Below are 72,089 nucleotides of genomic sequence, written 5' to 3'. Positions count from 1 at the left end.
GATGATGGTAAACCTCTGTGGTGGTTTTAAGGGCATTTGAACATTCGGTTGTGCCATGCAACCGTGGCACTGTGTTGTGGGTCCCTTTCCTCTAGTGATTAGGCTGAGAAAACCATATTCATTTCACTCAGTACAAGCATCCAAATAGGGACTCCTAATCCAGAAGTGAAAGCATGTGTAAAGGGACAGTATTATCTCCCTTGCAACTGACCATCTTTAATCTATGCAATTCAGAAAGAAAATTAATATAGTTGCCAATCTACTTCTGTATTTTGGTCAGCCCCAGTGAAACTTATTTTTCCTTTCCTATTCATAGAAGATATAGCTGTGTATAGTACACTGATACATTTGGCATGGAAAGGGTTATGTTCTAAAGTCATTAATCTTACATAGATTTTCATATGACGGACATTAATATTAGTGGAGAGATGGAGGACAGATTTAAGCTTCTTGAGCAAGCAGGGCCAAATTTCTCCTCTGATGTTGCATTTTAGTAGCTGAAGGCAAAATTTGGATCTGGGATTTCATTTTCCCCTCCAGTTTGAACAGACAGAGTTCATTAATGATAATGGAAGTTCTGTCTGAAGTTGGTGTTCAAAGCGGGCTTGGGTTTCTAAAGGACCGTTTCAATATTAGCAGAAGGAAATCACTTTATGGCAGGTTTGAAGTTTTAAAAGTCATGGGGAGACAGACAAATCATGAGGAAGAGGAAAAGTTAAGAAAGAGAGAAGAAAACCTAGAGAATCCTAGGTAGAAAAATCTAGAGTTCGTTTTTTCAATCCAGTTTATTATTAAATAAACTTAATTAGCTTATTTACATCCTTTCTATCTGTTAAACAACAGAATAGTTTTCTGATATGTGTGCTGTAAGCTTCTATAAAAGAGTGCATCTAGTGATACACTGAATTAGATATTATGATTCTGTCATTTCATTTGATTAATACCCACATAATGTTTTAAAGTAAACATCCAACCTGGCATTATATATTTTTGTTAATAGTTATTGTTAAACATGCGTTTTTCACGATTAGAAAACTGCAATTTTAAATGATGGACTATGGGTAACTGGTATGTAATAACCATCATGAAAGGAGGAGGGGAAAAAAAGACTCAGATTTTCTAAACAGCTGATTAACTGTTTGAGTAGTGGTTTGGTTTTGCTTTTTTTTTTTCCCTGCAAGGTTGTTGATCCTTATTTGTGCCTGATTTGTCAGGCATTTATGTACGTAACATTTCTATGCTGGAAGATTTAACAATATTCCATACTGCAGAAGTAAGCAATGAATCAGTTGCTATACACAGCATTTTTAGAGTAAATGTATATGCTTAAAATAAGTAATCCAGGTGAATGGAGAATTTAAGTGGGAGTTTGGGTAACAGTGACGTACAGTTTTCTCTCATGCCTATGAACTGCTACTTCCTGATTGAGTTTGGAAAAGATGAATTTATGTCCAGCAATTATTACTGTCTAATATCTATAGCAGGATAGCAGCCAAGGTCTCAGGTCAGTGTTACTGACACGGTACACTGAGTACACTTCATTCTACTCAGACCTAAGAAAGATGCTCTCTGTATGGCATTCAGGGCTTTTTCATGCTGTACAGTTTAAGTAAAATATTTTCTAAAGCCTCATAGAACTGACATTTTTCTAAACAGTTACCATATTTTAATTTTTCTTAAGAGAACTGTGTTGAGAGACTTGAAGTCACCCAGAGCTGGTAAGCAACTGTCTGCAGTGATGGCAGGTAGAGCAACATGACCCGTGGAGACTTTTGTGGTGGCAAGGTGGTATTTTTCTCCAAGCAATCTGCTTGGCCCCACTTTTGGCCTGATGTTGAGAAAGCACATTTGCACACAGCCCTTGCCTACATCCCCTCTTCTTTACCCCATACGAATAGCAGGTACTAAATCAAAATGTTTGCAAAGAATTGTATAGGTGACATATTTGCTCACAGTATGACAGACATGTCTCTGTCATCTATTTCATAATGCTGTTCAAGTAACAAACATCATTTAGCATTGCTAAATATTGTTCAGTACTTTATTTTTTCATTGCTAAAATCCAGTCTGTGGATGCCTACTATTTAAAACATCTCACTAATTGCAAAATCTATAGAAAAGTCCTTACAACATCAAAGACTCACTTGATCCTTGGAGCTGTTATAAATGAAAAACTGTCTCTGTTACAAGCAAATAAGGCACTTAATGCACTCTTTCTGGCTGTGATGCTCTTTTTCCTGTGGGTTTTGAAAATGACCTTCCTGTAAGCATCAAGGACTGTAACTTTTCAGATAAAGAAACTTGTTCTTGTTTTAAGTCTATGCCAGGTTCATTCCCCTATAGCCCACAGTTTTCAAAAGCAGAAGAAAAAGTAATCCAGAATTAAAAAAAAAAAAAAAAACCTTCTGTTTCCAGAACGAAGTTACCCTGTCAGCTTGCCTTGGGCCCTAGGTGGAGAAGTGGAGATTAAAGAGTCAGTATTCCTTTTCATGTTTCATCTGCCAGTTTTGTGAATGTAGAAAGAGTACTTGTGGCTGCAGCTAAGTATCCAACCATGGTATTAAGTATGGCATTTTCATCCTCTTGCAGTAAATTAAAAAACATTCTTATAAGTTTATTACAAGGGGAATTCAGTATCAATACCATACAGTCATTGATAAAGGTATTTCAAGGAGAAGGCTGAATAGCACAGCAGATGTAACCTCAATATTTTCACCAATTATAAAGAACCTCTTTGTGAAGCTGTGTGAATATGTAAGATGATCTCATCATTTCCTATTTACTCAATACTTACCTGAATACGCAATATAGTGTAGCTTTTAAATGCATATGCACATGAGTAAAATGTCCTTTTGTAAGAGACTTTGCTAAAAGACTGCTTTTGATATACAGTTTCTTCATCTCCTCTTCAAACTGAATTAAGCTACTTCCTTCTTCTGAAACACAACTCACTATTTAGAAGCTTTGGCTTTGATTTCTCAGAACAGCCTTACAGGAAGAAACCATGCTCTTTTTCTTTTTGTAACCATATTTCTGAAGACAAACTTGTACTGATTTATTTTGATTTTCTAACAGAAATAGGTTCCTGCAAAGAACACTGACTGTTTCTTCTTCTCCCCCCTCCTTTACTCCACTACTACAAGAATATTGCTGTGCGCAAAGCTACCAAGGAAAACTGAAATCCCTCTGTTGGGAACTGTGTACATAGCAATATATTCATACTTTGACAAAGAAGTGAGATTTTTTTTTTAGTTCTTAGCATTACATACTGTGCATTTCTTGCATGTTAACTGCTGAATTCAAACTAAGTAAATAGGTAGTGTTTCCGCAAATTTTATTCAAGTTTAGCATCCACCATTTTAGAGAATATATGTGTGCAGCTGATGTAAAGGTAACTAGTTTTAAAATATTAACCTTCAGTAATTACCTTTAACTAAAGGGTTTATAAAGATATGTATACATGAATATATAATTATATATGTCATCTCATTCCTCCTGTGTAGGATTTGTTTCATTCTCCTGTTCACAGTTATACTCATTGTAAAGATTGCTCCTGACATCTATTCAGCTGAAAAGCCAGTGTTTTAAAGATTTCTCTGTATTTCCACACAATTTGGCTTAGTAACAAGATCTTTTTTTTTCTCCTTTTTCCTATAAACATTTAACTCCCATTAACATTTTGGAGACATGCATTTGTTGGCAGAAGAAACAGAGTCTGTAAGAGAAGTCACCTTCCCCGCTATTCTTACAAATAGACTGACACACACAGTCCTGCACAATCACATCTAACTTCAGTTACCTGTGCCGTCCTGCTGATGTGGTCCCAACTCTCACTTTCCCAGTATTGCTCTGTCTTCCAGACTGGGTACTCCATGTATATTTTCACACTAGCAAATAAAAGCTTAAAACTGTGCATTTCTCGGTGTACAAAAGTATAGGTCTGAATTCAGCAAGGGAACTGCCTTAAATACAGTCTGATTAAGTTCAGGATGTGGTCCAAATGGCATTACTTTTTCATAAGTTTATACTAAACAGAAATGTATGATCTTTTGCTAGTAACAAAACATGACTTCACAAGCACAGCTTAGGTTGGACTAATTCTGTACTTCAATTTATTCTCAAAACCAGTAACTTTATTAATGGACTCCCTGTACCTGCAAGGTGAAGATCCTCAAAATGAAACTGAATTTCCTCAGTAACAATAGGCTCTTAGTAAAGCAGACAGATCTCTCTTCCTGTTTTCTCAAAGTTCTCATTTAATTCCTAAGTTGCTTCTTGGCAATGTCAACAGTTAAAAATACTGTAAATTTGAAAGCATTTCAAATGTTTTCATTCTTTCTCTTTCAGCACATTGAGAAATTTCGTACCAAGCTATAGAACGATCTTTCAGACCTGGGTTGGGGGCTGTCTAGTGCACTCTCAAAGGAGATAAGAACCAGATTTAGCAGCACAGCACAGCTGGTCTGCCAGAGAATCTCTTTACAGAGAGAATTTTTATATTGAATCGTGGGACTTCCTTCAGAGCTTGGTCCACAAATCTCTCATATGAGACGTGCTTTAGACAGTTGCAGGGAGGAATATTCTGTATATGTGGTAATATATCTGAGCTGGCCAAATAGAGGGTGGGAATTTGCAGGTAGATGAACTTCATGTAAAGCTCATTTTCAAGACAGTATTTCAAATGTTCTTTGGATGCACAGCTACTTGGGAGCCTGAACTCTGGCTGTATATAGCTCACATGCACCTCAGTTGCATTGAATTCTCTTTCTTGAAAAAGCAAGCACATTTTCCTTCAGAAATAACTTGCAAGGTATTAATTTTGCCTTTTTCCATAGTTCTGAAATGAGTGGTCAGTGCAGCTCATGACACAGACTTTTCCAGTAGTGCAACAACCGATATAAATGGCACTGGAGGAGGCAATGACTTGTCTAGGATGAAATGGACTTGAAAGGGCTGGAGGATCTGGGTGCCCATAGTTACCACTGTGCAGAACTGCACAGTGCACTTCAGTCACTTCCTAGTGTCTCACTTTGACTTTCAAATGTGTGTGTGGGCAGTTGCGAGGATTCATCCTTTACTATTTGTACAGCATGGTAAACTCCTCAGATAAAAATGTTATAAAGAACAGGACAGTATAACTAATAGATACAAGTGCAGATAGAATTTACTAGTTTCTGCCTGCAACCATAGGTGTTCAGCTTTCAAGAAAAGAGACAATATCACTCCAGACTTCCAGGCATATCAATATTACTGTCAGCTGCAAACAAGAGCATTTTGAATGTTCTATTTTACTGAAATGGAAAAGTCCAGTGTAATCAAAACTTACAGCAGTTTCATCCCTTATTCTTCATAACTAATAAAGTTGGACTAATTTATGTGAGATTGTTTTCTAAAATGGGATGCAACATTGGTTTGACAGAAATGCTGGGTAATCAGTTGTTAATATTTTATCTTTATTCTGCTGTATAATGAGGATTTGAAGCCAATGAATTATCATTGCAGAACATTTGGAGCTTGGAATGCAAAAATAAAAATATGGGGAAACTTGTGGATGTTTCCACAAATTCTGTGCTAGAAACAAACCTAGTTGACTAGAGGCTGCTGAAAAACAACAGGACCCAGATCACAAACCTTTGTTCATATTGAAGCTGAACCTTACATTGAACTTTTTACAGGCACTTTTTTATTCAATAGTTTAAAAATCAGAGTTTGGGGTGGGCCTCCAAGGTAAGAGAGAATCTGTTTTTTTAGTGCTGTCTTTATAAATATCTTTTTCTGTAGATACCTGTTGTACATGGATTTAGATATAGCTACATTCGTATGTATAATTAGGGGTATAGACATTTGGTTAACTTGAAAGCTCCAAAGTGTCATTTGTCACATTTATGGTAGGAACTTTAACTGCCTTAAATACTTATTCTTTTCCAAAGTGACTTTTTTCTTTTCCCTCTGAAAAAAAAAATAAAAAAAATAAAAATGTACTTCATGAAACTATTGTATATGAAGCACTTATTAGCCGTAATTAAATGGACAATATGAATTTACTACATCTTTAGGACTCTGGCTTGTTCTGGTTTAGAGCAAGATGATTAATGCAAATACATATTACTTGAGATAACCATTTAGCAGCTAATTTAGCCAAATTTATTACAGCAGTTAGAGGTTTTTCATTTTAGCAGACGGAGACAAGGACATGACAAAAGCAGAAGGTGTATATGAATGCACACTGCCCTCTAGTGCACAAAGCTTTATGGGATTAGTGAGAAATGCAGACGAGAGTAAGTAACAATACTACCCAGATTTTGTATAGTTCACATTTTCTTTAAAATATTCAGCATCCTTCCTCTGAAAGATTTGTATTTCATCCCCCTTTCCTGACACCGAGGCATCAAATACAAACCAAATCCGTTTCAACATGGCAATATTTTGGTTGAAGAGTTACTTCAAGCATCTGTATTTTAAGCCTTCTTTCTGTGAGCATATAATAACACCATTTCACATTACTGACTGCTTTTACTCGTTTCTCTGTTTCCTAGCATATTTCAAACGTTGGAGAGAGCTGTCACTCTTTGGCTCTAGCCAAGTCACTCTGTGCCTCCCTTAGGCCTCTTTCTCAGTCTGCTGGTGGATTTACTTTGCTCGGGTAGAAAGTAAATTCTCCCAAGACTTTCCCCCTACTGACCAGTGGAGATTTGGTTCATCTGAGAACTGTAAATTCTGTTTGACAAGATCAAAGAAACAGATGTATAAGTTCAGTAGTTGATATCGCCTGCAATAAGGAGAAATGATCAAAGCAGCAGGGGTAGAGTATCTTCCCAAACCTTTCAAATATCCAGAATCTCAAAGAGGTCTACCTAGGAGCTATGAATAAATCACATATAAATTTGCCTTTTTTTCTTTTTCTTTTTTACAATCTGACATTGAGTGCATTGAAAATGTCCACACAGCAATAAGTATTCTGTGAACCAAAGAGATTTGTAGTTCTTTTTACTTTTCTTCTTCCACTAGAGTTTCCAAAAACAGATTAAAATTATACTTTAAAAGCTTGTAAAACATACAACAAGTTATACTGAGCTTCAGATCCTGTGTGTCATCTCATTGGCATGCTGCATTAAACCTAAAAGAAGTCGAGCATCTTTTGCTCATACATGTGGCATGTTGAACAGTGAAGATCATTTTACTACAGTTCTAACATGCAATATATCTTGTTTCTGTTTTGTTTGTATTTTCCCTCAGTGCTGAATAAGGGTCAGTGTGTAACAAAGTATTACCGCTGGATGCAGAAGAACGGAGGTTATATCTGGATACAGTCTAGTGCAACTATAGCTGTCAATGCCAAGAACGCAAGTGAGAAGAATATCATCTGGGTCAATTACCTTCTCAGGTACATTTTCGAGTCCCTTCTCTCTCTTGAACTGCTCTCTCTGTTGCTTGACTGTGCTGGTGAGACTTTTAGGGAAAAAACAATTGCCTGCTGGAGAGAGTTAATGAGAACAACTTTTTCATATGGTCCACCTCAAAATGAATGCCACTTGGTTGAATGCATTGAGATATCGATCACGCCTCGGTACACTGGAATATTTTTGAATTATTATACTGCTTTAGTCTTCAAATAAACCTTCCTTCATCCTTATTGCATGCCTTGCTACCCTGAAATCTACACAACCTCAGCCGAAATATGAAGAAGATTCACACCAACTTGCAGTGGCTGTGTTACAAATCTGGTATGAAGTTTTGGGCACTGGTTTATTTGGTTATTGAAAATGCACAGAAGCAAACTTCCTGGAATACTACAAAAAGCTGTCTCTGACAGGTGTTCACCTCTCAGGCCAGAGAGAGGAATTTTTTCAGAAGAAAAGCCTTGAAATAATTCGTTGCTCCTGTAAACATCAAACAGCATTCACCTTAAAAAGTAAATTGGGATTCACAAACAAAAATATCTCTTAAGACTATTTTAAACAGAAATAATGAGAGACTCTTCCTTGAGAAATTCTTTTTTACCAAGCACAAGTGTTTTTAAAGGGCTGGTTACTGAGCTCAAGGAAAGACCAACAGTCAGTGAGAGACAGTGAATTATAAACCTGACCTTTCTCATCTGAAAATACCTTTCAGCACATTCTGTTATGTGAAAGTGTTCAATAAGATTGGGGGATTTTCTGTTTCATTCCAGAGCAGAACAAACAAACAAATAAAATTTGAAACCTTGAGATTGTCGTGAAATGCAATTGTCATTTTCTGGCCTGTTCTCCTTTTAAGTTGCTTGTCATGGTTTGTTACATTCCCTTTGATGCCATGAGAGTTCAAAGTGATGTCTAGGGGTTAGACTGTGGCTTATTATGCCAAGTCCAGCAAGCCCTGAAGAGACCACGCCTGCCTAAACTTGCGTGTTGAAATACTTCTGATTCCTTCTTGGGGAATAGATGGAAGCAACCCCTTGCAGGAGAGCATTGAGGGATGCTGTGGGAAACCTTACACAGTGGTGGACTGTAAACTGGGGCTCAGATGGTTCTGTTCTGCTATGGTTGAGCGTGGGCATTTCCAAATATATCCTTACCCTGCTACTTTTTTTTTTTCTTCTTCTTTAAAAGAAGGTGTACACTCAACATCCACAGAGTGAAGCATTAGCTGAGCCTAACCGAGAGGGGCTGAATGCAGCATTTCAAGAATTCAGCTTAAGCCTGCCAACTCTGCACTGGAAGTGCACTGGACTGCTTCAGTGTCCCAGTCCTAGCAGGGCTTCAAACTGCCCAGAAATATGCTCATTTTCCAGCTGGAAAAGTGGGCCATAAAAAATTATAAACAGTTCCCTCTGTCCCCTTTGCTTCTTTTCAGACACTGAGTGAGCCTAGTCCACAAACATTATTTTATCTATTTTATCTACCAACAGAGTTAATCAAACAGAGAGAGAGAGAAAGAGAGACAAGCAGTGTGGTCTTACTCAAGGCAGCTCACAGAACTTGATTTTTCTGCTGCATTCCCTTTGCTGGTCTGTTAGAGAAAGATTAACTTCTTTAGTGAATTTGTGTTTTTAATTTAGATTTCTCCCAGTCCTGGAATCCATGAAAGATCCAAATGTCCAAACCATATTTTAATGACAGATCAAGGCATAATTAGGTCTACTCTTAGCAGGAGTACTGGTCTGTATACATTTCCATGCATTAGAAAGTATGATTCAGCTGTCTGTAAAAGGATAGACTAATTATAGTGACAGGGAGGATTAATGCTGTTCTTGTTCTAGCAACTTGTTATTCACAGTGTGAAAGCCCTCAAACATCTTTTGCTTGGAGGGGGCAAATTTGGGGACTGCCCTGGGATGCAACAGAATAAAGTCACTTTGTCAGGACAAAACCATAAAGATGGTAATCGTAAGAATGGCATTTCAATGTGAACTGTGTGAACTCTGAATTTTCACAGTACACTGTAATAGGCTGAATATGGGCACAATGTCATTGTGATAGTGTGTCAGTCACTGCTAGTGCTGCCTCACATTGTTCTACACAGGACTGCAGATTTTCTGCTCAATCACAGGGCTGGAATTTGAACTGCTTAGAAATGCTCACCTATTCAAAAATGGTTAAAGACTTTGTTTATTTTCAACATTCCTATGCCACTTAAGTCTAGCTGTCTGTGTTCCCCTATCTTTGCACTGGCTTGCGAAAGGAACATTTTAGAATGTGCAAACCAAGAAAAAGCTTAGGATTTTTTTCAGTTTGTCTGGTAATGCAGCTTTTTTACATTGCAGTCATGTTCATTGCTAACAAGTCACAGGTGAGCACCACATGAGCAGATGAAGATATGATTATAATGGGTGTGTTGACAGTTCTTTATCCCTAACATATGCATCTTAACATGCACATGTGCATCTGTCATATAGTTAGAGTGGTTGCTTTTGGTTTCTTGGTGATGTGGATGCATGTGTGCAGCGTTTTAAAAATATATATCATTTTTACTTATTTCTTGGCCAAACTCTTTAGAGCAGTAGTCATTGCCTTTAACTCTAACTGATCACTTTCTTACTAACTTTATGTATGGTCTGTTTGATTAAACTGTTGGAAGACAGGACATTTAGAAAAACAGGTATTGAAAGGGCTCTGGCAAGGTTGATAAAGAACATTGTTACAGAGATAACTCTAATAGGCATTGGTGGTGGAAGAGAAACAGATTGGAAAAGTTAGAACATGCTCCCTGTCCTTCCAGGCACAGTAATGGGATTGAAATCGAGATATTCTCTTCTTGGATGATGACAGAGTGTAGTTCTACTAGATATCACACAAGCCATGGTGTCCCACTTGACTAAGAATACTTTGTTAGCTCTAAAACTTCACTAGAATGAAACAATTTTTAAACCTGGTCAATATAAATATTTGACAAGACTATTAAAATTAACCATCATAAAATCCTTGCTGTAAAGCTCTGAGGAAACAAAAATGTTTTTTTTTGTTGTTGTTTGTTTGTTTGCTCTGCTATTCTTCCTATTTATGTTCTTTGTTCCTGAACTTTGATATGACAAGAGGATAAAAACATGAAACTGCAAATCATTCAATTTGTATATATTTGCTGTCTCTTCTTCAGTAACCCAGAGTATAAGGACACTCCTATGGATATTGCACAACTTCCTCATCTGCCAGAGAAGACCTCAGAATCCTCAGAGACCTCTGACTCTGAATCGGACTCAAAGGACAACTCAGGTAACACACATGGTGCATCTTTACACCCACTAAAGATCCATATCAAGAAAGCCACATGGTTGCCTTTGTAATCGCTTATACTTCTCAAGGATTATTTCATTTCAACAACAAAAATCCAGTAAAATTAAATTGAAGAAAACTAGCATAATCTTTTAATAGCTTCAGCATTTCCACAGTGTCTCCATTTCCGCAGTTTTTCTATTCATTCAGTGGATATATTCTTGCCTACATTGCACTGAACTAAATAATTGGTTCCCCAGCTAAGCTTCTTGAACAGGTGCTGTGCCTTATGCAAGGGCCCAGAATTGTAACTGTTGAATATAATTCAAGTTCTTATCTTTCAAAAGTAGTCATACTTTCTGAATATAAATCTCTACTGTCAGTCTTTATGACCCTTTTTGCTGTATGAATGCTTTTTTTTTTTTTATTAGCCTCACTAGGGGGCAGTGAAGATTGCAAAATTTGTGGGTTTTCTTGGGTTAAAAGAATTGGATTTTATTAGAAGGTATGGGTTCAAGCACTTGCTTCTGAGCTCTTTGAGTGTGGGACTTCAGCTGTTTTTTAAAAGCTAAATGTAATTGTCAGGCTAAATGTATAAATTAGTCATACAGATAGTCCAGTGCACAGATGGTTCACACATTCTCCATTAGTTTTAAAAGTGATTACCTAGGCACAGGTACAGATCAGATGGCTTTTAAAGGAGTACGGTTGCCTGTGGCCCAAGAACTGAGGATGTTACCGTAGCATGCGTTATATATCTGATTCATCTCTCACGTGTATGATAACACTCAAAAAAATATTGGAGAAAATGGATTGCATTGACATAAATCAAGCAAAAGCAAGAGGAGCGGGTCATAATGTTACATTACATGATATGGCTGTTCAATTTTCATCTTTTGCATTTATTTGTTCTTCTTTGACAGCTTGGTTTGATGGTTTAAGTCAACCTTAGGCACCTATACAGGCTTGACGCCTACCATAACTGAGAATCTCTTCACCCATTGAGTGTTTCTTTATATTGCCTTGTTCCTACATAGCCACATACATAACACAGATATGGTGACAAGTTTGCATTTCCCATGTGCACTGTAAGTTTCTTCAGGTGAGAAGTGCACATGCAGTCATGACTCCTAAGGCTGACAGTGCAAGAGAGCATTCTTCAAAGGTGCACAGATGTATACTGCTCAGAAGATGTCTGGAAGCTTTGGTAGGCAGTAGAAACAGAAGGTTTCTCCTCACAAAAAAATAAAAAATAAAAAATAAACAGAAATAGCAAGGGTCCTGAAATCAGAACAGCGTCTTGTATGCAACCAACAAGTTCAGATCAAGCTCTGATAAAATCCCAAGCAAATTGTTTGCAGCTTTAGACTAATTCACCCTAAGCCCACACTTAACCAACCAGAAACCATAGTTTTAAAAATCAGTATATTCCAAAAAATAATAAATAAATAAATAAACAAAAACTGTAAGAGAAACTCGGCCCTAAATGGAACAAAAAGCTGGCTCCAATTTAGGGTTTTGTGGCTGTTAATTTGCTTCTGTGTGTTTCGTTTTTCAATATGGAAGGTCTTAGGTCTTTCTGTTGCTAAGGACTCAAGCAAAAGTCTCTTTAAGTAACTTCAATGAAATAAATGTAAAATCCATTGCTCTGAATCCTCAGGCAGCTTCCCTGTCAAGCCTACCTGCTCCACCATTTCTGGCAAACTGTTTTGTATTGACATGGTTCCAGGGGTAACCAATCTTTAAAGGAAAACTGGCCCTTCCCCTCTCCCCCTAAAACAAGTATACTGAAAAGGGTAGTACTTGGCCCTGATGAGTGAAAAAAAAATCTTTTATTTCCCAACAAAAGATTTCTGGCTGTTCTGTAAGACAGGGTCTCCTGAAGCCTTTCATGACCCTTTCAAACATAGTATGATAATGGAGAGCATTCATTCTCAGAGCTGCTTTGGCTGCCTGAGTCCAGTGGACTAGAGTGTTTATCTCATCCATATTTGAATTAGGTAGAAATCTAAAACAACTAAAAGAATTCAGGCAAGAAGAGTGACAGTTTCTCAGTGCTGTAGCTGGGCTGTTTTCAATGGCCCTTAGATGATTTGGATCAATCAAAAACTTAATTCAGTGCCTGAATCTTTTTTTCTGTTTTTTTTTTTTTCTTGCCCTTCAAGGGAAAATGAAAAGACAGTCTAGCAACATAACAAAATTGTTTTAACTGGTTTATTCATTCAGATTTATACACATATGACCTGCTTCTCCTCTCACACTGGAGGAGATCGGCAGTAATTCCACTGAAGTCAGAGACACTCTGCCGCTTCGGATGTGGCAAAGGTGAAGGAAAATGAGATGAGAGGACTAAGAATCCTCATTAGTTAATAGTGCTACATCTTGTTGCCTTCCCACTTTAGGAGAACACAGATGTGAAAGAACAATCATCAGAGCATAATGGTCATAATGGGATTGTTCACTGACTCCTCTTTGGATGAGGCAGCTCCAGGGCCGTTGTGCTCACAGTGGTCAAAATGGTTCCTGCCGAGACAGCAGATGGAAAGGCCCCCTCTGTCAAGGTGCCTGAGTACATATTCAAAGAAATTTCAGGCCATGTAGCATAGGCTTTTAGTGTGTTTGACAGTCCTGAGTCAGAGAGATTCCTGGTGATCAAAACTCTCCCAACACAATATAGTACATAAATGTGGCTCTACAGAAGAGAACACCTGTTGCCAGAAAAGTTTACAGCAATCAGATCTCATTGGTAGGTCGAAACCTGGACTTGGGCTGTATTATTACATTCTTTTTGCTAACGGTTTGTTTCACTTTCCTTTTGCTTCAGAGGACAATGAGAACTCAAAGTCAGATGAGAAAGGAAACCAGTCAGAGAACAGTGAAGACCCTGAATCCGACAGGAAAAAGTCAGGAAATCAGTCGGATAATGAAATGAACTGTAACGATGATGGGAACAGCTCCAGCAACCAGGACAGCAGGGACAGTGATGACAGCTTTGAAAACTCAGACTTTGAGAATCAAAAGGCCCCTGAGGACAGTTTTGGCACTCTAGGCTCTATGCAGATCAAGGTGGAGCGTTATGTTGAGAGTGAGTCAGACCTGCGGTTGCAGAACTGTGAATCACTGACCTCGGACAGTGCCAAGGACTCAGACAGTGCAGGGGAAGTAAATGCCCAGTCTTCCAGCAAACATCAAAAGAGGAAGAAGAGGAGAAAAAAGCAAAAGGGAGGCAGCATGACCCGGAGAAGGCTGTCAAGCACCTCAAGCCCAAATGGACTTGACTCAGCTTTGGTGGACCAGCCCCAGCTGCTCTCGTCGCCAAACAGTGCCTCAGTGCTCAAAATTAAAACAGAAATCTCAGAACCTATCAATTTTGATAATGATAGCAGTATTTGGAATTACCCACCCAACAGGGAAATCTCAAGGAATGAATCACCCTACAGTATGACCAAGCCCCCCAGCTCCGAGCACTTCCCTTCCCCTCAAGCCAGCAGTAGTTTACATGTCTCCATTCCAGACTCTGTTCTCACCCCACCAGGGACTGAAAATACTGCCAGCCGTAAAACTCAGTTCAGCACCTCATCCAACTCAGCCTTGGCTCCTGTGTCCTCTGACCCTTTGTCACCCCCGCTTTCAGCATCTCCACGGGACAAACATCCAGGAGGTCCCACAACTTCCAATTCTTTATTGTACACTGGGGATCTGGAAGCCCTTCAGAGGTTACAAGCAGGCAATGTGGTGCTTCCTTTGGTTCACAGGGTAACAGGAACCCTTGCCGCGACCAGCACTGCTGCTCAGAGGGTCTACACCACTGGCACTATTCGGTATGCTCCAGCTGAAGTTACTTTAGCCATGCAGGGCAACCTCCTCCCCAACACCCATGCTGTTAACTTTGTTGACGTTAACAGCCCCAGCTTTGGGCTGGATCCTAAAACACCGATGGAAATGCTCTACCACCACGTTCACCGACTCAATATGTCGGGACCGTTTGGAAGTGCTGTGAGCGGGGCCAGTCTGACCCAAATGCCTGCAGGGAATGTGTTCACGACTGCCGAAGGACTTTTTTCCACTCTTCCATTTCCTGTGTACAGCAATGGCATTCACACTACACAGACTCTGGAACGGAAAGAGGATTGAAATATGACCACATACTGTGTTCAGTGTTATACTCTGAGGCATAGACTGTGTTTTAATTTAGACCTTTAATTCTAGCACTTTGAATTTGAGCAGGTCAGCTTATTCTCTCAATATGATGGTCCGCATTTCATTCCCCTTCTCTTTAACTTGACTTATTCTTTAATGTAAAGATATTTTTTTATTTTTGCCTTCAGAGAGTCGAAGTACCAGTTGCCTGCCATTTTGTCTTCTTCTAAGATGTGTGTTTTTTCCTTTGCATCTTTATTAAGATGCCTTTAATATGTGTATGCCTCTGCCATAGAATACTCAGTGTTGTGGTAAAGAGATTTTAAAGTGACAACCATTGGTTTTACTTCAAAATGATCTTGATATGATCAAGATTAAAAGAGACAAGCATAAACAATGTGCCCTGTTTGACTAAGTCAAATGAAAAGGGGTTTTTGTTCCTAATTCCTTTAAAATAGGGGATAGTATTTTAGAATTTTATGCAGAGTTTAATTCTCTTTTTATGGTTAAGATTTTCTTACTTGCACATAAAATAATTTGGGTTCTTAAAAAGTTAATTTCTGGCCTGTGACTAGAATGTTGAAAAGTTGGACTAAATGTTAATTACTGGAACTTTAACTTAATTTCTAAAACCATGGTGCTATCATTTATTAATCTGTAATGTCTTCATACAATATGCAGCTTGTGGGCTGGGTTTTTTGAAAAGAATGTGTTCCGTACTGGTCTATAGTCGGGTGCTGCAGTCTCCTTGGTTAGTTAAGACAAAAGCCCTCATTAACATTTGCTGCAGGACTTTAAATTTTTTACCTCCAAACTAACAAGCATAGCCTCATATCAAATTTAAATGGGTCAGGAAGCCTTTTTCAAAAAGTGCTTAAAAACAAAAAACTCAATTTAATTGACGCAAGGAGCAGTTTCTTAGGTGCATATTGTTTTGCTTTATTTTTTTCTCAGTGTAACTGAGGCTAATTTTGCAACGTCAAATAACACTTCGGATTAAAAAAAAAACTGAAGAACTATTTAACATGTTTTGTTTTGTTTTTCATTTAATATTATAGAGGGAAGGTTGTAAATTTCTTTTTGTTCTTTGATTTGGGTATTTTTTGTTGTTTTTTCCTTATTTCTAGTGTCGAAACCAATATGTTTTAAAACTAAAGAATGGGTTAATAAGCTTGAAATAGATAACTACAACTGAAAACTGCACATTAAGTAAAAGAAAAGAAATCTCCTATTTTGTCTTTGTTGCCAGAAATCACAGTGTAGTGTCAAACACTCCAAATGACTGTCAAATATAAATTCTTCTTCCACTCCATCTTTGGCAGCTGTTTGTTAAGGCATCTAATAACAGATGTGAGAACTGTAATGTGTACAATGTGTAAGTGTCCTTGGCTGTCAGTCCCATTGCAGTTTCAATGTGTGTTACTATATGCAGTATATACTAAGCTAATGTAGTTGTTTTGTCCTTTGTCTTCTCTGTGCTTTATCTCTAGTCCGGAGTGGTAAAGTCCCATTCCTGCAGTCCTAGTGAACCAGTGATTCTTGGGGGTTAGTGGTTTTTGTGTGGTGGCCTTCCTCTGTAATGTCACCTTATGCTGCTTCCACTGTCTGTATACCTTTTAATTTCTGCTGTTGCTTTGCTGTTGTGTATTCTCCAACCTCTCTCTCCCCTCTTCTCTCTCCCTGTCCACACTTCCCGTCTCTTTCTCTTCCTCTCTTTCTCTCTCCTTCACTCTCAGAGATAAAAGACTCTTAACTAGCTCAAGGTTAATGGAGCCATTTTTTCCCACAGAGGAATTCTGGGTATGACTTACTCTTCCAGTGTACCACACAATGCACTACGGAGTAATGCTCAGATATATTAAACAAATTGATGCCATATAGCCTCAGTTGTTAACATTCCCAGAGTCCCTTGTGCTCTAACCATAAGCAGAGGGTGCATTTCTTTGGTTTTCTCCCAGGTAGGCTGAGGGAGCAATACACAGAGCAATCACCAGTGAGATAGGAAATGCTTTCAAAGGTCAACCAACGTCATTTAAAAAGGAAACTGAGCTTAGAATTGTCATATATATTTGCTTATGTGTGCAATGCTAATATATTAACTCAGCTGTCCTTTGAATTTTTGATCACTCACTGTGTTGAGTCAATTCCTCCAGTAGCTTTGAATTTGAGAAGTAGATCCAAGCCAGTGGAATAATAGCAAAAGGGAATTGGATGCCACAAATTTAATTAATGAGATTTTAAAGGTTACATTTGCAGGATTTATAGGACTAAAAGAGGTGAGAAAGTTGATTGGGAAATTCAAAGTTTAATTTTGGAAGCTCTACTCTAGCTATTGAACAATCAAAGGAGTGCACCTATCAGCTACAAAGAACAGCTAGACAGCTGTTGTTGTTTTGTTTTGTTTTGTTTTTTTTATAAATGTTTCTGTGTTGTGTCAAAATGATTTCTGGTGATTTAAACTAACAGATAATCACAGCTGCTGTCTAAATCCATAGTGTTTAAAATTACAAAATGAAAAAAAAACTTCATTACCTGTGAAGACTGTGTCTGTGTTTTTAACTATTTCTTGTACAAATATATGAAATCTTTTATGAGGAGACTGGTGCCAAGTAGCTGAATAATGGGGAAAGGGATTCTGTTCGTATAAATCTTAGCAGTGTTACCAACTCTACAATATAAAAAAAAAAAATTAAAATGTTAAAAAGTGACAGCTATGGTACATTTATTTTGTGTTAAGCTAACCGAATCTAACTTCTCGAGTGCCTGGCTTATTTGAAACATTTTTTTCATTGATCATTGATAATGCTGCAAATCAGAAATGTACATACTTCATTTACAACAGGGTTCTTTTTATACTTTTGTAGATTCTCATACATGTCATACATGGTTGTCTTTATGTAACTTAATTTTTTTTCATCCCGCAGGTGCCATTTTCATAATAAACTTCTCTTGGATTTGTTACTATCTGGCATCATTTCTTTCACATATAACCATCCTGACTAATGAATGCTGGTAGTATTTGTTTGAGCAGGTACTTTTTAATTGTTTTGTTTAAATAAAATTTAAAAAAGAAAAAAATAACCAAAAATCAAAGAGGATACAGCTAGATTTTATTAACTGTTGCGAACTGAAGAAAAGAAGCTGTCAAGATGTAGGCTAAGAATGCTAATCCAAATACTACAACAAACTTGCCACCATCCTAAATTCTCAGCTACCCCAACTCATTGTCATATTGAGCATTTTTATGCACATTATCAAAGCTAAATAATGGACCTGCAACATTAACCACTATAGACAGTGTGCATTTTTTCTTGATTAATGCACACTGGAAGAGGTCAGCTTTTGTACATTAATCATTTAAAATGCACTTTATATTTTCATTTTTGTACTCTACAATGTTACAGTGAAACTATTCAGTCACATTAAACCCTACCTATCTAGGCTGCTGATTCTTTTAAATATGTTCTTTCTTTCCCCAGACTGGCAACGTGTAAGTTGTTGGTGACATGTGGCTAGGCTTCCTGCCTTACAAACTGAAACATTACCAATGTAGGAAAGACAAGGCAAAAAGCCTTCACCTCACACCGGGAAAAAAAAAAAAATTAAGTACAGTTTTGATCACAACTATCCACATGTTGGTTGAACCTCAGAAGTGACCAGTCATCAGCGATTACTCCTGCGTAAGCTCTGAAGGACAGAAATGCAGGGGGAAGATGCTGGGGCAGGAGGTGCTGCATGGAGGGGCCCTGGCTATGTGCTGTTGGTGGCCCCATGCAGGGGCTGTGCTGTGGCCAGGGAGGGCAGCGGGATGCCCCATTACCACGTCGAGCATTCTCATCCACCGCCCGCACAGTCTCTGCAGTACTCTGTCATTCATCAGTTTTCTTCGTGGTGCCTGCTCCACTTGCGACAAAGAAAAACTTCCCATATTCCCTATTTTATTTTGTTATTGCTGAGTATGCACTACCTCCTCCTAAGAACACAAATCTGGGGTATGTAAAATCAAGGCGGTGCTGCACATAGCCAAAACTTGTACGCATCTTTGGGTGCCCAAAGCTTTTCTCCTCCGTGTCTCCGCTTTGAAAGTAAACCATTGGGCTAGCCATTCTGAACAGGATTTTGGTTGCCTTAGCAGTCAGTACTGAGAAAAACTCTACAATCAGTTGCACCATTTTCAGCACACCTTTTCACAGCACAAGATATATCCTCAGCTGAAGTAGGAGCATGTCCTTGCTGGAGTAATAATAATAGATGTATGCACAGCTATAGTTCAGCGAGTCAGCCCAAGGGATTAATAGCCTGAAGTCTGGGTCTTTGCGTTCCTGAGCAGTTCAGGATTCCCACTTCCCAGGCTCCAAGCAGTGAGTTTGATACGTCTCCAACTCGCAGGGGGTGGAAGGGAGCAGAGGTTAGCAGTGCTGCTTTCAGCGCTGCTCTCGCGTTCCAGCTGGCAACGCATCTTGTTTATGAGGTAGCTACGGGTACAGATGCCAGCAGAGAGGAAAACAGAATTTAAATGGAGATTGGAAGAATGACCGGGATAAAGCTTAATGGAAGAATAACATGCCTGTTCCAAATAAGTGTTAACCAATATTAACTAAAGCCACTAATCCCAAAAGGGGGCTTGAGGGGCTTTTCTGAGCTGTTACAAAGCCTTTTTAAAGCTCACCAGTGCTGTCTATACATTGCATCAGAGCATAGAGTTGATGGTCAACAGGAATACACTGCTCTGAGATTCTGAGTTGAACGAAAAATATTTATTTTTTCATGTGGTTTTATTTTTATAGCGATGCAGTTGCTTTGATATACCTCTGGGGAATTAATTTGGTAAATTACTGTTTGCAGCAACTTTAAGAAACAACATGTACTACTTGAACCCTTTGAAAAGGATTCTTTGGGGTTGGTTAAGTTGTTTTTATTATAATATTCGGAAGCAAAACATGCAGTAAGTTGGACAAACTTCATCAAGTCATTCCATCAAAGAACATTTCCTAAAGCAACTGATCCCACTAATAGCCATCTCTAGAAAGTTTGTTTCTGAGCTACTTGCTTTGCAAGGTGATGTGTGCAGGTACCTAAGAGCCTCTTGAAGAATTGCAAGCAAAAAAGGGCTTTTTTGAAGCATCATGACTCTGAAAAGTTACAGTTATTGGAAAAAAAAATCAGGACTACTTAGATAATCAGCTCTGACAGCCTGCACTGGTGCTGTTGCAAGGTGGTCATGTCACTAGAGTAACTGTGATGGCCCTGACAGCACGTTTATTGTTATGATGCTTGGAACTGCATTAGTTTAAATGTGTCAGTGCTTTCAGAGCTATTTGCATAGTATTTTTCCTTCTTGCCATTGTAATTTCTTTATTTCCATTTTAGGGCTGGGGGAGGAGGGTGGAAAGGCTGGATGTGCATTGTCAACTAATTTAATGAACTGTCATCAATTCAGTGAGTTCACTGAGGAGCCCACGGAAGTGTGAACAAATAGGATGTCACCAGAGCCACAGATACTCAGGTAAGATCAAACCATTTATAAAACATGCACATGCATGCACATAGACACATGATATGCTGCCTCTGAAAGCCAGTTGGATTTTCAGACTGGGCAGAGTAATACCTATACACATATGCGTAAGAAAGGTCCTTTCTTCTTCTCTTCCACATATTTTCCTTCATCTTTTTTATCAGAAGGGGTGAACAGTAGAAGCTCTTATCCTCCCTCTTAGCCTGAATAGTGTTTACATAGCATATGAATAGCTATATATTAGTGGCTGAAGTAACACCCCAGTGATTCCACTAACAGCTTTGAAATTACCAAATAGCACTCAAGGCCCAATTTTCGTGAAACATACCTATTCACATACAACACTTTGCTTCACCAGATTCAATGGCATCTTCCTGAAAGCAACAGGAGTTGAGATAAATATAGGCTGCAGAGTTCTGCTTTTAATTGACCAAGATTAGGATGGGTATTCTCCATCACAGTTTTGTTCAGAACACTAAATTCAGCAGGGAGAGAGTGGGTAAATGATAATAATAATTAATACTAATAACAATAATAAAGCTTTAACTTCTGTAATCACAGTGAGGTGGGTCTTTCAGCAAAACAAAACCTCTGAGTAGTTCAGAATTATTTCATACAAATTACCAAATTTCTGCAAGTATCCCACTCTAGAAGTAAAACCAGAAGTTAGCAACCCAGCAAAAAAGCCATGCAAATGAAGTCAATAATTATGAGTTTGATTACATTGGTAGGAAGTTGAAATCTTTTGTATCATGTAGGGATTTTGCAGTCTAGTTGCAATACAAAAAATAAGGGATCTTTTAATAGACATCAATGTTACAATGAGCAGTTACTGAATGCCAAGGCAAAAAGATCATCAGCACTCAACAAATGCTTATGGGAGAAGGTTTACGTTGCTCTGCAGATAGGAGACTTTATTGCTCGGTACTTTCTCTCTAATTACCTTTCACTGGCTCTAGAGACACGGAAAGTATTGATATTACCTTTCCCATTACAAGTTTTCCTGAGGAAAAGGACCCCTTTCTTGGTTGTAATAAAAGGGAACATAATATTTTCTTGCAAAAGGAAGGGAATCGGGTTTTCCTCTTGTTTTAAAAGCATTCACAGATTTATAGCGGAAATGACAGGAACAGGATGTATTAACCATCTGACCCCAGCAGAATGAGTCTACACCCTTGATTGATTTAAAAGTTTATCGGTGTCCTCTGAATAGTCACAAAGGGTCAAGTCTTGGTCCTGTTCAAATCAATGAGAATTTGACTAATGACTTTAATGGCTTCAGGAATAGGACCAAAGTTTTGAGCCAATACTCATAAGCAAATAACAAAGCACAGCCTATAGAATGAACCACAGACAAATGAGCCTGGTTAATTGGTACAATGCATCAGATTTCCTCTTTAATCCTGTATCACACCACTCGCACGCTAACAGGGCAGTTCTCTTTTGTTTAATTAAAAAGTATTTCCAAGTCTTCCTGAATGGCATGATCTGATCCTTCCAGAGGTTCCTGTCTTTAAAATGGGTGGGAAGTGAAGCAGAAGCATAGGTAGGTCTGAAAGATGCTGCTTTCTCATGCCTGCTCTGTGGAAGTGGCGACTGGTTGCCTGGGTCTTTAACAAGAAACCAAAGGAGTCTGAAGTGGAAACTCTGCTGGACATTGAAGCTTGTATTTTCTTGAACTACCAGCAGTGCAAACTCTGATGGCAACACCCATATCACCAGCACAGCCTTCCCTGACCCTCTTGGAGTATCGTCCAAGCTGCGGGAAAGTTCAGCAGCTTGTAAGGAAGTGAGTATTCGCTGAAACTGATTTCCAATTTCTGTTCAATACCGTGAATCTCTGAGGTGTCTTAGCACCCTTTTCTGTCTCTTCTGTACTTCAGATAAAATTTCATTTCTTTCTTCTAGCCAGTTCTCTGCTTTATTGCAGCATGTAAGGTAGCATCTGGCAAGGTAGTGATAAAGGCTAATTTCAGTTCAGGAAGTCGAGCCTCCTTAGATGATAGTAAATGGAAAGAAGTAGGATTCTCCAAAGACTTACTTGGAGATGAAAAACACACATTAAATGCTGTGATACATTCCCACACCAAGGGCCAAGGGATCTTAGACTTTGCAGGGTAAGACCAGTTTCTGAGAATATGTTTCCCACTTATTGCATGCTGGCACTGTGAGCAAACTGGTTTTTTCCTCTTTCCTATTTACAGGGAAAGATCCTTGCTCTCTCTATACTTTTGCATCCACTGCAAGACCTGCAGCTGATAGGCCTGGCTTGGCCCCCGTCAGTTCCTAAATAGTTTTCTTCACTTAGTATTACCTGCAATTTCCAATTGCACATTGATGCGATCATTTGTTTTCCATAAAGATGTAGTTCCATGCTTTCATGTTACCTGTATGGCATCATTTTTCTCTTTTTCCTACCACCTTTGATTTTGGCTTTACCCATCCTTTTTAGCTTTGCAGTGCCTTCAAAACATCCTCCCCCCAGTGCATAGCACTTCCCCAGTGTGATCTATTACCATTACTGCCACTTCCTGGCCCTTGTTACCAAGCCAATTTTATATCCAATCGAGTATTGTACCATCAGTCCCATACTTGCTAACCTATAAATTAATCTGTTATGTGGCACTGTATTGAGAGCCTTTTCAAGTCCAAGTAAATTATGTCTCCTTCTTCACCCCTGTCCACTCTCATTGTCACTTCCTCAGAGAAATGAATCAAGATTGTTAAGCATGACCTCCCTTTTGTAAATCCGCGCTATCTCTAACCAATCTATATTAGATTGGTATTAAATCAGGACACAGACTCAAAGGGGGCCTGCTATATAAATGCAACCTAAGGTTGCTTTTTGTGGAGATGAGACATGGGAATCACTGATACACCAAGGTACCAGGTCCAAGGGGTTGCCAATAACTTACTATTGATCAGCTCCCTGCATGGAGTGGCAACCAGAACTCACCTAGAAGGAAAAAAAAAAAAAAAAAAAAAAAAGCTTTTACCTGCATTTATCTAGCATGTTTCTATTGCAGAAGTGAATGTGATCACTGAGAATGTGGAAAGAACTGGGTTCTGCTTTTATTCATCTATGATGGAATCAAAATCACAAAGACATGGAAAAAAATCATTTTCCCTTGAATACATGGTCTCCCTTCCTGATCTTGGCAGATAACCATAAACGGGCTCTTCTACATGAGTAAAAACAATGATCTGAAGTAGATTAATTCCTTCATGAAACAATCAGTATCGGTGTCTTTTCAACTTTGTATTGAACACTTTCCATTCCACTGAATAACAGCAACAAGTCTAATACAATAATACAATTAAAAAAATGAGAGAGGTATGGGTCCTTTCAAGACACTTCTAACTTAAGGCCTTTGGCAAACAAGAGTGGCTGCACATCACAACTTTCACAGGGGAACAGAATATTGTCCCCAGGTTTCCAAAAAGTGCTGTATTTGCCTTATCTAAGGCATATGTCAAAAGGCTGCATGGGTATTTGTTTCTTGTACAAAAGAAAAGGACACCAAGACCTGCAAGCCTCAGCCAAGGTGCTGGAGAACCCTGGTGCTGCATCAAATGCAAGTTTTCTCACTATTCTTTACAGAAGAATGAAAGAATTGCGTAAGGGAAGGTACAGAGGGAGAAAGAAAGGGATGAATAGGTGTTTAGTCCTGGTTCCTTAGGGAATAATCAGACTGCCATTAAGACAATTGGGATCTTGCTTCTCCTAAAGAGTGTGCTCACTCCTCCTACATGGCCCTACTGACTGATGCCAGGGAAGCAACATTTTCCGTGGAGATTTACAATACAAGTGGTGGGCTCAGGGTCTGCAAGGTGTTGAGTAAATCACACTCTGTGTCCCCTTGCTTGCTGACTGGGGTACGAAGACAACAGCCTACAGAAGCAGCGTGAAGAAAGGCTCTCAGCAGTGAATCCTGGAAGCATTTTAGGTGTAAGCTAGGTATAATTTATTAGCCTTTCTGCCTCTGTGACTAGAAACATCTCCCTCAATGCTGTAAGCATAATTGCCATCTCTTTGGTTTGGGTGGGGAAAAAATTTGATCCCAACAATCTGTCTTGAGCTTGTTTGACAATATATACATCAAGCGTAATGAGATCCAGATGGGTCAAAGACAAACCCTTAGAAAACTAACCTTCAGCCTCCTGCCTCATAACACACCCTGCACACGAGGCGCCATGTAATCTACACCCTGTGGAGGATTATTGCTATTATATACATGTGTTTTGTTCCCTTGTACCTTCAAATCAGAAATGCAGTAGTCAATGTATGGTGGAGAGATGCTCTTCTGGGAGAGTTCAGCCCACTCAGTGCTGCTGCAGGACATAGAGTTTCTGGCAAACATCCACTGAAACAAAGGAAAGAGGCCCCGAAACCAGTTTGGCTTGCTTCCAGGGCCTTGACCCTGTAACAGCCAGTACAAACATGCTCAGAAAAATAATGTGCAAAAACAGTAGGTCAATGTAGAGAGGCATAACTAAAAGATAAGGGTTATAAGGGTATAAAGAAATAGTTGGAGCATGTCTTCCCTGTTCAGAAGAAAAGATTGCTCAGACACTTTATGATGATGGGAAGTTTTGAGAGGAGGTTAAACTATAATGTATTTCTTAAGGAAAAAAAAAAAGGCAGTATTCAAGATGATAGACTTACCATATGTAATTTATTCAATGGCATAAAGATACATTACTTCTATATAGAATCCCACAAAGAAATATGGTTTAATATCAAGTGCACAATACAAAGTTACACATAAAATCCAAGACACCAAACGTCTTTAAGAGATCAGCTATTGTCTAGGCATACACCCTAGAAAGTTCCATCAGCCAGCAAGTGATATGCCATACCCTTCAAGTAGAAATTGTACAGTTATTTTTCTGAACAAATCTGATCATGGGTGACAGATTAGATGATGTTAACAGCTCTTCTGGCCATAAGACCCCATGAAGCAGTGACCTTGCTGACACTAGTAAGGAATCTGCTCCATAAGTGTGCGATATATTTGATTTATTTGTGGAGTTAAGGACTAGACAAATTACGAATCATAAGAAGTGAACAAAATATGTGGAACAAAAGCAGAAACAAAATTATCTATCATGTCCGTAAGTTTCTGCCTATGCTTGCCATCATATTTTTGTAAACAACAGTGAAGTTTTGTAAAGAATAGAAAGTATCTTTTCATTATTATATTAACTCCATGTTCTCCTGCAGCATGTAAGTTGTACTTGCAAGAATCTGCAGTGCACTGCAGAGAAGGTGTCAGTGGGAGAAGAGCAGGGGGACTGACATCTAAGATAGGCAGCATGGTACACACGACTCCAGCACAGACCTGCCTCACTGTCAACTGTCATGCTCTGCACGCTGTCCCTCCTAGAAATCGTTTCTGGCTGGTTGTGTGAGGGATACACTGATTCTGGTGTGCGTGGGCACAACACAGAATTACTAAAGACATTTGCGGCCACCTAAATTGAAATTGAGATGCTTAGGATACTTAAATTCATATAACCGGAAAGCATCCCATGAAAACAATTTGCCCAATCCCCACAAACTCTAACTTCACTAACGTCACAATAATAGACTCAAGAAAAAGAGTGCAGAGCTCAAAAATTCTTCCACTGCTTTAACAGTGTGGTGCTGAGGTGTGCATTGTCTCACACATACACCATTCTGTCTTCGCAGTGGTACAATGAGGTATAGACTTAGTCACCAAGCTATATGTTTAGTACCTTTACTTAAATTCATTTTAAAATACAGGCAAGAGATTTTTTTTCAAACTAAATGAAGTAACTATAACATCCTAGACCCTTAGTTAGAATATGCACACAAGCCTTCCTTCCTCATAGAGGATGGTTATTAATCCACTACTGCAAATGGAAAAGTAAATCCCTGGAGTCCATACGTCCCACGGAAAAGTGGGAAATACCATATTCCTTCTCTGAGAGATTCATGCTTCATCCTAAAATCGTCTCCCCTGTTGTTTTGGCCAGGTTCAAAAGAAGAAAAATGGTGGAGAGAGTGATATGTAAATGTAAGAAAACAGTCACTTCTAATTAGGTAAAAGTGTGTAGTGATGCTACTTAGTAATGATACTGCTACTGTTTAGCCGTAGAAGTTGTGTTAGCATCATTAGTATTGATGGTGTACTGTAGGAGGAGGTGCAGTAGTATCACTCTGATTATCCCGTAGCAGTAGTGGAGATTAAGTATTTGAAATGTTATCAAGATTAGCCCAGAGTACTTCTGGATTTCCTTGTGTTCATGAGATTTTGCTCAACTAGGAACATTTACTTTCAACTTCTTTTTCCCTGTGCTTGATTCTACCCTTTCTGGTCATTGATAGACTCATTTTTTTTTCACTTGTACACAAGATTATACACTGTCAGAGGTCAGAAAAGTGGGCAATTTGGAAGCTTCATTTTGAAATATTATTTGTCTGTTGACCTTGTAATACTATCATTTTATAACTGTATATGATAGCAGCATTTAATACTCTGTCTGAACTGACAGATAAAATTCAAGGCACAAATCAGTAAATATCCAAGGACTTGATCACCATAAAGACAGCCTGCCTCTTCAAGAAGTGCCCAAACTGATACTTCCTAAAGAAATCTGCATGGGCAATTAGGAGGGTTTCATCACGGTAGGTCACCAGCTCTCAGACCGATTCCATTTATAATTTGCCACAGTGGGAACTTGGCAACCTTGAAAGGAGTATGCAAGAAGCTTTTCTTTGCTTGTCTAAAATGCCTGGTAAATTGTATAATGTTATACATCAGAAATAACATTTTATTTGATGATATGAGTTGCTTTGGGGGCCTGCAAGGCAATTTCTGCTCCATACTATAAGAATCTGTTACAGACAAGAACTCCAAAAATATCAAAATGCTGATTATTGTCTCAAAACAGGTTAATAATAATAATAATAATAATAAACAAGCTTATTCATAAATATTAGTTAGAAGTGAAATCTGATTATATTTGCATGCACATCCCATCTATATACTGCACAGCCCTTTGCTGAAAAATAAAGGTGAGTGGCATGTGCTCAATGAAGCTGACCCGTACAATGAAATGGTTTATGAGAAATGGCAATATATGATGAGAATACAAAACTTGATAATAGGTTTATTTATCGATTGAAAATAAAATTCATGAACTGTGAAGCTGAAAACTGCACCAGAGGGAATTGTTCCAAGAGGACATTAGGAAGAGAGAGAGAGAGAGAGAGAGAGAGAGAGAGAGAGACAGAGTGTGTGTGCACGCGCACGCGTGTATTACACATAAACTAAGTTAAAGGTTGCCTAAAGGCTTCTGATTCCACAAGCAGAGCCTCTAAGGATAGGATCTGAAAGCCTTTAATGCTACTAAGGCTTTGTCAGTAAGATATTTGCATATTTTGCCTACAAACCCAAAATGCTATATTAATACATTTTTATTTACCTTTCTGCTGCTTCCAAAAGAAACCTCACAGGAAGCCATTAATGATACAGCTTCATAAGAGATAATTTTCAGAGAGGCTTTGCAGGTAGTGACTGAGGGGGAAAAAAATGTGTGTCAAATTTAGGTTATTAACAACATAATCCTTAAACAGACAGTATCTCAAAGACTAATTCATCTTCAAATTTGACTGTAAAAACTGCATGATCCTTTGCTTTGTGTGCATGTGAATTTATATCGTATGTCTTTTTTTTTCACTTCATGTTTATTAGGGGAATGTGGTTAGAAAGTGAAGCAGGAGAGTTTAGAAGCACTGGGCTGGAGGCTGGAAAACACAATTTCATCTTCATGCTACCACATCTCCCATTCAAATTTGTGTCCTGTTCTTAGGCTTGCAGTCCACCAGCAAAACTGCTGGGCACAGTGCTTTATCTCACAGTACATGTGCAAAGCCATGCATCCTGCTCAAAGCAGCATCTGCCTGCAGAGGACTATCTGGGCAGGCAAGACTGCTGGGAAGCTCTCTGCAGGGCATCCCCAGCAAGTCACAGCCCAAAGACTTTTCTCGATTGGGGTGCATGGAGGGGAGCATTTGCCTTCCCTGGCATCACACGTAGGAAAGCTGGATTTCCATAACAACTCTCTGTAAACACAATCATGCTGGAATCTATTTCATCTGGGTTTCTTCACACAGAATTGGACCTGGAGTCCCTACTTTGTCCATGTTTCACAGCAGTAGGTATTTGGAACAAGGCTGCTGTATTAACTTAAATAATACTTTTCATTTAGTTTAGTGCCTGGTTCTCAGTGGACAAGCCTTTGGACAAGCTGAATGAGAAGCAATTGCTCTGAAAACTGTGGCAGCAAGAAGGCAGGAGTCCCATTTAATACAATTTTAACAGCATGATTTGTTAATCACAATACAGCAAAAGCAGTCATGGACTATTCTCAGTCTCAACCTTTTCCCCACATAAGCATGATGTACCAAAACCTTTGTGTCATGTCTTTCCACACTGAGAGAAGAAAAAAATAAAAATAAAAGTCATTTTTCTCATGTGTATTTATAATATTCAATATAAATTTCTTTTAAATTTTCCTGTTGTTGGAGATACTTTTTTTCCTCCCTCTACTTGGATCCTTTTAAGATCTATAATTTATTAGAGGTTTCCTCTTCCTTCCTGTACTTTTCTGCTCTGGAAGCTCTATTTATAGTTTCTGTAATGTCAAAATTACACGTTCAATCTCTACTGAAAGGCTACAGTAAATTGCAGTTATAGTTTTCTTTTCAACTGCTGTTGTGTTGTTCTGGTTCTTTTCATCATAAATGGAGCAAATGTTGCATCTGGAAAATCCCAACGTAGGCTGGGGCCAGCAGCTACTGTTCTGGGGCACCCTTGCAACACATTTAACCAGGTCTCTTCTAAAGCTAATTAGCAGCAAACCCTGAAGATTATTCATAGACCATGGCATATAATGATACTGGGGAAAGTAAGAACAGGAGATGTCTGAGTAGGGTTCTTCAGGTTGGGACATTTCCTGAAGCAACAGGGCAGAAGACAAAGCCAAGGAGATCACAACTTGGCTGTGTTCTGTGGCTGCTGCTACAGGCCTGCGGGCCTGGGCCTTGCATGCCACCGGGCACAGCTGGCCCTGTGAAGTGATCAGGGCCAGAAATAGTTTCTCTTTGCTGCGCCTCACAGGTCGTTGCTGAGGTTTAAGTGTTACTTGCAGTCCTGTAAAGCAAAAAGACAACACCAAGTGACGCAACCGGGCTCAGGGCTGGGGGAGAATTTAGGTGAGCCTGCGCAGCCTTGCCAGTGGGTAGTTGCTGGCAGCTCCAGAAGGTGATTGAAGCCAGACATGGGCTGTGCTCTGCAAATGTCAAGACTCATCGAGATTATTGTGGAAGACTATTTACCTTACTCAGTAGCCACCTAAGTCAGTGGTGGTGAATCCAACACCCCCAAAGGACTATGTGTCCTGCCTCCAGGGCCCATCAGGAGCAGAAAGTTTATTTGGATACAAAGATCTTGGCACACAATGCACCTAGGCACCTACTGCTTCAGAAATAACCAAGTCTTTGATGCTAGTGAGTTGCCTATTGCTCATGAGCATTTTAGTCATAGAATGAATCACAGAATGGTTTGTGTTTGAAGGGACCTTTAAAGACTTTCTAGTCCAACCCCCCTGCCCTGGGCAGGGCTCCTTCCACCAGACCAAGTTGCTCAAAGCCCCATCCAACCAGGCCTTGAACACTTCCGGGGATGGGGTTTCTTAATTTGGGTCAATTGCCTCCAGATTTGTTCTCATGCCAAAACAGCCATATAAAGTTTGGTCCGCCATTTTGCTCAACAGAACACACATTCTCTGCTTAACCAAGATTACTTAGGGTTTTTTGTTGTTTGTTTGTTTGTATTTTCTGTGTTCTGTATTGCTTGCTTTTTTGTTTTTGTCTTTCTTTTTTGTTTTTCTTTTTTTTTTTTTTAATCAGAGATATAGCACAGTATTCACTTCACTGATTTAACACCTTCACTGAAGGCATTTGCCCATAAGCAAATGTAGCTGTAACAACTAGAAAGCTTCCTGGCCCTTGTAAAGTCTGAATAAAAACAAGGTGGTTCTAAGCAGTTGCAAAGATTTTATTCAGTTTGCTTTAAACTGTTCTTTGTCAATGGACACAGTTTTAGTTGAAGTCACAGAAAGTTCTCCAGTGACTCCTCATAGTTCTCTAAACTTGTGTTTCATTTTAACATGGATTTATGGTATTTTCTATTTATGTTTTTATCTCTTCAGCATGAGAAATAATTTAATAGAGAAGGAAAAAAAAAGTACATATTCTGCTTACAAATACAGGTACCACAGATATACAGATACACAACAGATATAGCTGTGTACAAACAGACAGCTGTCATAAAAATTTGGCCTCTTGCACATGCAAAACCCCACTGGTAAAATAAAGAAAAACTCAATTTGCTATAATAATGTCCAAAATAATTACTTCATCTGCTTGTGAATTCATTATAATAAATTGTTCATTTGATTTATCTGTGTTAATTATTCTTTAAAGAACCACTAGTAATAATAATAATAAAAAAAGAGTGGATGAGTCATATGCAAATGCGATGTCTAAAAAGTAGTCATCATATTAGGAAAGTATTAGCTCTTCATAAATGGTCAAGTTAAATATACTCTGTATAATAGAGTGAAACATAAGCCATTTCAGGCAAGTTCCTCTTCTCCTAATAAGACATATTTTAAGTAGATCTGATATCCTAATTGCAATATTTTCCTTCAGGGTGACAATGTGTTGTTTAGGTTAACATCCCCCTTTATATTTATTTTCTTTCTCAGTATAATGTGGAAAAATAAAATTGAAATGTATTCACAGTTGCACTTGTAAAAGCTTTGGAAGTTATGCAGAAGGATTTTTGGAGACCTTCTCTCCCATCAGGTTTCACTAACACACACATTTACCACTTTTCTTCTAGTGGTTCCTTTCAGATGATCAGCTGCATTAATTTAACTCCTCTACTGTGATTTGTAGTTAACAGAGACTAAATGTGGGATAAAAGGAGCTTGGTGACTGCTTCTGCCTTTTGCTATCATTTTCTTGGTCTGAAGATAATGGTGGCAACACTGACAACATTAAAAAATAAATAAATAAAATAAAATGAGAGTACTTCAAGCTTTCACTCTAAGAAACAAAAGGCAATTATCCAAAGACAGAGAGAAAAGGAGAGGTTGTTGAAAGAAAGCTAAGAAGTGGAGTCTGCTGAGAAAATATGTCAATTTTAAAAAGCATCTTTTTAACCTAATTCTTTCCTATTGGGTTCCTATTGCCATTGTTCAGTTTATTGATGTGGCTGACACAGCACCGTGCCGTGCCCAGTGTACGAGGGTCACCATGACTTTCAGTTCTCCAGGCATGCTGGACCACCAGAACCAGCACCTTTCTGGTCACCAAAGGGAAAACCTGGGACCTGGAGACCCCCTGTACTGCTCCAGGTGCGGATGATTTCGATGTGCAAGCCCGGGGGGGGGGGGGGGGGGGGGGGGGGGGGGGGGGGCTTTGTGTGCCTATGCATGCATGTGTGAGAGTGTGCACAAGAAAGGTTTTGCCTGCTTCCAGTTGACTACTATAAAAATGAAATATGTCATTAAATTCCTGACACTTACACCCACACACACCCTGGCCAGGTCAGAAGTACCCCAGACCCTGGCAATCCCTCTGTGTTGCCCTCAGGTCCTTTTACCTGAGCAGCTCTTGGGAGCCCAGATCTCATGGGAGAGGTTCCTCTCAAGGGTCTTGTCTCCACAAAATGCTTCCTTTGTTGTTTGTTTTTTTTTTTTTAATTTGAGTTTTCGAAACAGCAGGCAAAAGGCATTATTCAGTTCCTGCACACCAAAGAAAAACATGTGGCTAAAGTACAGTGTACTTAATAAAGTGGCTTAAAAACAAAACACCTTAATGCACACATAAGTGCCATTAAAAAAAACACATAAACACAGAAATTGTTTCAGAGGTGTCAAAGTCACTCAGGAGGGGCTGCGTTGGAAATGACAGGGGCAGGCTGGGGCATTGCTTGGCCAGTCTCCAGAGCCTGGGGGCACAGTCCCCTCCGGGACTGCTCACACTTGAGGTTATGAGGGAGGGATACACCGCATCCCAATGAGACAGGGGACTGCATCGGGGCAGTCTGAACTGTCCTGGACACCCTGGCGACCTTTCATATTTGCCTCCCCAGTGCCTGCAGCTCCACAAGGAGCAGGAAGAGGCACTCTCCACATGACTGTGTGGTGATGGGCGCTGGTATGATTGTTTAACATTGCGGGAAATAAAAGCCATAACAAAAGGAAAAAGATAACTAACTGAAGGAAAAAAAATCTTTTTATAAATACATCAGAGCATCTCAGATTCATCACTGTGATCTATAAATTAAGAGGCATTGCCTAACACAGCTTGTACCACTTGGTGGCAACACTTCCATGTTTGATTTATTGAACCTTCTCATAATCATTCCTCTGATACTTGAAAGAACAAGGGTAGGCAATGATTTGTGCAATTAATTACTCTTGAGAACAAAAATAAAAGTTTTGAATGACTTTCCTACTATTGTCTGTCCAGGAGTCATACTAAACAGATTACAAGAGCATGTTGCTTTAGGTCCTACACATTTCTAATAGGAAACTTTTGCATGCCACAGAAATATCTCTGCACAACCTTATAGAGCAAGGTCATCTTAAATACCAGCAGAAAATAATTTTTTCCAATGTGCAACCAGAGCCATGAAAAAAAGAAATGACTAGTTGCTTGCAGAGCATCAGGTGCTCTGGAATGACAGTGTAGAGGGCTATGACTGCACAAAGTTCTCCATTTCAACAGTGTTTTAAGATTGCAGGTACTATGCAAATGTCATTCAAGCTGTCGGTCCTGAAAGCTGCAATCTTGCATGTTGCCCACACAACAGCTATGCCACAGCCCTTTCTTGCAATTTATGTTTGGTCTGCAAGACTAATTTTTCAGGCAAAGGTCATTCAGTGTCCCTGCCCACTCATCTCTGGGCCCCTCTTGCTAAACCTGATGTAATGTCAATAACATCAATAATTGCCGGAATTGCTGGATGTGCAAGAGAAAACTTCTGCTTGCTATAAGGGAAGAGTCAGCAAACTTAAGAGCATTGGACCTGTACATACAGTTTGAGGTGGCCACTTCTGCTTCTTGTCAGGACTGGCACGTGCTGCCCCAAGGCTATCAAGGGGCAGGCAGGGTAGTTTGGGGAAAAGCAGTCCAAAAACACGCAGCAGCCCTGTGTGATACCAGATGGAAAGGCAGTGGGTTTCCATCCCATCCAAAGAGATGACCCAGCTTGGAGAGGATATACACTCTGCTGAGGCTGGAGAAGCCCCCACTTCCTCCAAAATGGCCCCATCTACATTTTCTGGCCATGATTTGCTGACAAGGGGAATGAAAGGAAGCCGAGACGCCAGCAATTTTCGTGTGTTCCCTGGGTACATTCACAGAGACTAAGCAAAGGAAATACGGTAACAATAAAGGGGGAAATGTTTGCCTTATGATATTAAAATATTTATAGCAGCAAGAAAACTATAGGTCTGAACCTTATATAAAATTTTGATGGACTGCCAGTTCTAAATGTCAAAGAAAAGTTTGCAAGAATGATCCATGGTATTTAATATTAATTATGAACACATCTGGGCTCAAACACTGGTATTCCAACTGCTTGAATTTACGATCACATTAGTCAACGCATGGTCATTCAGATGTGTTGAAAGAATTAATGACTCAAGTGAGAATTTACTTGCAATATACTTGGAAATTAACATAGCTTTGCAAAGGGGAGTAAAATGTTCAACAGAGGTAGCAAATGCTGACTTTCATATGGCTACAGGCATTTTCTCTTTAATCACAACATTAACTTGGGCAGAGAGTGAAGATTCCCACCTTCAAAATCTCACATGTTCTCAAAGGATAAAGTTTGATAATCCGCTGTATATATTTTTCACACACATGCACACATACACACCAGGATTATTTCCATTCATAAAGAATGATTGAAGATGACCTAAAATTCAACAGTTCCTAGAAAACAGAGAGCCCAACCAGCTGCACAGCTGCTGTTCTGGGGAGGAAGGAAAATGGGATGTGATACCTGCTCAAAATCTGCTCTCGGCTCTACCTTGAGGCTAGATCCGAAAGGAGTGAGTGGGAAGCTCTAAATGTAGGTCTCTGGCACGTGATGTGACCCTTGGACACCCAGAGCCATGTATATGCTGGTTAGCTTAATGAGGAGTGTGCATTAGCTGAGCCGTGTGACCGATGGTGGCTCTGTTGTCATCCCCCATCCCAGGGGGATTCACACCCCAGGCCTGGCCAGGACGTGCTCCCAGAGGAGCCCTGTTCATAGGACTGCACCGTAGCTCACAGCTCTGGCCCGGATTCAGCCCTACCACGTCCATGCATTGGGATTGCAGAGCAGGGAGCTAAAAATAAAGCAATCAGCTTTTCCCAAATCAAGGAAAGAGACTGCAGGTGAGGGCCAACAGTGGGAGCCAAGTACAAGGGGAAATAAAATATTTGAAGAAAGAGAAATCAAAATAACTTTCTGTATTGATATTTGTTTTTAAACTAACGACATAATTATCCTGTTGCAAGCCTTGGCTGCAGAGAAAAACATCTTGTTGGGAGCTAAATTAAAGAATTAGCCAGTGTTTAGCTTTTCATAGATAAAGGAGCATAAGCTTTGAAACAGAAGTGTTTGCGGTGAGCTTTTGAAAACTCTCTGAAGGCAGCTGAGCTTAAGTCTGTTAAGCCTGTTCCCTCTCCTATTAAATGTCTGTTCAGACATCTTATTATTTTTTTTCTTCCTTTCTTTTTTTTCTTTCATATGAGAGAAACCACTGCTATGTCTTAAGAACAGCCATTTCCTCCCTTGTTTGGAGCACTGCTATGCATGGAGCGATGCTGTACCTCACAGGGATGAACACAGAGCACCCAGTGAACCATTATAAAGGTGGGGCAAGTGTCAAAGCTTGCATGATGTACAGTGTTTAGTAAATAAAAAGCAATCCACTGTCGCTGCTTGCCATGACACCACTCTGAGGTTACAGTCTGACCAGACCTGGTTGTCTTTTGCAGACGCAGTTACCCCACCCGTCCTGCCTGGTTCAGCACCGTGTCCCTGGCAGAGACAAACTCTGGCTGCTATAGAGGATCCCCATGCCCTTTTAAGATGATGACCAACCTCTTGGTCATGTGTAGGGTGAACATTAATCCAAGTTTCCCTGCCTGTGAACTCCTTTTCCTTGCTGGGATATCTTTTATCTGTGAAATGAAAACTCTGCTTATTATGTGAGTGGACAATCTGAATGTTTTCCAGCTGCTGGTACTTTTCTGATGAGGCTGCTGGGCAGCTGGTGAGCTTGGCTGTATCCCCAGCATGTGTACGTCAGGTGCAACACTGCATGCAGTGCACCCATGTTCAATAACAGAAACACAGCCATGCCTTGCCAGGTGGATGTTGCAGAGCTTGTTACGGTCAGGGATCTCAGAAAAAAATGTGGGAATCCCAAATTCATGCCAACAAGTACTTCAGTTTATTGCTATAACTAAATGAGAAAAGTATTTCATTTCTTAATTTTCTCTTGGCCACTTCTTATTGTAATGGACTGGGTCCTTGTTGTGGTGTAAGAGGACGATGAACCAGGAAGCTTTTGGTTTTCACTAGTCTGTGAATTCTAGGGAACGACTGTGTGTATTTGTCTTTGCCTGACTCCCTAAGATCATTTTGGCCCCACCATCAAAGTGGTCCTCCTGTTGTGGCAGACAACCCACAGACGCCCTCAGTGCAGCCCCAGCTCTACACGCAAGGGTCCTACAAAATGCCGTGACAGCCACTGCACTGGCTTTTAAACACAGAAGGGCAAACAGCAAGGATGTTGCCACTTCATCCCCTCTGTATACTGCATGTAATTATCTTGTATAAAAATGCTCTGCTCTGCATGTGGACTACCCAACAAGGCGGTGTGCTTAAACGCAGCGTGGGAGCTCCAATTCTCTCCATGCTTCAAGGAGCTGTTTTTTCTCCCTGCCAGAAAAATGTCTCTAAATCCTCTTTTCTTACTTTTCTGGAAATGCCTTCAATTCAAGTTCAAGGAGGAAACCAAACCTTGATTGCTTTCTCTTTAGCTCCCATGAATACAACGTGTATTGAGACAGGAAGATTCTTTCCAACATAAAATGTGAATATTCTCTCCTTTGGGGTAAAACACAGCACCTTTGGTGATTTGCATGTCATTAGAAATAGCACAAATAGCAGTCCAATGTGATGTCTTTTTTTTTTTTTCCTCCTTTCAGATTAAATATGGAAGTATTATGCAGTTTTCCCCTGGATCTCAAAAGTTTTTGAGCTTCTTTGCAGCTTTGCACTCTGGTGGTCCTTTCTCATCAGTGCCACGAGGTCAGGTCAGACATCCTGCTGACAGTTTTCCTGAGCAGGACAGGGGAAGCATGCCATCCCACTGCCACATTCTTCTGAAGCAAACAGCCCTGAGATGCCAGGTATGAGCACTAAAATCTTTGGAAGGAGGATTTCGGAGATGTATTCTCCAGAGCTGTAAGATCCAGCACAGGCAGCCTCCTGTAAAAGAGACCAGGGCTGTGCTTTGCACCAGAGACATTTGGTGAGCGATGAGCTGCAGCTGATTTAAATCCACAGACTGCAACCAAGTGGACATAGCACCCATTTTATTTCCTAGTTTGTGTGCTCCTAGGTGATAGGCAGTAATGCCATGCTGCAAAACAGCTGGCAGAGGACTGGGCAGGAGGGTGAAACACATGGAGCTGGGGAGGCCTGGCAGCCTGGAAGCACTGCCGTGTTTTACTGCAGCACTACACACCAGCCCACGCCTGGTCCCTTATGAGAACAGCTCTAGTAAGTTTTAGATATATCCTGAGCAGATGCCATGCTTCTGTATTTTTCTAACTGCCTCTCCTTTGGTTTACCTAAGCCAAAAAAAAAAAAAAAAAAAAAAACACACAAAAAAAAAACACACTTCAAAGATGTGCCTTTCTTGAGCAGTAAATGCTTTTAGCTATAGATCAGTTCCTATGTCAGCCCTGGCAGAGGGAATTAGTCCCTTCTGTGCACTGAAAATGTAGCATATTTTTCTTCTAGTAGCAGTAGCAAGGAAAAGAACCAGGAAGGTTACCTGAGCCATAACAAAGGCTTGATGGAAAAATTACTACTGTCTAAATTATTCTTCTTTCAAAATATGCGCTATGTGGTTTTATTTTGCAGTCCTTTTAGGAAAAAGAACTGCTTTTTATTATCAACATTAGTTGCTAGCAGAGGAGCGACTTTCAGTTTTCTCAAATTAATTCCCCCTGGAAATCACGCTTCCCTCTGGCTGCACAGAGAAACAAACACTCGCTCACACACGCGCACACACACACATACACAGCCCTCTGAGACTGGCAGAGCCTTGGATGCTTTCATCTTCCCACTTCCCCCAAGCAGTGGCTGTTGAGTCTCTGTTAGAGCACCGTGGAGATGTGGCTGCCTCCTTGTGCTGATATTAGAGCAAGCAAGAGGGAACGATGACAGTAACGTCATCTTTCATAAACTTTAAGAGCTCAGCATCCCTTGTCAGGGAAGGGCCCGCAAGCTCTCCGCCAGGCAGGACAGCTCAATGTACCTGGGGCTTGGCTTCAGTAGCAGCTTTTCTCCACTGCAAAGGCCAGTTCGTGGCTACAGCGGGCAGCTGGCTGCAGCTGAGCTGCAGGGACAGCATCGCTCTGCAGTGAACACAGGAAGGAAGCGAAAATAAAATTGAAATAAAACCAGCTTTTTATCATAAGTGAATCCCAGAGGGATGTTGGCCTCTTTGCTGTGAGAGGCGTTCAGTGTCTGCCTACACAGACTGGTACCCAAGCAGCATTTGCCTCACCCAGCGAGGCACTCATGGGAACCAGCAACGCTGCCGCTGCCCCCACACAGCCCATGCAGGATGCGTTTGTGCTCACAGACAGGCATTTGGGGCTCTCCCAAGGGCTGGGAGACATGTAAGTGACTGACCTGCACCCAGAAGCGAGATCCCACTCCTCTGGCTGTGAGGAATGCAGCAAGAGAAAACAAACTGGCCTCTGCCAGTTTCCACGGCCAGCAGCAGGGGTGAACTTTCCCCAGCTGCCCCAGGCTCTCCCACAGCCCCAGGATGACTTTCCCAGCCAGGGCACGCTGGCAGAGGGTGGCTCAGTGCCGGCAGCTGCTGTTCCCAGGGTGCTGGGCAATCTCCATCACACTAGGAAGCCCACGTCACTGTCCTACGGTTAATTCTTGCGTCTGCCCTCACCTATTGCTGTCGTATGTCCCATTAACAGACAAGCACAACCAAACCAGCCTGCCACAGCATCACCAATAACACTATAGGGCAAAGTGCAGGGCCTCAAGTGGTTCCTCAAAGTGCTTTTGAACAGTGCTGTCCCTTCAGCTGCTTATTTGCTAGCTGAGGAGCTGCAGATTTCTCAGCTGAGATTCCTGAGGGCTGCACACGGCATTACAGTGTTTGAAAGATCATGTAGCAGCAATGCTTCATAGCTCATGGGGCATAAGGGAACAGTCCACTATGCTGGAAGTTATTAAATAGTAAGAGTAACATCAGAGGGGCAAGGCTTGTAAGGTGGGATAGTGATTTTTATTTATCAAAGTGACACAGCTGGGAAAAAAGGGACATGCTCTGGTCCAAAAGCCTTTCCGTTTAAACACATTGGCTCTATTGTTTGGAGCTCTTTCTCCCCCAAGTGCTCTAGTTTAGAGCTCAGTTCTGGTTTTGCTACTCTGATGTGTTACAGCACAAGACTCTCAACAGGTACAAGCTGAGAAACTGTTAAAATTAAAGGAACTAAGAATAGCTGTGTGCAATCACAACCGATATTCAGAGCTCTGTTAGCTCAGACTAATCCGCTCTGCCTGGTCTTTCTCAACAAGCTTCTCACAAGCCACCCATACAGCAAGCCAGCCAGATCACCACTTACTTTCCCCAAACGCAGGGACTGGGTAGCTACGCTCTCACCTGCCTTCCTTCATGGTAAATCAGTCTCTGAGCTGTTGGCCAAGACTGAAGAACCACAAAATGCCTCCTCGCCCACCTGCAGGAGAAGATTTACCCCTTAGGACATCCAGGAAAGGAGCAGACAAGCATGCTGGCACTGGATGGGTTTGTCACCCAGCTTGCTGTTGGGACAGCCCTTCACCTATTTTCTGGCATCTCCAGCATTGCTTAAAATAAGCAGACAGATAAAATGATCCTCTTTTCTGATAGACAGGAAAATGTTTCTATTTGTGCTTTGTGATGGGAGTTTTTCTAACTCCCTGAAGGGGAAATATTCCACGGAGATGAAACTATTATGTGGGAAAGGAGAACCCATTTTTGCTACTCCCTCTTCCACTGTCATACTGCTTTGTGATTTTCACTGCAGCCTCCCATACAAGATGCATTCTCAGGAGGCATGGGAATTCTCAGTGCAAGTATATTTAGCCATATCCCTTTGGGTAGGTGGGGGAGGAAAGAGACCCCTAAATAGCTGCAAGATAACAATTTACTATAAACATATTCATTTGGTCCAAGTTCAGAGAAAAGACAACGAAGTCCTTGGCAGCTGGATGGCCAAGGGCCAGCTTCATCAAGTGAAGAGCAAGCTCAGAAGAGAAACCCCTCTGCATTCCCTGGGTCTTCCCCATATGCTTTAAGCACGCCTCAGTGGAAGTGAAACGTTTAAAGGAAGTGACAAGTTATCTTGAATTCTCTCCCCTCTTTAGCAAAATAAGTCAAAACAAGCTCTCCACCATAGAAAGCCTGCTTTTACTTGGGGTGTGTGAAATCCCACCTTCCACAATATTGCAAAAGCACCAGAAAAGTCCACCACACTTCAACAACTGAGTGAAGATGTCTTGGCTTTCACTCAGCTGCAACGCCAGTGGAAGTGGTGAGAAGGCTCCCCCGTGGCTGCAGGAGAAAACTGTGGGCTTCTGCCTGGAGAAGTAGCAGGGAAAATAAAACCTACCAGATGACAAAGGGAGAATAAAACCTATCATATGACAAATGAACCATGAGAATGTTGTCTGGTTCAACAAGACTGTGAAAACAAATAGGCATTTCAAGAAGAGGGTCACTAGCAAAGTAAATAACTTCAGAATAGCAGGGAGTGACCAAGGGAATGTACCAAACTGATGGTAGCAAATGGAGCTCTGCCTTGGCAGCTGGGGACAGTGGCAGCTCTGTGCAGTGCCACCATGCTTCACCCAGCTACATGCCACCACCTGTGCCCACCAAAACCCTGGCCACAGTAAGACAAGACCGAAAAGATTTACACAGGACCACATTTAACACAACCCAGTGTTTATTGACTCCTGCCACCTTTTTTTTTTTTTAAAAGAGTAACAGGAACACAAAATGTGATGCATGATAAAATACTACTACAGGTTTCCATATCAATCCAATGCAAAGTGCCAGCATTGTTGACCAGCATACAACCTGACAAGAGAAGATGTAGTTATAACTCACTCTCAGATATCTGCTGGGAGTACATCACAGTCAAAGTAAAACTAGTTATTTGCCTGCAAATAGATACATTTTCTTCTAGATGCAAGTGGTGTTAGAGCCAGCTATTTTGCAACAACAAATATATATATTATATATAATATTCCAACAAATTTAAAAAAACTCAATAGTAAAGGACTAGAACTGTTTAAAGAGAGAGAGAGAAGAAAACAGAGTGAATCTTGTTTTTAAAAACTACTTTGTTGAGGCCATTCATCACAGAACCATAAGTAATCTAGAGAAAATGAGATTAGAGGCTACTGTGCCCAAAAGGCCAGCAAGTTTGGTTATAGGTTTAATACAAATAGTCTCTTGATTTTCAGTACTGTCTCCTGGCCTTTTTCCTCACTGCACAACAAACCCCACCTGTCGGAAATTGTGGCTTAGTGGCTTTGTGTATTTTCCAAAGCTCCTTAGTTTGAATGCAATTGCATTTGGAAAGGCAACCATAGTTCTTAAAGAGCCACGATAAATTCAAATGTCATGCACATGACATGTAACATCTTACAAGATAGGAATGTTGAAGGCACATTACCAAAAGGACTAGAAATTAAATGCCTTAGAGGAAAATACTCTTTTTCACAACTGGATGACAAGTGCTGTTTGACCACAGATGTTTCAGCTACCTCGCCATGAAGACAAAACCCAAAGGAAAGAGTCTCCTTGAAATGCCCTCTGTACCGCAGCACGCTGCTGCCCCCACGATTCTCCAAGCAATTACGTTCTCGCAGAGCAGTTTGCAACAATTTGAGAGACAGGTAAGAGAAATCTACGTAAAAAACATCACAACTGGATTCCTGCATGACCAACTCCCTACCACCACCACCACCACCCAGTTAAGCTACAGCATCTTCAAGGAGATGATGCTACTGATCTGGAAATGGGGCAGAGGTCTGGAATGGAGGACAGGAACTGGTTTCAGAGCCTTGTGCCCTCAGCTTTTTCTGTTTCATTATACATGTTAAAGGAAAAGGCAATGCTCTCTGCCATGGGATAATTGCTTTCCCTCCTCTATCTAGGCCAGGAAGACATAGGCTAATAATGAAAACATGTAGTTTATTTACAATAAATGCACCTATACTGTTCCATCCTCCATCCATGACACACACTGCTGCCCACTGCTGAAGACAGACGGTAGCTACAGTGGTAACCAAAGTACCTTTCTTTCTCAAACTTTATACAAGTCCTCTCCCCTTCTGGCCCATCATTTTTCCATTGTTCTAGGCTCCAATGAGATTTTTATTAACATCTCTTTCTAGTGCACTGTTTTAAAGTTTCTAAATACAAAGCAGGACTTGCTTTGCTCTGTTTTAGCTGTCTTTGCTCCCTTTAAAATCATGTAGGAGCTTAAAACTTATGTGCCATTATTAATTTTGCATAGTAATACAACAGGCTGGGATTTTTTTTTTCTCCTGCCTTTTAAATAGTAATTCCCTAGCTGCCCCTGTCAGAGAATGACACCTACCATCTTTCAGAGGGCTACCTCTCACTTTCGGGGAAGAGACCTAACTTTCTCCACACAAACATTGCAGAATGAGAGTTTCAAGTTATGGTCAAGTTTCCTTCAAGTCTATAATGTGTTATTTAGTTGCAAGCATAGCAAAATAACTTTTTAACATCAAAGGACATTTATTAAACTACTTGTCTTTTTCTAGCTTTGAGTTATAAGAGTGTTTGTCACAAGTTCCCTCATATTCCTCTCTTAAGGTGCACAGTGGTCAGGCTGAATGAAGTCCAGTCCATACGACCACAGCTGGATCTCTGGGAGAAGCCAGAAAGGATGAGGGGTTTCTTAGCACTACTGTATTTACATTCAAAATTCAAAAACAGGCTGAAGGATGTCCAGCTTTTTCTAAGACAGAACTGCTTAAGAAATACTCCATTTCTATTACTTTTTTTTTTTTTTAACGACCAGGAATTTATTTCTTTTCTGTCCTATGTAGCTGTTACCCTTCTGTCAGTACAGGTTAATAGCAGCCATTGCATGCTTACTGCTCATTCCCTAGCCGGGGTGCAACAGACTCAAGCCCGTTACCAGCCCGGTGTGGTGGACTGGTCCAGGGACTGGCAGCTTGGGCAGACCACCTTTGCCACTGTGGGCAGGTGGCACAAAAATACACGACACCAAAGAAGGGATCTGGAATAGTAGGGCCTGATGTACACTGACAACCTGAGACAGAAATAAATGCAAGTGCATGTGTATCAGTGAGCATATTAGGCTGAGAACAATTAGTGTGAGTGATAAATACATCCACAGCTAGCTCTCAGCTTCGTTAAGAGCTGTTCTGAACTGCATAGTAAGTGCTGGTTGTAGAAGCTTAGGCAGATAGGAGATGGACTCGATGAGCAACTGCTGAGTTAATAAGTTCTGAAAAATAATGGAGGAAAAAAGTGCTCTGCCAATTGAATAACTCTAATCTGTTGTATCTCTCATGGCTTGAGCATAACAGAAATAGTTACCTGGCATAAAAGACCAATTGAAACGGAATCACTGTTTCATTGAAATTACATACACATGCAAAGATAAACAAATGTGTTAACTAAGGATAAGCAGCATAGAAATCAAGTCTAAGTCAACCATTATTCATGTTTGTTAGACTGCCAGACATCTTTTCATTTCAGATTCACATCTGTGTCATACAAGATATAGTAGATGGAAAAATCATTAAAATGACAAACTCTGCATACTGTTGGCCTTTAGTACCAACACATTGTGTGCCATCAGCCTTCCAAGTTCAGACTTTTGGGAGGTAATAGCTGCTTTACCAAACAGTGAAAATAGAAAACATAAAACCAATCCAGCTCAGAACAGAAAGGAAATGGTTTTACAAAGCTGTGGACAGATGCATAAGCACTTCCCCCTCCAGCCTGGGACAGAAAGGGCAGTGCAACTGCACAGCTCTAACACGACTTTTGAAAAGTGATCAAACTCCAGGAAATGCGATGACTGAATACAAAAGTCTGTTTGGAAAGTCATGCTACAGGAGAGCTGAGCCAATGTTCTGCACAGCAAGGCGATGAGCAGTCCATTGATAGGCTCAGCTAGGACATACCATAAATGACACTCTACAAAAATCCACTTTAGTATCACATTTCCAATATCTCTCCTTGCCATCAGCAGTCTGCCACAAATTATAAACTTGTAAAGCTCCTTCCCATTGAGCTAGATTTTTCTTTTTTTTTTTTTTCTCTCTATAAAGTGCAAATAAGACTCAGGTTTTTCCCACTAGTTCCAATGATTGTTATCTTGCTTACAAAGCGATCAAAAGCCAGTTGGCTGAGCCACTACCTTTTTTTTTTTTTTTTAAAATTAATACCCTGGTTATTTTTTCCAGCAAAAGGTAAACAGAAAACAAGGGTTCCTTCTGCCAGATGCAGGGCATGACAGGAGGCTGCCTTAAGTACCGTCAATGTAAGATGCACACACTAGACAGAGACACAACCAGTGCATTCTTGTGCCTAACAAGAACGTGCCATGGTCCACTGGAAATGGAAATCATCTTTGGGATCTTATTTCTTCACAAAATTCAGAAACAGTTGATTAATCTTCATTAAGAGCCGCTTCTCTTTTCCTTGCGTCTACATCAAAAAGATACAAAAAGATGGTTAAGTCAGAGAGTTCTGGTAAGGTTCATACAAAAATCAAACAGAATAAAGTTGGTTTATTTTCAATGGATAGCACTTCCCATTTGAGACTCTTGAAATAAGTTCATTACATGGACTGAATTTTGTACAAATCAACACGTTAACAAGTTAGTTACCCTGAGGTTTTGTACGTTTACCCCACTGAAGCTGAATACAAGTCGTGCAGTATGCAAGTAGCCAATAAACTTTCAGACTCTGGATTTGCAATAATTTTTCCCCCCTCTCTTGGCCCCTTGCTCATGATGGGTGAAGCCTCTATCTGCTCTGCCTGCCAGCTACAGAAATGACAGCAGTCTATTCTGAAAAGTATTTGACTAATTACGATTTTGCTAGTCTCCAGCTGTGTAGCACACATTTGAAAAGAGAGGAATACTCTCAACACTGCATTTTGAGGAACTGCCTGCGGCAGTCCCTGAAGACTTAACCAGCATACCTTTGAGCATGAACATAGGGTATCAGAGCACATCTAGACACTCGCCCACTACTTGCATGCCAGTAGTGCAGTACCAGACACTGCAGCTAGGAAAGCTGCGGTCAGCTTGTCCTGGGCTTCTGCACAAATGTCTCTGAGCCTGAAGTCAGCCATCTGTGAAACCCAGCTGAAACTAGGCAGGTCTTGGAGTGCACCACAATCACAGCTATGCTAGCAACTGCCTGCCTAAAGGTACACCTATATGTATTTCTGAACTTAGTTTCTTTCCAACTCATAATCTATACATTCTGGGGTTGTTATGAATGTGCCCACACAGAAATTACTTGTAAGTAAAAGACAAAACCCTTTTGCATTACTGCAGTCCACAGATGCCCTTCATTAATACAGAAGACAGGCCCTATTCAGCTAGAACATTTAGAGAACATAATTATGAAATTGTTTATGCAAGTCTCATGACTGTGCTAAGCAACGTTTGGAGGAGATTAAATATGCTTCCAAATAACAAAAGAGCTTGGAGATTTCCAGTGACTGGAGCAGCTACCTAAGGTAAGACAATCTCAGCTGCACATTTGGGAGAAAAAAAAAAGTCAAGAGCCACCTCTTCCACATTCCTCACGAGGGATGCTGAGGCCAGGCCTTAATTTTCTTCTTTCACAACCTTCCCACTTGGCATAAAAATCACTGACTGTTGATTAGAGATGAAAAAGCTTTCTAAAAAAGTGAATGCCATACCCATCTAGCTACAGAGTTATTCCCAGTCTGTCTCTGCCTTGGGGGAAGAAAGGAAAAAAAAATCCATGCAATTTGATATTTCAGGTGAACATTTTCTAAGAGTCATACCAGTTAAGTTCCTGAACTTTTTTTTGGCTTCTGCTCTTTCTTCAGCATCAAAATACCACACAGTCATGGCATACCTGTAAAAGAAAAATCTTACGTTTGTTTCAACTTTTGCTAATAGAATAGAGCACCATTCTGAAATTTTATTTTCAAAGAGAAATCTAACAATAAAACAACTGGATTAGTAAATAAAAAATAGGATACAAATGTCACATATCTGAAGACAAATATAGACAGCATTTTAAATGTCCATTTTATCAAGTAAGACAGAAATATAGGTGAGAATTTCTGCTTGGAAGCACAAAAGAGTGCACAGCCCCTGGTAACAGAGGGCAAAAGTAGCTTACAGACCTCTGCATGTTTTTCTGTTCTGGGATGCCTTCAGGCAGCTTGGGGGCTGCCCTACGTCACATCAGCTTTTCATAGCCTGCTGACAGATGGTAACCCCAAGAATCCCTGTAGTGTTACAAGGGCAAAAGTGTAACCCAGCATCTCCCAGCTAAATAGCTATGCCTGACTTGCAAGACTTCTCCTGTCACTGGCAGAGGGCTTTTTTTCCCCCCCCATCACATAAGGAACCTTATCATTCATGCCTGCTATTCCTCATCTGATGAGATATTTCCATCAGAAAAAGATACAAAATCTAATAATCTTTTTTATGCATGTGTGTGTTTAAACATGATACCACAATTTTAGATACAAAAAACATGATATTGGTCAAAAAAGTGCTTTGCTTTTTCCTGGCCAAACCTCAAATATACTACTTACCTGGTTGCATAAGAAGGCTGGACTTCATGTGGGTTCCTTCGATCTGACCAAAAAAAAAGCAACCTGTCAAAAATCGGCTCAACATCTGCTACATAGGACTTCCCTTCTGGGAATATTCGAAGAATTCCACCATGCAGCTGAAAGAGAAGGAAAAGGTTACTTTTTACACATATAAACACCCACATATTCATGCGAACAATGACTTATTTTTCCCTCCTCAGCACCCAACACACACAGAATAAACATTTAATGATAACCAAGACAGCTACATGACAACACTGGAACTGTACACTATATCTCCTGGCCACCTCGATTTTCCCAAACAGTTTGTAATGTTTCAGCATAAACATCTGGCTAAAGTAAATGATTCAAGATAAAGAAAACATTGGTCCTGTCACAAATGCCCGGAAACTTCTGAGTTCCCAGCCACATCTCTAGAAGCAGTGGATACCACAGGGGAGGTAAGGATGTTTCATTTCACCAGTGTGAGATCAGACTCTCACCCCAGCAAGTGGAAGATGCTCATGGTATTTCAGAGCCCATATCCGATCATATATGAGTTAACTTTTACACCCTAGGAAGAATGAAGTCTTTATTATTGTATTTGGAATTCAGTGTAATAATACTTTCCCTGAATCTTCCAGCCATTCTTTCCCCTGCTTATGAAATAGCCTGGTTTCCCTACCACATCATTTCTCACCTTCCATTTGCCGCCAGTTTCATGGAAGAAGTGTAGAGATCTGCATTCACTGTAGAAATTGTAAGAGATGCAGATGAGCCCTGCTGCTATTAGAGGACTTTTTGGAGGCTTTTCCGCTGCACCACAAAGTGCAGGGAAGATGCTGTCAACCCAGCACTGACCTTACTTGGTACCTCCACACGGCATGCAAACCTCAGTAAGAAACTGTTAGGTTGGGTTTAAAGCCACACAGCTGCTTTCACATACCAACATGGTTATAGAGCATCTTATAGCGCATCTCCTCCAGCACGCATTTGCACAGTATTCAGGTCACAACCGTGCACTACTCTCCACCTGCATCATGGGTTTCAGAGAGGTTTCTTATTGTCCACTTGGGTGCTTCCTCACTATTACAGTAAGCATGCAGTGCACAAAGTAAATCAGATATTTGCATTTTCTTCCACATCTCCTTTCTTCATTTCATTGTATTGGGATGTTTCCTAATCACATTCCCTGTAAAAGAATGTGTTTTCATCCAGCACGTCATTTTTAGTGGCACTGTCCTCTAAATCTGAGCTCACTTTTGGGAGTTCATAATATTTATGTTTCTTTAAAGAGAAGCCACCTATACTGGGCACAACAGGTCAGAGAAAAAAACAGAGCTATTTGCAGAAAGAACCATATAAATGGTTCTTTTTAGTAATGGTAAATGGTTGCACAGCATTGCAACAAAAAATGTAAAAGGACATCTTGCGATTCTACAAACCCTTACTTTGTTCCTAACTTCAAGGTACAGTAAATTCCAGTCTGACTTCACTGTTTTATAATACAAGCAGAAACAAGCACACTGCTGTGCCAGGAGACCCACTGGTGGAGTCAAAGATGCAGAGAACAAACCAAGCCACGTGCTTGTTCCCATCACATCATAAGGATGAAAACCACAAGTGCAGCTGACTGAAGATCCTCTGTAGGTCAGCTCGAAGGAACAACATGAAGAATGCTACAGTCACAAATTTGGGCTGTCATTTTATTCTGCTCCCAGAATCCACTTACTCCTTAGTAGATTATGGTTCTTTCTAGTGCTTCGTTAGTCTCTTCTCTAAACAAAGTATAAGTGCCAGCAGCCCAGTGCTTAGAAGCGTTATTCTATTACAACAAAACAGTATGTGTGTGGGATGGGATAGAGAATGATAAGGAAACAGTTCAGATTCTTACTTCCAAGGGGTTGCTATAAACACCACAAAAATAAATGTAAAGCAATGAAGAATGGACCAGCTGTTCAAGTTCACCACAGTTCACAGGAGCAGCCAACAGTTCCAAAGCTCTGTTTCTGAAGTAATCGTCCTTTCATGGTCTGCCTCAGCCCTGTGGCTCACTCACCTTGGAGTCCCAGTTCTTATTCAGGTAATAAATACAGGTGATGCAGCGCCCGTCACCATTTGGGTTGTCCACATGACGAACATACCCAGTTCCATTTCCAGGATAGCAAGCAACCATGGCCTGAAAGGTAAAGATTGTGGAAAATAAATTTTCAGAGATTTGTTTTTTTCCTTTTCTGATCATCCCACCACCAATTTAGCTCAGCATTTTTCAGATGGTCAATCCAAAAGCTGCAGCAGACCCCACCAGAAGGAATTCTCACACAAGTTTCTCTCACTGGGTAGATCAGCCGGTGTGAAATTCCAAGCGGGAAATAAATATCCTTTGTATTTCACAGTATAAAAAAATGAATGAAACTAAAATACTGTTATGTATGGTGCAAGCTTTTCGATCTTTACAAGCTACGTGACTTTGAAGCAGTTTGAGCTGAAGCTTGCTTGGGTTTCTAAAACCAAGCAGTCATTGCAAAACTGATTTGCCAGTCAAAATGAAAACAGAAAGTGATCCCAGGACATCACGTCTTACACCTCCATCCTTTATTAATATCTTCCAATTTCTGTCATATACATCCCCATGGTCCAACACAAAGTGAGGTTCCCCAGGAAGTATGGGTCCACAGAACAAAGTCTGTAAAAACCTGCAACTCGTGCTGTTTGCACAGGGCGGCACATTTGCTTTCATGGACTGAGCCACAGAACTAACCAAACAGCTTTCAGAAGAATACTTCTCTTTGATCATCTCCAGAGCTGCTGATATAATCGCTTAATTCACCGTTTAAATTTCACCTTGAATGGTGAGATAAGCTTAATATGAATTATTCCAAACCACATGACTGAATTCTAGACAACAGGTCTTAAAAGGGTTTTTACAGCAAAAATATTAAACTTGAGTTAACACCATTAGCACCCTTAGCAGGCTGCAGGGAAGAGCAGGCCAAACAGCAGGTTGGATACCACATCTTTGTCTCAGCATCGCTCCTTCACTACGGGGACTACTTGGTAGTGACACCAGTCACCTTCCATGGCGTTTACTCCACTAAAAATGTGGCAATAGAAGTCTTGTCCCCACCCCTCCAACATCTCCGTTTCTCCAGTATTAGCAGCAAGAGTGATGGGAGACGACAGGCTAAGTCTGGTTAGAAAACTGGACACAGCATTCAGATGTGGTCTCTCAGGGCTGAGTAGGGGGAGGATGATCACTCCCCTTGATCTACTGGCTGGGCTCCTGGGAATATTGCCCTGGATGCTGCTGTGTAGGGGCACACTGTGGGCTCCCTTTCAGCCTGCTGCCTACCAAGGCCCCCCGAGGTCCCCAGGGAGCAGAACTGCCTGGAAGCCCCCAGCCTGCACTCTTGCAAGGTGCTCTTCCTTCTCAAGGGCAGGACTTTGCATATGTCCATGTTGAATTTCATAAGGTTCCTGTTGGCCTGTTCCTCTGGAACATCTGGGTCCCTTTGAGTAGCAGCCCTGCCCTCAAGTACATTAACTGGTCCACCCAGCTAGGTGTCATCTCACATTTGATAAGATTGCTCTCTGCCATCTGCTTCAGGTCATTGATAAGGAGGTTAACAGGACTGGTCCCATGACAGACCCCTGCGGTGCTGCATTTGTTACCAGCCCCTGGATACACTATAACTGACTAACCACTACCTTCCATCCCCAACCACACCTTTTACTCATTGTTTTCCAGCCATCCAGACCATAACATCCTAACTTTAGATACAGAAGTATTGTACGTGCCTTTCCCACAGGAAGAGGATGTGATTGTGCACCACTTGCATGACCTGTCCCTAATAATCCACCAAGCACCAAGCAATAATAGCATTGAAGATGTGGCAGCATAGGATTTACCAAGAACAATTGAAGTTTGTGTCTAAGAACCCCAGGGTTTTGTTTTTTGCTTCCTAGCACATGCTAAAGCCATGATGGGACTTGGACAGAAGTCACTGTCAGCCAGCACAATGGATCTTCTGCTGCAGGAGCAAAAGGAGCTGGCCAGTTAGGATGTATACACACCTACAGGTACAAAAATATGGCTCTGCATTTCAAGTGATGTAGGAATTGGCCTTGCTTCTTCCCCACAGCTGCCAGCAGAGCGGTACCTGCAGGCAGCCGTAAGACAGAGCTCGCTCCTCACCCAGGCACCTCAGGCCACAGCTGCTTTGGTGCTGGTGCCTTGCAGGGGCAGGAGATCACGTTGAACAACAGCAAAAGCATCTAATTCTCAGTAATAAACCCTCTTCCATCATGCCTTGCCGTTGGCAAGGTGCCTTGCCGTAGGCCCTGTCTGCTCTATCGTCATTCTGTCGCTATAAACAGCTCCATAGCTGAGCTTACACTCCACTGTCAGCCTGAGAACAGCTGTAAGGGCCGGTCTACAGCCTAGCACTGGAAACAAGTTTGTTATAGGGACAAGCCTGGAGGAAGCCATAAGTCAGCTGTACCTGCAATGAAGAAGTGGTCTGAGGGGGCCAATCCCCCTCGTGCAACCCCCCGTCCCAGCTGCCAGCAAAGCAGCTCACGCAGGCCCACACCTATCGAGCTGGATTACATCAAACATTTAAAACAATAACCCTTTGCTGAACCTGGTCCCTGCACGCCAGGGAACAAGACCCAGGCAGCTGAGAGGGCAGGGAGAGGGGTCGGGGGTTTCAGGATGCTGGCCTCCACCCGCAGCCAGCATGGCCGCTGCCGTGAGGACGTGCGCCCACGCCGCCAGCGCACAGTCTGGCTCCGCAGAGCTGCACCGATCCCACCAGAGGGGTGATGCACAGAGGGAATAAAACCCCATTGTTGACTGATTCATATTAAACAAGGTGTTAACACAAAGTTAGAGAGACCTTAAGGAAGCCTTTGTTTGGAGAGCAAACATTACTGCAAGATTACTGAACTGCTCCCCAAACTACCCAATATTGCTATTATTTCTTAAACTCCATAATCAAAAAGATGCTGAAAAATAATAGACTTCAGGATAGATTGTTAAAGTGATTTAGGTGCTCTGCTTACCACTGAAATCTGGGCTTAAGGCCAGAGTTTTCCCTGGCCTCCCCTACACATAGTTCTGTTAGTAGAACTCGTGCTTCGACTCTGAGACATTGATGCATTATTTATTTATTTACTGCATGCACCTTTTGCAACCACAACATACAGAACCCCTGGGGATGAACCGGTAGAACAATTCCCACAGAATCCAAAAGCTCTGGCCACACTCTAGCTTAACTTTAAGAAGGGAAAAAGTTTTTAGTAGTAGCAGCAGCAAAGGGAGAAAAGCAGAAGTGAAATATCCTTTTTCCTGGCATGGAGAATATTTAAAACGAAACCTTAAACAATGAAGGGAAATCATTCTGGTCCTCCTAGAGCCTGTTGAAACGATATCAAGCTTTATCAGAGCACTGTCTGGAGCAGCTCCAGAGCAGATCAAGCTGGCCTCAGCAGGGACTCCAGCTGTTAGCAGTACTTTTGGATTCATTCAAAGCAAACAAGAAACAGGAGATGAGATGCGTGACCCAGACTTAATTTAGGTAATTGGTGAACATCGGCATTTGCCAGTTTAGCGCATGGGCTAGCTGCAAAAGCTGGAGGCTGGATCATGCTAATCAAACCATCTGCCTCTCTCAGGTGAGGGAGTGTCAATGAAAACCTCTCCCTATACTTTTTCACCGTCATGCCCGGACAAGCACACTCCTTTTTTGGGGAGCACCTCTTTTCATCAACCAACTCCAATCCTAAACTAACTACGGCAGACAGCGAGCAGAAGTGTGCCCAGCTTCTCTTACTTGCCAATACAATCCATTGCAATGGCTGTTAGTTGGTTTAACATCCCACTGTAAGCACTCAGAGGAAGTTCCAGCAATCCACCTTATTTTGAGTTAAAACAGATGAGCGTGTCTTACACAACAGCTGAACAGTTAAAAACTCTGATATGCAGATGCCCATGTTTGCAGTCACACACACCATAGTTTGAAGACCAATGCTCTAGTGGTTTAGCTGACAGTCAGAAATTAAAGCCTACAAAACTTGGAAAATGAAAAGCAAATCATCAACACTGCAGTTTCTGCATTGTCATTATCAGAGATGTTAGCTTTCCCAAGAGGGTGCAAATCAACCACCAGTTAAACAAGCAGCAATTACCAGCTTTAGTAAGGAGCCAGAAATCATCACTAAACTCCATGCTGCACAGAAGCTTGCAAAAATAAGTTATTCATCATTCAGTTTTAAGTATTACACTCAAGTCAGCCAGAGAAATCTGCAAGTCAAACAGCAAGACACCAACGAAATTTGGAGACGGATAAAAAACAACAGTTCCATAGAGAGACTTTTCCCCCCCTGCCTTCCAATGCTTTTAGGAAGGCGAAAACAAGTTCTCTTAGCCGATAGCCAGGACCATGCTGTGAGGCATCATTCTGCTACATTTCATAAAACAAGCAGCGCTGGAGTGGACTGATACTTGGAACAAAATGCTTCAGAGAATACCCCAGCTAGAAGATGCTCACAGGAGGAAACAAACGGACACTGCTGAACAGGAAACCGCAACGGCAGCGGGTATGCCTGCCTCCTTGCCTGCCTGCACTAAGCCAGAGCCCTGACATGCTCACAGGGCTGGCTGTGCAGGTGGTGGTGTAATCCCACACCGATCCCGGCCTCTCCTCTCCCAACTGTGTCCTTTGCAACCAGAGAAAGCTGACCTGTGCAACTCTACCTGGGCAACACAAGCCACCTCTGCCCATTACCTAAGCACTCTAAAATACGCTTCTTCCATTTTCTGCACCAGATTCTTCCTGGACATTGCTGAATAGCTGCCATTTTTGATCCCTAGCATTGATGACATCTGCATACAGCTTGTACATCAAACAGTTAAATTCAGAATCACTTGTAAATTCTGTTAGATGAAAGGCACTCTATAGACACAAAGCAACGTTGACTCACAATATCAGTTATTGTGGCTGTTTGGAAAACCAAGATATTAGTAAGAATTAATGGTGCTACAACCACCACAGCTTTCAGATACGTTTATTTGGCTGCATACTTCCAAGTTTACCAAATTTCAGTCCAATAAGTGGTATTCAATCCTGAACTCAAGAGCAAACAAAAATCACGTGACCAGAATTTAGGAAATGAGGGCTACTGGAGTTCACTTGATTGACTTAGGTCTGAATGCATATTGTACTTGAGCCGGTTTTAGTTTGCAGACTCACACAGCGTACAGCCAGAAAGCGAAAGGCACACAGCATGCTCTACATTAAAAGAACATGAGTAGTCTGACATTTCAAGATCAAAGACGAGAGATTCTCAGTTGAGGCTTGCCTGACACACAGGCACAACGGGGTGTTTCTTAAGTACTTGCTTGTTGCACCCAATTGCGCCCAAGTGTTTTCTACTGTGTAGCATATAATGGTTAAGTATAAAATATTCATGAACATTATTAAATATTAGTTTGCTTGAATTTATGAAAGTTAAAACACCCAGCTGCTATACTGAAACAAGAACTAGGAAAATTGGTCTAATTTGATAGTCTGTAGAGATGGGAGGGAACAGAGGGAAGAAAATTATGTTAAAACAGAGTCAGAGACAGCCTCGTGCCTCTTGCAGAGGGAATCACCAATTCCAAGAGGAGGGTGGGAGGGTGAAATTCTGCTCACTTCAGTCATGCAAGACATGAAATGGGCTTCAGTGGCAGTATTGCATGAGAAACAGTACCTCATTTCCTCACCTGTAACTTGATTTTCAGTCTTCAGTAAATGAGCTGTTGGATTTACAAAGCTAAGCTTAGCTTTATCTGATCAGCTGCTTGCTCAGGGGAGGCAAGAGAGGGGGAAGGGTGTGAGGAAGGAGCCTGTTTCCAGAAATTAAAAAACACTGGGGAAAGCGCTAGAATTTGGCAGGGAAAGCCATCTGCATCTTTTCACTTCAACTTTCATCTTCATACTAAGGCCTAAGTCCAGGCAGTACAGAAAACATCTAAAGAAGTGGGGAAAAAAAGCCACCAGAGATAACAATAAAAACCCTGGGGCAGCTACCTTCTTTCATGAAGCACAAAGCAGATCAAACTCCACAAATTCACCTTCAAGCACTGTTTGCTGAAGACTTTCTTCATTAGCTTGTGGAAACAGCCCTACAACATGAAGGTACCTGGGATGCTGGTAGCAATAATCTATTTGAAGCTGGGCAAACTAGATATGAAAGACTGATAGGACCCTGTACTGGTAGGCAGCTAATCTATGGAAGTCTGAAGCACTATATGTTGGACTTCTTTAATAGTACCTTAATGCTGTGCAAGAACTTACAACTATACAAAAAATCCTGTTGCTATGGTTAGCACTTTAGCCAGTTAGTCTGGTACTTGCTCCTCCCTACACGCCTGTGACCTTGATCATCAGACTGAGATCTCCCAAGAACCAAAAAGTTCATCTCTCCCTTCTTACTCCATTTCAGTCTTTCACATGCACCACTGTAACTCAATTACTGTTTTGAGGTGCACAGCGACGTATTTCGGAGAATTTTTTGAGCACCAGACAGAGATTGGGAATTGTGAGGGAGAGTATTGCTCTCATCTTCAGGGAAAAAGATGCAGAGATACTCAGGTTATTCTTGTTTATTATTCAGTTTTCTCTAAGATGGAAGATTACTGAATTTCTTCTGGGTGGAAGCAAACAGAAACAAAGAATTACCCATGAAAGCTCTGTTTATGGATTTTCACCATACCACACAGCTGTTGACAACTGGCATGCTACCCAGTGGTAGCTCAAGGAGTCCCTTTCAGATCTCATGGAGTTTGTCTGTAAGGAAGCTAGGTCATAGACTGACACTGCTTTAGAAATGAACTCACCATTATATGAATCTGTAGCGGGACTTAGGAAGCTTTTCTAATGATTGACAACAAAATTCAGTTCTTCATGAACTGAAGAGTCCTATTAATGTGAAGGACAGCTTCAGCTTGTGCCTATTTTATTTCTTTTCTTAGCAGAACATCCACTTAGAGACAAGTTTGGATGTCCTTCAATTTCAAGCTGGATGCCAGTGTAATGCTGCTGTGAAGTGGGAAGGCACAGAGCAGCTATGCCTTGTGTTGGCCATGGCTGTCTGTAGCTGCCAAGAGAGAGGGGAGCATTTGCAAACCAAGCTTTGGAGACAGCAGTGAGATTCTCTGAGATCCCAGGAGGTAACCAGCAACAAGGGGAGTTCAAAGTTGGACAGGCTATTCAGGAAACTGCAAAGGACCTGACACAGACAGAAGCTCTCCAGGCTCCAGAGGAGAGAAATCTGATTTTTAGTTCCCTAGGTGAAAGGGTCGCAGGCATTCACCTTCTTCCATATACTGTCCAGATAACTTTAAAAAAAAAAGACGAAAGTAAAATAACACCTCTTGCTTTCAGACCACCACCTAGATTCTGTCCTCAGCCTCTAGGCATGGCCAGGAGAAAAAATACTGAGGTTTAAGGAAACAAATCCAAAATTGCCATAGGATCCCAACTGTACTTGCAGTGAGCAGCTTTGCTTCTTCTAATCATTAAAAGGATTAACCTCCTTTCTTGTATGTTTAATTAATCTACATACTCATGCATGCATATCAATCAACATTTTTCTCCAGCTCCCCAGCACTCCTGTCTCACATTCTGCAAGGTGAAAATCAGGTTAAGATTTTTATTTCACATCATCCTCTGACCTAAAACTACATTTTAGGCTGAAACGTTAGCCAGCCGTTGCGCCCTACAAGGCACGCAGCGACAATACAGCTTCCAAAGAGATTAACGTGCTGTGAAGAGCAGGCATGCCATCGCGGTAGGACCTGAAATTTACAAGGCTATTGCCAGTGAATTAGTCCACTCAAGGATATTCAGATTAGGCCTCCAATTAGCAGCCGTAAACATGCGCAGTGCGCCGGTGTATCAATAAAGGCTGCTTCAGTTTGGAAGGACCGCCCGCCCCTCGGCTGCCGAGCCCTGGCTGCCGGCCAGCGAGATGATGGCTTAATGACAGTGCTACGTGCGGAGCGTGAGGCTATCGGCAATCAAACGCAAACTTTACTCCAGAGTGCACTTCACGGAGAAGCTGCGGAGGGAAGAGGAAAAAACCCACGCTCACGGCACACACCACCGAGAAGGCACTTCTCCTTTCTGGTTCCCGCTGGCCCCGCAGCGCGTCCATACGCTCACGGTGCCATATCTGTGCTTTAAAAACACCCTGTGTGATTGCACTTGAGGATCATTTATGCCTGCGCTTGAAGGTCTTTCGTCACCCAGAAAACCACTTTGCTCCCCTTTCTCCCTCGGGAGGCAAACATGGACTACCAGCGCTAATGAGAAAGCACCCCGCACATCCGATGCAGATGGAGAAAGCATCCTGTGTAACGGGCCCCCGGGGACAGGGGACAATCCCCACCCATGCAGAAAGGGGAATCGTCACCGCGGGCTCATTAAGGAAATCTGGAAGGATGTCCCTGGATGTTCAGGCTCTCAGTGGGGAATAAATGCAAGGTAACTAGCAAATACGTTCTCTGCAGGGTATTAACACCTCGTTGGTAGGAAGTTCATAGCTCCTTAAATTTTCTCTCCTTTCATCTGTTGTCAGCGTTGAAGACCTTTTCAGTTCTGCTAGGAATCACCCAGCAGATTACACCGCATTTTTTCCTGAAACTTTTAAAGACTTCTGTGTATTTTCAGGCTCTTCCAGGTGCATTGAGGCCACGAAAGATGGCCACCAGACAGGCAAGCCTACGTGGGAGTCTTGATGCTATTAGGGCTGCCTGAGCTGGCCAAAGTCCTTTTTTTTTCCATCACTATTCATTTACTTTTAAACCTGCAGGCCTAGGGCAAGTGAACAACGCTGCCCACAAGGCTCTATCTGTCAACACGTGGTAGGTGGCACCCACAGTGCTTTCTGCGAGCATTACGCCCCAGAGAATTGCCAGCGGGCAGAGATGGCTGTGAGCCACCACCACTTTCAGGAGGACTTCGCTGGAGAGAGATGTTCTCCTTTGCCCTTTTCCCAGCAGTACACATCCCTCCGTGCTGCCAGGGAGGGAGGCAGGGTCCAGACCAGCACCATTGCACCAGACAGGTACCCCAAACGTGCCTCAGGGGTCCTCCCAAAGTTGTCTGGGTTTCTGAAGCTGCTGAGACATTCCCACAGTACATAAACAGAGAGATGAATGGTTCTCGAACATTTGTTTTCATGGTAGTATCACTGAATTAAGACTAATTGATGAAGCTTGTTGTCTCCTATATTAACTTCGCAGTGAAGCTGTCTCACTCACCCTCCTCCCATCTCCTGCTCAACCCCCGGCACCTTCCTGGAGGACATTGCCGAGCCAGCAGTACACTTATCCCTGCACAGGATTTTGTGGAAATGAATACGGGTGAAATTCATTAAAGTTACCTATAATAAATTACCATCACAAATAATTTATGTTGTGCTTAAACAACGTGTGTAGTCTTTACCTCTAAGGCTTTGCCTGCCCATAAAGTTGTGGGGCCGTGACTACACTTGTACCTCACAACAGCACGATCTATCGAGTGTGGGTGCAATTAAAGGGGATGAACGTGTGCATAATGACACAGCACTTTCCCTGCAGAAAGGGAAAGAAGCCGTTTAAATTCAAGGCCATTTTGTAATGATATAGCTACATACCTGTTCTAAGGTTAGGCAATAAAAACCATTAGTAAATACAGTTCAAGTGTTGTAGTGCCTGCCCTCCCCATCCACACAGTTGCTACTTGTATCAGCAAAACGTGTCAACACAAAGAGCAAATCTGAGCAAAGAAAACAAATACACACGGTGATGCACACAGCAAATCACACTCCATCTTTACATTTGCAAACCCTCACAGTTGCACATCTTAAAGCTGTTGCCAAAAGCCCTTGACCCCTAGACGAGGAAGCCTGGCCCTAAACACAGCTGCCAGGCATCATCAGAGCCCAGGTTTGAGCTCAGGCTGACAAATTCCCACTTTTTTCCACTGGTCAGAGCTCTCCCACGGATTTATGCTGCCACCACCTGACAGAAGGGCCCAACCCCACAGGCCGGCTGTACGGCAGCGGCTGCCACCCACTGTGACCTGCTGGCCAGGGCAGTGGCCCCGTGCAGGGATACAGCAGCCATGGGCCGCTGTATGCCTCCCCTGCTCCATTCACTCTGCTCCCTACTGTCCCTCTGCAGCCTTGCCCAGCAATTCCCACTGCAACAGCCCTTGAGAGGCTTCTCAAGACAGAAATTGGGGCTGGGTCCCAAAGTAATGATGGTCTTCAGCAAGAAAGGTGGTTTTCGCAGGAAGCACAGCAATGGCTGAGGAGGGAGGTGGTCAGTCTGGTGTGAGCTCAGGATGTTTCCTGAGGATGCAGAAAGCCTGGAGAGGTCTTTCTGGCTCTGTTCCCTCCTTTTTCCTCTTCCTTTCTGGCAGCCAGCACAACGGGAGTGGTACGTACTCAGAGCTACCGCGGGGGCTGCTCTGCAACGATGCGGCTGGTTGGGCAGCCAGGGCAAGCAGCCCTCCTCCCCATCCCTCCTGTTTGCCAGGATGGATGCAAGAGGTGGCAGAATGGGCAGGGTGGGTAGGAAACCCTCTGGTGAGGTGGTCAGCTGGCTTTGCTGGAGCTGTGGGGTATAAGTGCTCCTCTGTGATAGGAAGGGCAGAGGGGGAAGGAGATACAGAAGCAGAGATGGAGGGGTACATCGGCATCATTAGGTGTGGGGGTGCAGTAGGCACTGGGTCTACCTATAGCTCTGGTCACCATCAGCACAACGGGTGCTTTTCCTAACTACAGCCAAGGCATCGCACTAATATAGCTCACCATTAGCAGCAATTCCTTCTACAGATGGTGAGCAGTGAAACAGGCTTTTAACTGAGCCCCAGCAAAAACCATGTGGAAACTAAGAAAAAAATATATACTTCTTTCAGTTGCAGTCATCTTAGTTAAGTGTAAAAAAAAAAAATAACAGAAAAAGACAGGTCAACATTTTCATTTCACCCAGAAATTATCACTGCCAGGTAGGCACTGAGCCTTCAAATCACCAGCTAGATGCCAAGTTGTGCATTTAGGATTATAACAGCAAAACACACAACCCCGACACTTCAGCCTTTGACCACTATCATATGCTGAATTACAATAAATTTGGCAATGAGAACTGGCATTTGCAAATCCTCTCATTGCTCCTCTGTGAAGAGGAAGTCTGTAAAATACTTAACCAGGCAGTGACCCTTCCTGTTGGCCGGCCTCAGAGACACCATGCACATGCTGCACAGACAGAGGAAGGCAGAGTACACGTTCATTTAGGGAAACGGAAGCATTGGTGAATACTGTAAAGAACAGAATTATCAATACATCTTGAGGGACCCTATTCTGTTGATGCACAGCTAGTTGTATACCACGATTTACATGCCTCAACGGCAGGACGTGCTACAGCATTTACAGTGAAGCTCCTCCCTTTTCTGCCTCCAAACCACTTCTACCAGACTCCCGATGAGAAATCAGAAGGGAAAGGTGCAGTTACACTTTATATAGTCCAGCAGCAAACACAACATCCTAAGACTTAACCTCAGAATAGTCAAGTTGAGGACTAAGACTTCTTTAAAAAATAAAGAAAAAGCCCACTCCTACCAAATTCCCCTAGTTCTGCATGTTTTCCCTCCCTGAAGCCTATGGCAGTCGGCAGGCCCCATGCCAGCACCCACTGCCTGACACTGCCTTGCAGCCCAGCACCATTTCCCCGTATGCATTACTGCAATAACTGCTTCTCTTACTGGCATAAGGCAGGTTTGCCACGAGATAGTTAATTGCAAAGGTCAGAAACAAATTGTAACCGACATCTATAACATGAACAGTGCTAGTGTTAGACCTTTCATCAAAAAGGGTTCTTTGCTCCCTTCCAAGACACCGTATAAGTAAAAGATGTTCCACATTGCAAATCTAAAACAAAACACAGACAAAAACTTAGGGCAGCACAAGAGATCACTGCAACTTTTCCTGAAGTATTCTAAACATTCTAGTACAATCCAAGCCAAGCGCCAAAGGATGTACTTCAGACCCATTGATTTCAAAGAGTCTTTCAAAAAAAAGTACTTAAGTGAGTTCCTGAAGCAGAGCCAAAGCTTTAAAAACATGTCTTATCAAATTGTATAAAAAAAATGACAGTGCAAGAAATAAGGTCTACGCAAAGATTAATTATTAGTATGACTTAGACATGAAAAATGTAAATGTTTCTTGTTTGGACAGTCAGATCCAAAAAGAAAGCAAAGAAAGACAACTCTGACCAAAGGATTCATATTAACTAGATACATATTAGACTCAAAATAATGATAAAAAGAGTTCTTTTTGCTACAAAGTAGGTTGCAATTCCCTGGTGTTTGCCAGAAGTTGTGGTTACCCTGCCCTTTCCAGCTTACAAAGCTTTGGACAAACTGTTTCCAGTCTGTGCAGATAGCGTGCTATACTCTACTCCTCTGATTTACACTGTTCATTTCAGACTGGGTGGCTAGCGGCATGAACATTCACTAAGCCTTCACGGAACTATTATGTTCAGTAAAATCTCTTGCACTGTTTCATTTGTGCGAAATCAGAGCAAAAAGCAGCTTGTTCAATAAAGTACTTTCCATTAAGTGCTTTTCATGGTGGCACTAAGTTTCTTTGTCTATGTTATCTTGCCAAAGCACAATGACAAGAGAAAAAACAACTGCAGAGAAAAGCTCTACTGTCAGAGAGGCAGGAGATGCATATGTGAGTGGGCGATGGAGGGGAAATGGGGCGTAGAGCTCTGTCCAGATCACAGCAGGAGCAGTAGGGAACTGCACGCCTGCGAATAGTTAAGCAGTAGGAGACAGTCTACTTGGCAGGAGCCTCCATCATTTTTCTTCCTCCACCTCACTGTCTGAACAGCCAGAGAGACCTTCCTGCTTCTCTGACCAACTCCCTGTCATCTCTTTTCAGAGAAATGAAAGGTCTAAAACAAATTGCTGTGTAACATCATGTGTAAATCAAAACCTTTTGTCAAGCCACCCCATGTTCTGTGCTAACACAGCAGTTATTTATCATCCCGAGCCCACCAAGGGGGCCATCAGCTGCCCTCAGCACAGATACCAAGAGCAGTTCTTGAAACACCTCTACCCTAGAGCTCCTCTACTAATCCAATAAAACCTTTCCAGAAGCTGAGACTCTCGTGTTGCTGGCAGCCTTCTGACATTGTTTCAATCTTCAGCTTTGTGACAGAAGGATTACAGTTATGATAAATCCAACCCAAGGCTCCAAATTCCCTCAAGTTGTTACACACATAGATAGCCTCCTTCTCCCTAAGTCTAAAACCACCAACACTTACTCACTGGCTTCCCTTCCTGATCTCCTAATTCTCACAAGCCACCCAGTGCAAAATGGATGAGCACTATGCAGCCTGCTGATGCCAAAGGACAAGTTGCCATTGACCTATTTCACAATGGGAAAAGGCAATCCAGCTGAAACAGTAGCAGGAAAATATAAAACTTTTTAAAAAGTGAGTATCAAAAAAAAAAGTACTTTGACTTCATAAGAATCATCTTGAAACGTTTGGTAAAAGCATTGATCTTTTCCAAGTGTGTCCAGTCTGCTCAGCAAACATCGAGATTTCATCTGATTAAAAATGCCTTTATATTTGGGTCATTGTGATTTTATCTTCTTCCTCTGTCCCACCCCTTCCACAGATGGAAAGGAACCGCTGAGGGAGTTGCTGAACCCCACCACCAGCACCACCACTGCAGGAAAAAAGTCTGTCTGGAAAGACAAAATGGTGCAGTGGAGGAGACAAGGGAAGGAGAAGAGACTTCCAGGGATTAAGTCAAGAATTGCTTGGGATAAGGCTGTATTACTTACTCTTTTCCAAGTAAGTCTGGAAGTCAAAGAGCCAAGTGTTTACTGTGTAATCAAGTAAAGACACTGGGTTAACACAGACAGCTTGAGTTCTTAATGGAAAGGAACAAGTTCACTTTTGTTGTGCATATGTTGTCCTGCATCAGTGTTACGAGCATCAATGCATCTTCATTTAAGCATGTACTGTTATTAGCACTGAGCTGTAATGAACTCAATTATTCATTAATAACCACCTTGGAAAAAGGCTGTGTACAGATTCTAGTAGCAGGGACCTGCTCCCCTCCTTCCCAAAGTGCAAGCTCAGCCTGCTTGATGAGGCAAAGAGGGGGGACACTGAACTCTGAATCTTGCAGCTTTCCCCAGCAGCTCTCCCAAGGACACTTTGCCTTGCAATGCCGCACACACCCCTGGGAGTCCAAAGGACAAACACGCCGTGTACCGAGAGGCATTAATGCCACCTGCATTACCCAGCTGTGTGGGGAGGAACAGGGTAAGGTTTACCTCGACATGCAATGAGCCCTCATACGAAAACAAACCAAGAGGCACCTATTTACTTAGGGCTTGCAATAGGGATGTTGGCAGGCATGCCAGTACAGCTCCCGCAGCAAGTCTCCAGCTTTACAAGCTGACATAGTGGCACTGGGATGGACTGGTACCAGTGCAGTTATCGCAGTGGATGGGAAGGTGCTGAGGAAGATGTCCTACAGGTATGGGACAGACTGTGGAAAACCTCATTGCTTTGCCATCATTACATAGCTCAGGAGTCCAATTAAGACCCATCAAGCACTGCATGACTGCAAAGCTACAGACAACAGGAAAAAAGTCAAGCAACCTGCCCTGACACTATAAACGTGCACAAACTAAGGATAAACAGACTGCTTTGCACTCTACACTGTCTAGCCCACACTTATCTTCCTTTTCTTACAGGATTAGCCATCTTCTGCCCTCCTCTGCAACTGCGACTACGAAGCACACAGGCATGGTCCTCAAGGAAAGCTGCTGGGTGGTTACAGTGCTCTCCTCCACAAGAGGAGGACAGGAGGACCAAGGGCAGCCACCCAGCTGGCAAAGCCTCTGGTGCAACATGCACTGACAATGGTGAGATTTTTCCCCAATTTTTTTTTTTTTTAAACAGGCACCAAACCTAAGATCCTTCTAAGCCACTTCACTTGAGTAGGAGCTCACATACCACCCCACAGAGGCCACCCATGCTCCTGAGCTTGCTTGTGGGCATGTGCATCACTGACTGTAAAATATTGACCCGTTTTGCCAATACCCTGTCCCTGCTGAGTAAAGAAGCAATCTGAAAGATTCTCTATATAACTATTACCAGAAAGAAAAAGCATCTTTTGAAAGTTTTAAGAAGTCATTGAGAATAATTTGATGACGAACAAAAACAAGAGCTAATATACCCAGGTTTATACTCATTTATTGCTCTGACTGTCAAGTAAAAATTATACATTCCTGTGTATAATTAACCAGGCTAACTAATCTTGCTTGACAAACACAGATATAAACATCAGTTTTGACACAGGGCCAAAGCAACCACTCCAGGATCCCTGCCAATGCTGAATTCCTCAGTCTGATATCATAAAACGACTTGTCTGTTGTATTTACAGTTCCAGTGGCTCTGGACTCTGCCGGCAGCCGGCCAGAAGAACAGATTTGAACTTACCCATTATGCCAGAACATGTGCATTTGATTAGAAAAAAGAAAGAAAAATTATGCATATTTCTTCTGGATGGTGGTATTCATCAGACATCCCATTGTAAACTAATTGCAAGGCATGCTGCTACGCAAGTACCAAAAATCCTTTGTGAAGTACAGTGAACTAGTATATTTCTATAAGCAGCACTGCTCTTCAGCTCTGCTATCCTGCTCCTTACATCCACACCTCAAGTCAGAAAAAGCAGTGTGTTTCACATTATTTTAATTGCAATGGACAGAATTTGAATTCTGAAGAGTATAGAGAATAGAAGCTTTCTTCTTTCCTACATAAATACAACAATATTTTACCTCATTACCTGAGTTATGAGGGATGTGGTGAAAGCCACTCAAGCCCAGCCTGTGACATTTCATGTTTCTTAAATCCTCAGGAACAGAAATCTTGGTAAAAACCTGCTAGGCAGGCCATGTGTTAAAACCTGCCTAAGAACACACCATCTCATGGCAGGCAAAAGGAGCCACCCCATTTTTCAGCTGTCACTCGCAAGCCACCAAGTGCCACCACCACAAAGTGCCAGCTTCTCCTGTGACATTTAGCAAGCCCATCAGTGTGCTGGTGAGCAGGAAAGCGTCACAACTACAAGTGGAAGATGTGAAAAGTGTCCCAGAAAGTGTCCCAGAAAGGCCCACATGAAGATTTTGAAGCATGCATTTCAAAAGAGTTCACATCCCACAGGGACTTCTAAGCAAATGAATCACACATTGGAAACATATTTTTTAAACTTCAGGCCATATACTTGATACTGAACAGGAGCAGTTGGATTCTGAGCTAAAAACATCAGTCACAGGCCTTCCTCAGAAAAGATCAGCTCCTGGAAAATAAGGCAAGGAGCCTTAATCCCATTTCTAGCCAGCAGGACTCATCAGCACCCAGCACACGCAAGGTGAGCTCGAGTTCCCCAGAGACAGCCCTTATGTGGATTTCAAGCCATGACAGCACCTGAGAGGGTACCAGTGACATGCGGCGGGACAGGCCGCAGTCAGGACCAGAGTGCAGAGTCCAGGCCGAGCGCCGCCACGCCGGTTCGAAGTCCCCTCCACCCCTCATTGCAGGCACCAGCACTTCCAGCGCTGACAGGGACCAGGCTGTCACACGGCTTCTTTTCTGGAATATTTTCCCACCTCTCCTTTTTTTAAATGTTGCTGCTTTCAATTATATGTTTATAATACAGGGATTATTCTCCAGGGCAGACATCTCACCTCCTACAAAACTTTATAACCGCCCTCCCCTGAAAGTTTTACAAGATGTGGCAGGCCCCTGTGCCACCTCTGCACCTGAGCAGCACCCAAGTGGGCCCAAGCTTGACTCAATCAGGGCCATCTCCACCGCCCCAAAAGCCCCTGCAGAGCCCAGCTAGCACCGAGAAGGGACTGTGGGAGAAGGGACTTTGGGACAGGAGGAGCTCCAGCTCATGAGTGCTTCATGGGCAGCCCCTGGGGGCACTCCAGGTGACTGGCCTGGCAGGGCAAGCTGCAGCCTTGCTTCCCAGCCCCTCCACTAAGCACCAGAGCTCCTGCAGCACGGAGACAGGTCCCCAGGACCAGGCTGACCTCCTCCTCAGGTCAGAGCATCCCTCTGTATGAGGAGGTGAATCCTCTTGCACCAAGAAGGCTGAACCCTGGTCAACTATGCCTTGGTGAGGTCCTCATCCATTTAGCTTCTGTAAGTGGGCAACCCTTGTGTTATTTTACTAGAAAAGGGAAACTCTAGGAGAATGCAGAAGCCAACAGGCACTATGTTGGGTCTGCAACAGAGTAGCACTCTGGAAGGATGTTGTCTGGTTATTTTTATCTTTTAACCATGTCAGCTAATATTTTTAAATATGGCTTGTTCCAAAGATAAATTTGGATCACTGCTCTGCAAAGATGAAAGGTTACATTTCATTATCAGCCCTCAAATACCAACCAACAGCTCTTAAGTGTATCCGGCGCTGTTGTAAAAACATATCTTCCACCCATTCTCTTTGACACAATCTTAACTTTCTTGTAATGGTGTTGAAAGTCATATGGAAATGGCAAAGTCCTAACTGACTGATTTCTCATACGTAGCTGCAAGGAAAGCTTCCTTTAGTGTACAGAAGTCTTTCTTGTCTCCTTTTGTTTTTTTTGTAGCTACAAAAAAAAAGCATGAAGCACGTTACACTAAGCAGACAATAAGTTCACAGAAGTTCATTTGCTAAGCAAACCTCTCCCCCTCTTCCAGTATTTAGGCTGAAAATTAAAGACATACTTTTGTTTTAAAAAGGCTCACACTTTCAATATACTACTCTGGATGCTTAGTCCCATCTGCCTAAGACCCACACATCCCAAACCAATAAATTATAATAGCACATGTCCATCTACACAGTGCTGATCCAGTGGCTCAGAAACAACTCCCTTTCCCAAACACGTGGCAGTTTTTTGGGCATCCAATTCAGCTTCTAGTCTAATCGGTAAAATAAAAGAAAAATACATTGAATTTAAAACTGATTTTTATTTTATTTTTTGCACATGCACTCACAACTCTTCAAAAGATAAGCAACATAGGCTGGTTTAATGGCAGAAGGGAAGTGTCCATAGGTGACGTGGGAGCCTGCATGCACTGCAGTAGTCATTTGGTTAGTCACAGGAAAAATCTTCCTGCTGAAGGTGTCCCACATGCCAGCTACAGATGACAGCTACTACTCCCATATCCATGGCATTTATTATTATTATTATAATAAAGGGATTGGTTACTATTAATTTCAGATGGGAATTCCTCTGCACACAGCTTTACAAATTATATTGAGTCCCTTTCAATCCTGGACTGTAGTACAGCATTACCATTTGTTTGGTGTCTGATACCTTCCCTGCTAAAGAACAAGGGCCAAAAAACTCACTTTACAGCAAGTAACTTCATACCTATTTATAAAACAAGCTCTGTCCTGCATTATTACTATTGGTACAAAAATGACCGCAAGAACACAACTCAGTTTTAAAGTCATCTCTACAATCCAAATTCACTCCCCAAAAGAGCCTTCTCCCCAGCCAGTGCCATCAGCCCTCAAGCACACAGTTGAGTTTTCCCCCCAAACACCTTACAAAACAGCACTGCACTTTCAGCAGTGCTCAGGCACACAGAAGAACAAACTAGGATGTTCTTACAGGCATGCCAGAGACGACTGGTTATTTATACCTCCCTACACCAAACAGGCTCCTTCCACAACTAAGTCAACTTCAGTCTGCTTCCATTCAAAAGTAAATCTACTCAAGCTCTAACTGAATTGATCAGTACTTCAGTGGGGCTAAGCAGTGGATCAATGCTCCAGCCTTATTCTCATCACTGCATGCAGGTGTGCAGGGGCAGAGAGGTGCATGCACATGCACAGGTCTTAAGGTGTTCCCAAGCAATTGGTAAGCATACTGTTTTTTTTTATTATTTTTTGTTAAATATATATATATATATTTAAAAAAAAAAAAAAACACAAGCACAGCACCTGTCACATATCCCTGTAGTTCAGTGCAAGTTAGGACGAAAAGAAATGCCTAAGTTTTCACTTTTGTCATGTTTCTTTGTTGGTTTGCTTTTCTAAAGTTTCATCATTACTATTTCTCACACATCTCAAAAAGATGTGAATGTTTTGGAAGCATGCTGTCTATTACAGAATTCAAGTCAGAAGAAAAAAGAAACGGGGACATTTTCAGCATTCAGGACAATGAAACAAAGTTGGTTCCAAGCCAGTCCATTTTGCCACTGCAAGACGAGGTACGAAAAATAAAGTTAGCCCAAACTAAAGTAACTACATGGCAAGGGCAATGAAATTTTATTGGGAAAGACACCTATGATGGCAATATATATGTGCCCTCTCCACTCCTGAGCAAGAAAGCCTACAAGAAAAATAACTCTTCCCTTCCAAAAGCAAAGTTTTCCGCGCTCAAACAGAGCATTTCTTATTTTGTGCCACATCCCCGATGCTGCAAGGACAGCCTCTTAAGCTGCAGGGCACTGGCAGGAGGCAGAACACAGAAACTAGTTCGGAAAACACCACCGCATGGGCGCCAGCAGCCAAGCGAGGCGATGCCAGCGGCGTACGTGCACACAGAGGGGTAGGGAGCTCTCCCGCCCACCTCAAACAGCCCTCCAAGGGAAAGCCATGGTCAAGGCCAGGCTTTTTCTGCCAGGGTGCTCCCAGCCCCGGCGGTGCCGGCTGCCCGCAGCTGGGAAGCACCCGGGGTGCCGCCGGCAGCCGCCCCGCTCCATGGCGATGCCCGGCGGCACATGGGGGCACAGGGGTCGGCCTGACCGGGGTCGGCAGCGACACATGAACCGCAGGGGAAGGCGAGGGGGCTCCTATCCGTTTCCCGGTCCCCGGGCACGGAGCGGCGGGGCTTGCCCGGGACGGGCACGGAAAGTTTGTGCGGCCGCGGGGCTCCGCAGCCCCTTACCTTGGAGCGCTCCTTCACGTAGTACTTGCCGAGCCGGCTCCCGCAGTACATCACCAGGCGGTCTATGAGCGTGAGGAGGAAGTTGATGGCCTCGCAGCCCTCCTCCGTGCCCCCGATCCACTTGATTTGGTCGCCGCGGAGGTGCCGCTTGGCGACGCCGCGGCTGGGGCCGGCCAGCTGCCCATCGGCCAGCTCCCCGTCGCGGTGCATCCGCTTCACCCGCTCCAGCACGCAGTCCCCCACCACCTCCCCCAGAAAGTTGTCCAGGTAGCAGAAGCCGATGTCGTGCAGGCAGGGCACGACGTACTCCAGGGCGATCCTCTCCAGGTCCAGCCGCATGATGTGCCCCAGCGGCATGGCGCGGCGGGGACGCCTCGGGAGGCGACGCCCGCCGGCGCCAGGCCGAGCTCAGCGGGGGCTCTGCCGCCGCTCGGGGCCGGGTCAGGCCGGGACAAAACTTTCCCGGCGGCCGCCCGGGCTGCGCTCAGCTCCGCGGCCGGGCACCGCGGGGACAGCGGCGCCGACGGAGCCCCGTGCTACTGCTGCTGCTACTGCAGCTGCCGCCGTGCGAGCAGCCTGCTCTACTGGGGAGCCGTGCGGGAGCGGCGGCGGGCGGCGGCCCCCGCCCGTTTTAAGGAGCGGGGCGGCAGATGGCCCCGCGCTGATTAATACGCCTGCTACGTGCGGGATGTGTGCTCGCCCGCCCGCCGCCCGCCCGCTCCCGCGGCGCCGCCGCCGCACGTGGGTGGAGCCCGCCCGGCGCGGCGCGCCACGCCCGCGCCACGCCCCCTGCCGCCTGGGCAGCCAATCGGTTGCCAGGGGGCGGGGCCAGCCCGCGGGGAACAAGCGGCGGGGCTTTCCACACGTGCGCGCGGGGGGCGGGGCCTGGCAGACGTAGGCCCCGCCCACCTGCTGGGCGGGCGTGGCCATCGCCATTGAGGAATTGTCCCGGGGACCCTGGTGCGGGGCGGGGGCTGGGGGCGGCGGGGGGCTGTAGGTGGAGGGGGGCTGCCGGGGTGACATGTGGCCGTGGTGGGAACATCGCTGCTGTGCGGCTGTGTTCATGCGTTTGTAGCCTGTTAAACCCCCGGTGTGACAAAATTCACGTCTCCTTCTTGGCTGCTTTCCCCCTCCAGTTCTTTGACCACACACATAGAATCGCAGAATCATTAAGGCTGGAAAAGTTCTCCAAGATCATCTGCTCCAACCATCCCCCTACCACCAGTGTCACCCACCAAACCATGTCCCCAAGCACCATGTTCAGCCTTTCCTTGGACACCCCCAGGGACGGTGACTCCACCTCCTCCCTGGGCAACCCGTCCCAGTGCCTGACCGCTCTTTCTAAGAAGAAATGTCTCCTCGTTTCCAACCTGAACCTCCCCTGGCGCAACTTGAGGACTTTCCCTCTAGTCCTGTCGCTAGCTGTCTGCAAGAAGAGGCCGACCCCCAGCTCCCCACAACCCTGTGGGGAGAGTGGTGTGCCAGAATCGTGTATGGATTGGTAAAGGCCAACCAGCAAGCCCGTCACATGCCATGCTACCACTTCGACAAGGCAATGGCTCAGAGATACATCTTTTGGCTGTAGCTGAAGTCTGTCATTACAGCTCTGTTCTTATCCCTGTGAGAGTTTGAAGCGGTTAGGCATCTACCTGAAAAAGCCGTCCTAGAAGAGCTAGAGATGAGTCTTAAAGGCTGAGCACACAGCCCCGCTTGCACATCGATGCTCACAGAGTTGTAAATATTTTTATTCCACAGGCATCGATAAGTCGTGGCTTCCTCGTAAAGGAAGTTGTGGCTTCCCTCATAAAGGCATAAAACGGGTGTGAAGTAAGGCAATCCCCAGCGTCGCCCACATCTTTGGGTATCATACCATAGAATCGTAGAATGGCTTGGGTTGGAAGGGACCTCAACGATCGTCTAGTTCCACACACACACCCCCCCCCCCGCCATAGGCAGCGATATGTACAAGCTTTATTTACAGTGCCATGTATCACGGGCATGAAGGCATCACCACGTCTTAATTAAAATTTTACATCTTAGGCTTGTATATGAGCTATTCCTCTGCCATGTGAAGTTCTGTTTGCCCTTATGCTGTAGAAACTTGCATTTTCCTCTCTAAAATTAATTCTGTATTTTCTTATTTTCTTTTCCAGGGTCTCATTTTTCAAAACTCTTCCGAGTCGTGTGCATCTGTTGCTTGCACCTGCCCCTACGGTATGTTCTGGGAGAGCTTGGGAGACTGTGACAGGGTGTTATCATTTCAGCAGGGTGTTTCTGAGATTTGTTTTAGGGGACAGGAACAATTGGTAAGTGTCAGTAAAGTCTGGGTACCTCGTTACACAGTAATGTATTTTTTTGACAGCAGTTTACAGATGCACATTTTTTTAGAGCAGAGAGTTGTAAACATTGAGAGTATTGTTTTCGGATTTTTCTTCTCCAGAAGCCAGACCACTACAGTGCCAAAAGCTGAATTGCCAAGGCCCCAGAGAAGTGGGAAAGGGGAAGAGTATCTTTTGTATTGGTTAGAAATGAAAAATAAGTTTTTTTCATACCTCACAGTATGATTTGAACAGCTGAGGCCTCGCCGTCTAGTTAGACAACATTTGAGCCCCTGCCTACAAAGGGAGGTTTTCTGATAGTTTTGGGGTGGCTGTACCCACCCCTCCTGCAGAGGCAGGCTGTGGTTGTATGGGACCAACACCCCAGCACTAGCCAGCCTTGCTGTGCCAGCTCAGGAGGTTGCTATCCCCATCTGCCCTTCCCAATCCTCTGCTGGAAGCTTTGACCTCCCCACCGTGGGGCTGACAGAAGGGACCGTGTGTTTCTGCCTCTGCCACTTCAACAGGGCAAAGTCCAGAGCCTTAGCACCTCCTTCGCTGGCGGCTTAGTTTTATCCAGGGGCCGCTGAGGCACTGGCACCCGCAGCCACTCTGCAGCCAGCAGCTCCTGGCAGAGGGGCACAGCAGCTCCTTTTGGTGCGGTTTTTCCTTCAGCTACAACACCAAGATTTGCCAGGGCTCCTTTGTCAGCACCCTTAATATTATGTCACCCTCAAAGCAAATGTGAGGGCAAAGGCACATGTCATGGCTTGAGCTGATCCAGGAACTTGCTCAGCGCCTTTTCCCCCACACCCCCTTCTGCACTTCTCTGGCACACTTTGGGCTCACCCACAGCCGGTCCCGCTTGCTAAGGTGGCGGAAAAGCAATCCTGAGCAGCACAATTAAATGTAAGGTAATTTTCTGCCAGGTCCGTGAGTTGAGTTGTCTGGGGCCAGACCCCATGAGAACCGTGTGAAGGATGGGGCAGAGACCTGGGGGGACCACCAGGACCAGCCGGTTTTGGGCAGGCTTGGACGGTTTGACAGCTCAGCCCCAGCTGGCACCTGCCATCCTCCTGCAGCCTGCGTTCGGGTTCCAGGTGGATCCTGTGTTCTGGATTTGGGGTTAGTTACACAGGATAAAGTCCAGGCTAGGCTTTGGC

General features: G+C 42.7%; 2 protein-coding genes across 11 annotated transcripts in view; one reads left to right on the top strand and one right to left on the bottom strand.

Moving 5' to 3' along the window:
* NPAS3 (neuronal PAS domain protein 3) overlaps positions 1-17,580 on the top strand; it is a gene marked incomplete at its 5' end in the record, with an annotated part of 615,455 nt that extends 597,875 nt beyond the window's left edge. For all 10 annotated transcript variants that reach the window (XM_080592649.1, XM_080592648.1, XM_080592646.1 and 7 more), the window contains 3 exons: positions 7,237-7,384; positions 10,573-10,688; positions 13,513-17,580. In XM_080592649.1, the coding sequence (XP_080448775.1) occupies positions 7,237-7,384; positions 10,573-10,688; positions 13,513-14,822 (1,574 nt within the window). In that variant the 3' untranslated portion in view covers positions 14,823-17,580. The remainder of the gene's footprint in view (positions 1-7,236; positions 7,385-10,572; positions 10,689-13,512) is intronic.
* Positions 17,581-40,686: 23,106 nt separating this feature from the next.
* Positions 40,687-69,344, bottom strand: EGLN3 (egl-9 family hypoxia inducible factor 3). Its single transcript, XM_080595580.1, has 5 exons — positions 68,609-69,344; positions 48,651-48,770; positions 46,592-46,728; positions 45,827-45,900; positions 40,687-44,487 (listed from the first exon to the last, which is right to left on the bottom strand). The coding sequence occupies exons 1-5, from the start codon at positions 68,963-68,965 to the stop codon at positions 44,450-44,452; spliced, it is 726 nt and encodes a 241-aa protein (XP_080451706.1). The 5' UTR covers positions 68,966-69,344; the 3' UTR covers positions 40,687-44,449.
* Positions 69,345-72,089: the final 2,745 nt, after the last annotated feature.

This window comes from Anser brachyrhynchus, assembly GCF_964034855.1.
Source record: "Anser brachyrhynchus genome assembly, chromosome: 5".
NCBI classification, from domain to species: Eukaryota; Metazoa; Chordata; class Aves; order Anseriformes; family Anatidae; genus Anser; species Anser brachyrhynchus.
This window is presented reverse-complemented; position numbering and strand designations above follow the sequence as displayed.

What these genes read in the sequence shown, in the direction of transcription:
- EGLN3 (XM_080595580.1), bottom strand. Translation starts at nt 68,965, where the DNA reads ATGCCGCTGGGGCACATCATGCGGCTGGACCTGGAGAGGATCGCCCTG. An exon ending in ACGTGAAGGAGCGCTCCAAG is followed by an intron (nt 48,771 to 68,608) that starts GTAAGGGGCTGC and finishes TTTACCTTTCAG; the next exon opens with GCCATGGTTGCTTGCTATCC. An exon ending in CAGCCTTCTTATGCAACCAG is followed by an intron (nt 45,901 to 46,591) that starts GTAAGTAGTATA and finishes TTTCTTTTACAG; the next exon opens with GTATGCCATGACTGTGTGGT.